Source organism: Salmo salar, chromosome 14, assembly GCF_965601325.2.
Source record: "Salmo salar chromosome 14, fSalSal1, whole genome shotgun sequence".
NCBI lineage: Eukaryota > Metazoa > Chordata > Actinopteri > Salmoniformes > Salmonidae > Salmo > Salmo salar.
Genome location: NC_138304.1, coordinates 38722810 through 38794898, shown reverse-complemented (window position 1 = coordinate 38794898; position 72089 = coordinate 38722810). Strand labels below are relative to the sequence as shown.

At 41.8% G+C, this 72089-nt stretch overlaps 3 protein-coding genes across 4 annotated transcripts in view; 2 read left to right on the top strand and 1 right to left on the bottom strand.

Annotated features, from left to right (window-relative positions):
* LOC106569486 (carbonic anhydrase 4) overlaps nt 1-3194 on the top strand; it is a 5319-nt gene extending 2125 nt beyond the window's left edge. The window contains exons 3-9 of the mRNA XM_014140877.3: nt 73-99; nt 267-437; nt 582-730; nt 1353-1448; nt 1561-1639; nt 1812-1975; nt 2743-3194. Of these exons, the coding sequence (XP_013996352.3) occupies nt 73-99; nt 267-437; nt 582-730; nt 1353-1448; nt 1561-1639; nt 1812-1975; nt 2743-2934 (878 nt within the window). The 3' untranslated portion in view covers nt 2935-3194. The remainder of the gene's footprint in view (nt 1-72; nt 100-266; nt 438-581; nt 731-1352; nt 1449-1560; nt 1640-1811; nt 1976-2742) is intronic.
* A 16516-nt stretch (nt 3195-19710) lies between these two features.
* Nucleotides 19711-30336, bottom strand: LOC106569487 (carbonic anhydrase 4). Of its 2 annotated transcripts, XM_082960962.1 has the most exons (10): nt 30272-30325; nt 27660-27755; nt 24432-24498; nt 24314-24340; nt 23976-24146; nt 23683-23831; nt 22961-23056; nt 22770-22848; nt 22430-22596; nt 19711-20035 (listed from the first exon to the last, which is right to left on the bottom strand). In XM_082960962.1, the coding sequence occupies exons 2-10, from the start codon at nt 27696-27698 to the stop codon at nt 19844-19846; spliced, it is 987 nt and encodes a 328-aa protein (XP_082817088.1). In that variant the 5' UTR covers nt 27699-27755; nt 30272-30325; the 3' UTR covers nt 19711-19843. The 2 variants fall into 2 exon arrangements, with proteins under 2 accessions (XP_082817088.1, XP_013996354.1); XM_014140879.3 differs by lacking the exon at nt 27660-27755 and having other exon boundaries at nt 30272-30336.
* A 29638-nt stretch (nt 30337-59974) lies between these two features.
* On the top strand, nt 59975-61414 carry LOC106569488 (uncharacterized). The gene is made up of 4 exons (XM_014140880.3): nt 59975-60111; nt 60384-60495; nt 60643-60717; nt 60947-61414. Exons 1-4 carry the CDS (start codon nt 60045-60047, stop codon nt 60996-60998), a joined length of 306 nt encoding a protein of 101 aa, XP_013996355.1. The 5' UTR covers nt 59975-60044; the 3' UTR covers nt 60999-61414.
* Nucleotides 61415-72089: the final 10675 nt, after the last annotated feature.

Sequence of the window (72089 nt, the reverse complement as noted above, 5' to 3'; positions counted from 1 at the left end):
TTTTGTTGGACTGTGACTCTTCTATCAATGTTGTGACTCTGCATAACTTTTTCCCTTCTTCAATTTTAACAGCGTGGTGTTACCATGATCCTAGTTGTGGTAAGTATTGGTTTTACCCCCTGGTTACAGTGTAATTTGTATTCACAAATTGAAGTGATTGCGATAGCAGTTGATAATAGACTATAGAATTGATCTATTAGCATATTATATGACCCTTATAAAACGATGGTACATTGACACCATGGTTTGATTGATTCCATGTTAAGACGATACCACTTGGTCCACCATTGCCAGTGAACATTGCAACGGATCCCGTCAGTCTCCCATCAACATCGTCTCTGCATCGGCAGTGGGCGATGAAACCCTGACTGCCTTCACCTTCACCAAATACGGAGACAACTCTACAATGAAGAATATCAAGAACACTGGCAAAACTGGTGAGGAGAATGGATGGATGCCTTGCCTTCTCAATCCATACACACAAAGTCCCACTTGAGGATAATGTGTGAACCAAACCAGGAACCCTTATGTGCAAAATGTAACCAATTCCTCTCTTTTTGTTCCTCCTCTCTTTCTTTCAGTCAAAGTGGAGCTGACGAGTGGTGTTCAGGTTACAGGTGGGGCACTGTCAGAGGCCTATGACAGCCTGCAGTTTCACCTCCACTGGGGGAATGGTACCTCAGTCCCTGGGTCTGAGCACACAGTTGATGGAACCCGCTACCCCATGGAGGTATGGGAAGGTTCAACACAACATTGCTGCGTTCTGATTCTCTAACCTTCTCCAGAGTGTCCCCTCATCCACCCCCCTTCAAGGATTAGTGCAAGCATGGCTGGAGGAAGTTTCCAACATATTCCAAGCACTAATCCATTCCTTTTAAATTCATGCAGGGAAGAGTGTATTAGTACACTTTGGGAGAAGGGTTAAGAATCTGAATGTAGCCCATTTATCATTGGGTGGTACTTCTCATACTGATGCACATATACCACACTGCAATGGATCAATGACAAGGTCTTCATTTAGCCTTAGTCCAGTCTGAATTAATTCCCCTCCAGCCAAACTGCATCCTGCCTTGGTTTACTAGAAAACTGACAGATGCGGAGATGTAACCAATCTCAAATTCATAAATGGTGGAATAATCCAACTGTTGTACTGAGCTCATGAGGCATTTATACGTTCTATTCCTCAAGAATCAGGGGGCATATATATATATCATTCATTTAAATGACCCTTAATAAACAGCTGTATATATGGCAGATTGTAGTCAACCTTTTTAAATGTATCATTACAACGTTTGAATTTTCCAATGGATTCAGATAACTTTTTACATCAACTGTTCTGCTTCACCTTTCAGTTGCACATAGTAAATGCCAAGTCTTCGCACAACGGCAACACGACCACGGCCATTACAGACAGCACGGGACTCGCTGCTCTTGGCTTCTTCATAGAGGTGAGCGGATGCTTTAAATTTCCTGGAAATGGCATCCATTTTTCCACAGTAGATTGGCATTTAAATGTTTTATTGCTGTTTTTTATGACTAAAGTCTTTGTTTTTCAAACAGGCCATGCCGGGTAATGCAACTGGTTCACCACCAGCCTGGAATACTCTGACATCCTACTTGGCCAACATCACACTAAAAGGTGAGAGGGGAGATTTCACTGTTTCTGATTTGATCAAGATCTACTTCCTCAAAATAAAGTTTGGAAGAGGATTTGGCATTTGTTTTCTCTTTGAATTCAAAATTAGTAATTTCTTGTTCAATTTCAGTAGCATATGATTTTATATACGTTTTTTCTTTCTCTCTTCCTCAAGATGATATTGTAAGCATTACTCATGCTATTTCATTGGATGAGCTCCTGGAAGGGGTGGACCGTACCAAATACTACCGTTACCTTGGCTCCCTGACCACTCCCAATTGCAATGAGGCTGTGGTTTGGACCGTGTTCAAGGACCCTATCAAAGTCAGCCAGGACTTGGTGAGTTTGTGCAACAATTTCACCAGAAACTGAACACCATTTCTACTTAGCGGAAAATAAAAATAGCTCCGACAAGAACTGTATTCAATTATCTTTAAGTGCAGGATCCATTCCTTATCCATTCTGCTTATGAAACATTATAAAAGTAATGACTCAAAAATATTACCAAATATGATCTTTCATCTGGGGTGGTACAACAAAAGAGATTTTGATGTATCAATTGGCTCTTCAAGAAATCATGAACATACAGATCCCATATCTTAATTTGAGTCCGTTTCAAACAGCAGGAAATACTTGCAGCAAAAGCAAATGTGGATTGTTATGTGGATTAGAATTAAAGGACTTTTTTATAGGGGTTGCTAAATTTTTTGTTAGGGCAAATCAACTCGGAAAATGTAATGTGGCGATTACAAACTTTAGAAGCCTTTTAAAAACCTTTAGCACACTTTAAGTTAGCATTTCATGCTGTGCAGGAAAATTCATGCAACAGGATGTTTGGCATATGATCACACATTTCATAAATGTCTTATTTTAATCACATTTTTACCGGAATGCAACGACATGCCTTAAAGTTGTTGTTTTTGTGATCTATTTATGTATTTACTTGGAGAGCCTCAAAGTTTAGCTGATTTCACATTACTTGGCAGCTCAACTAAAACTAGCTGTTTAACTGATGTCTGTGCCCAGTGGGTAAAGCCATTGGGCCAACATGATGTCACACTTATGTCTATGATCCTATCTGAAATTAATTAACCTTTTCCCCTCAGATTGATCTCTTCAGCACAACATTGCACATTGACCACAACTCCACCTCTGCCTTGATGACCAACATCTTCAGGAACATCCAGCCTGGCAACGACTGGGTGGTGACGACCCAGGGCCGTCCAGCGTCGGGAGCCTCCACAATGTGCTCCTCTCTGGGCCTCATGGCCCTGGCCTGGATGCTGCTGAGGGTTTAATGACGGCGAGTAACGCCTTACCTGAAGTGCATTGCCATATCTCCATGAACCCTCAAGCTACCAACATATTTTCCTTATATCGATTACCAACAGGGGTCATCTTGACCTCAAGGAGAAACTATTGGAAAAAGCAACAATCATAGCGAAATGTGTTTAATCCTTGGTTGGCAAGTATAGCCCCAGGGTACAGAGTTTGCTACCAATGATGACTGTAAACTAAGCCCAAGCATGAAGTCAATAAAGAATGTCAATTTACTTGAGAGGTATGATTGATAAATTCATTTGTGATTACATTGGCTATAGTGACTGCTCGTGCGCCCATGTTGTAGCCTGGCTGATGCGACTCACATGGTACACAGCGAGGGAGAGCTGTGACACACTGGTCTGGACTGGAGTCTGTTGTTGGCAGTATTCACGCAAAAGTTGGCTTGAGCTTTGATTGGTTCTCTCAACAACAACAAAATAATTCCTGTGGGCTTGAGACCTCTCGTTGTTTGGATTTGAAAATCAAAGTTGTATTTGAAGGGGCAGTGCTGGGGGGCTGTGTGTGTGTCCTTGTGAATGCTTGAGTGAGAAAGACACAGAGGAGAAATAGCCTTTCCAGATTCTGAAGTCAGTCACTACCAGTGTCATGCTCAAATTCTGAAATATTCTGACATTTCTCCTGGAATGTGCATGTGATAGTCAAGAGAATGAGACAAATGGATTGAGATTAGGATTGAGATAAGCAAGAGAAAGAAAGGCGGTAATGATGGTATCAATGCAATTTTAACTTGTGACATCACCTGTCTTGACATTTGCCACCACCTGTCCTCTCTGATACTGGATTGTCAGTGTCTAACTTGTGCAGATACTCATATTCCATGGCATTGATTATCAGGTTTATCTGCTTCTGGGAGACTGTGGGTGTTTTTCATGTGATAAGTGCACACACACGTCATTTCACTGAAGCACTGCCAAGATATCTGAAAGCAAGCTGCATTAGCATCAATGCAAGGCTGTGCAGTCAAACTGTACTGTATGTTACACTTGTTCACATACCGTAAACTGCTTTGTGTGAATGACAAATGTCACCGATTGGAAGCCCAAATAAGTGTGTGTGGGGGGGTTCAGGGTTCAAAGTTGTGTAATACTGTAAAAGAACGTCTGACGCCCAATTACCGTTGACCTGAACAGGGCCCAGGACCAGTGGAAGTATGGTGTTGTTTTCTGCATATGCATCTTTCTTCAACACAAAACCTACCACCGTTATGAGCTTTGGTGGGTTTTGCCTCGAAAGAAATATGCATATGTCGAAGAGCACCCATAGCTACTGTACAATATGCTGGTGGATCTTTGATGTTACCGGGCCATTTTGCTTTTACTGGTCCTGGGGCCCTTGTTAAGGTCAAGGCATCATTAACTTTACCCAGAACCACAGCCTGGTCTCATAGACTAGATGTAACATAGTAAAAGTAAATCCAGGACACTCAAAATAGTATGATATGTAACGTTTGGTATAGTTACATAAGACAAATGGTTACTTATGGCAAAAACAAAGTAGGGTGCTTGGTCGGGATGGATGGGTAGGCATATAACGTAAGTATTCAGACACATTCCCTTTTGTTACGTTACAGCCTTATTCTAAAATGGATTAAATAAAACATTTTCCTCATCAATTTACACACAATTCCCCATAATGACGTAGCAAAAACAGGTTTTTAGAAATGATTGCAAATGTATTAAAAATAAAAAACAGATCAACCCTATTTGCCTAAGTATTGCTATGAGACTCAAAATTGAGCTCACATGCATCCTGTTTCCATTGAAAATCCTTGAGATGTTTCTAAAACTTGATTGGAGTGCACCTGTGGTAATTTCAATTGATTGGACATGATTTGGAAAGGAACACACCTGTCCTTATAAGGTCCAACAGTTGACAGTGCATTTCAGAGCAAAAACCAAGTCGTGAGGTTGAAGGAATTGTTCGTAGAGCTCCAAGAAACAATTGTGTCGAGGCACAGATCTGGGGCAGGATACCAAAACATTTATGCAGCATTGAAGGTCCCCAAGAACACAAGAAGCCTCCATCATTCTTAATTGGAAGAAGTTTGGAACCACAAAGACTCGTCCTAGAGTTGGCCACCCGGCCAAACTGAGCAATCGGGGAGAAGAACCCTGGTCAGGGTGGTGACCAAGATGGTCAGTCTGACAGAGCTCCAGAGTTCCTCTGTGGAGATGGGAGAACCTTCCAGAAGGACAACCATCTCTGCAGCACTCCACTAATCAGGCCTTCATGGTAGAGTGGCCAAACGGAAGCCAGCCCTCAGTAAAAGGCACATGACAGCCTGCTTGGTGTTTGCCAAAAGGCACCTAAAGGACTCTCAGACTATGGGAAACAAGATTCCCTGGTCTGATGAAACCAAGATTGAACTCTTTGGCCTGATTGCCAAGCGTCACGTCTGGGGGAAACCTGGCACCATCCCTTTGAAGCATGGTGGTGGCAGCATAATTCTGTGGTGATGTTTTTCAGCTGCAGGGACTGGGAGACTAGTCAAATCAAATCAAATTGTCTTGGTCACATACACATGGTTAGCAGATGTTATTGCGAGTGTAGCGAAATGCTTATGCTTCTAGATCCGACTGTGCAGCAGTATCTAACAGGTAATGTCTAACAATTCCACAACAAAATCTAATATCTAACAAATTCCACAACAAAACCTAATACATACAATCTAACTAAAGGGATGGGGTAAAAATATATAAATATAAAATATATGGATGAGCAGTGACAGAGCGACTAAGATGCAATAGATAGTGTAGTATACAGTACAGTTGACGTCGGAAGTTTACAAACTCCTTAGCCAAATACATTTAAACTCAGTTTTTCACAATTGCTGACATTTAATCCTTGTAAAAATTCCCTGTCTTAGGTCAGGTAGGATCACCACTTTATTTTAAGAATGTGAAATGTCAGAATTATAGTAGAGATAATTATTTCTTTCAGCTTTTATTTCTTTCATCACATTCCCAGTAGGTCAGAAGTTTACATACACTCTATTAGTATTTGGTAGCATTGCCTTTCAAATTATTTATCTTGGGTCAAATGTTTCGGGTAGCCTTCCACAAGCTTCCCACAATAAGTTGGGTGAATTTTGGCCCATTCATCCTGACAGAGCTGGTGTAACTGAATCAGGTTTGTAGGCCATCTTGCTCGCACTCACTTTTTCAGTCCCACCCACAAATTTTCTATAGGGTTGAAGTCAGGGCTTTGTGATGGCCACTCCAATACCTTGACTTTGTTGTCCTTAATAACCTTTCTGGCACAGGCGTTCAGCTAGCAACCCACCTCGACAACATCCGGTGAAATTGCAGAGCACGAAATTAAAATTACAGAAATTGAAATATTAAACATTCATGAAAATACAAGTGTCATACATCAAAATAAAGCTGAACTTCTTGTTAATCCAGCTGCGGTGTCAGATTTCAAAAAGGATTTACAGCAAAAACACACCATGCGATTATCTGAGGACAGCGCCCCACATATAAAAGCATGAAAAACATTTTTCAAACAGGCAGGTGTGCCACGAAAGTCAGAAATGGCGATATAATAAATGCCTTACCTTTGAAGATCTTCTTCTGTTTGTACTCCAAAAGGTCCCACCTACATCACAAATGGTCCTTTTATTCAATAAAGTCCTTCTTTATATCGCCAAACACTCAGTTAAGCTGGCGTGCTTCATTCAATAGTCCACCGGTTTCCCTCCTTCAAAATGCATACAAAATGAATCCCAAACGTTACCAATAAACTTCTCCAAAAAAGTCTAACAATGTTTATAATCAAACCTCAGGTACCCAAATACGTAAATAAACAATACAATTTAAGACAGGGAATTGTTATTGTCTTCACCGGAGATAAACAACAAAGAACGCGCTCTCATCCACGCGCATAAAAACACTACAGCCAAAATGGGAGCCACTTACAAAAACTACAAATTGTGGCTCATTTTTCCAAAAACAAGCCTGAAACTCTTTCTAAAGACTGTTGACATCTAGTGGAAGCCCTGGGATTTGCAATCTGGGAGGATTTTGCCTCATAATAAACATGACAGCGAATGGAAACAGTGGTAGGCTGAAAAATAAATTGTTTTTGGGATGGTTTGTCCTCGGGGTTTCGCCTGCCATATCAGTTCTGTTATACTCACAGACATTATTTTAATAGGTTTTAGAAACTTTAGAGTGTTTTCTATCCAAATCTATGCATATCCTAGCTTCTGGGCCTGAGAAACAGGCAATTTAATTTGGGCACGCTTTCATCCGGACGTCAAAATACTGCCCACTAGCCCAAAAAGGTTCATCCATTTTGCCTTAAATTTGGAAGTATGCTTGGGGTCATTGTTCATTTGGAAGACCCATTTGCGACCAAGCTTTAACTTCATGACTGATCGCTTGAGATGTTGCTTCAATATATCCACGTAATTTTCCTCCCTCATGATGCCATCTATTTTGTAAAGTGTACCAGTCCCTCCTGCAGCAAAGCACCCCACAACATGATGCTGCCACCCCCGTGCTTCACGGTTGGGATGGTGTTCTTTGGCTTGCAAGCCTCCCCCTTTTTCCTCCAAACATAACGATGGTCATTAACTTCTGTGGGCTAGGTGGGATGCTCGCGTCCCACCTACTCAACAGCCAGTGTAATCCCGTGGCGCGATATTCAAATACCTCAAAAATGCAAAAACTTCAATTTTTCAAACATATGACTATTTTACACCATTTTAACCTGTTGGGGGTAGGGGGCAGTATTGACACGGCCGGATAAAAAACGTACCCGATTTAATCTGGTTACTACTCCTGCCCAGTAACTAGAATATGCATATAATTATTGGCTTTGGATAGAAAATACCCTAAAGTTTCTAAAACTGTTTGAATGGTGTCTGTGAGTATAACAGAACTCATATGGCTGGCCAAAACCTGAGAAGATGCTGTACAGGAAGTGGCCTGTCTGACAAGTTGTTGTTCATCTTGGCTCTTTTTATTGAAGACTGAGGATCTTTGCTGTAACGTGACACTTACTACGGCTCCCATAGGCTCTCAGAGCCCGGGAAAAAGCTGAATGATATCGAGGCAGCCCCAGGCTGAAACACATTTACGCTTTTGGCAAGTGGCCGATCAGAGGACAATGGGCTTAGGCGCGTGCATGAGTCGACCCCGTAATTTATTTTCTTTCCTCTTTTTACCTAAATGCAGATTCCCAGTCGGAATATTATCGCTTTTTTACGAGAAAAATGGCATAAAAATTGATTTTAAACAGCGGTTGACATGCTTCGAAGTACGGTAATGGAATATTTAGAATTTTTTTGTCACGAAATGCGCAATGCTCATCACCCTTATTTACCCTTTCGGATAGTGTCTTGAACGCACAAACAAAACGCCGCTATTTGGATATAACAATGGATTATTTGGGACCAAACCAACATTTGTTATTGAAGTAGAAGTCCTGGGAGTGCATTCTGACGAAGAACACCAAAGGTAATCAAACTTTTCTAATAGTAAATCTGACTTTGGTGAGTGCTAAACTTGCTGGGTGTCTAAATAGCTAGCCCTGTGATGCCGCGCTATCTACTGAGAATATTGCAAAATGTGCTTTCACCGAAAAGCTATTTTAAAATCGGACATATCGAGTGCATAGAGGAGTTCTGTATCTATAATTCTTAAAATAATTGTTATGCTTTTTGTGAACGTTTATCGTGAGTAATTTAGTAAATGTTTAGTAAATTCACCGGAAGTTTGCGGGGGGTATGCTAGTTCTGAACGTCACATGCTAATGTAAAAAGCTGGTTTTTGATATAAATATGAACTTGATTGAACAAAACATGCATGTATTGTATAACATAATGTCCTAGGTGTGTCATCTGATGAAGATCATCAAAGGTTAGTGCTGCATTTAGCTGTCTTCTGGGGTTTTGTGACATTATATGCTAGCTTGAAAAATGGGTGTCTGATTATTTCTGGCTGGGTACTCTGCTGACATAATCTAATGTTTTGCTTTCGTTGTAAAGCCTTTTTGAAATCGGACAGTGTGGTTAGATTAACCTCTATGGGCTAGGTGGGACGCTAGCGTCCCCCCCGTGGTGCACTCCATCAACAGCAGGTGCATTTCAAGAGCGGCAAATTTGAAACCAAATAAATGTCAAAATTCAAATTTTTCAAACATACAACTATTTTACACCCTTTGAAAGATAAACATCTCCTTAATCTAACCACGTTTTACGATTTCAAAAAGGTTTTACGGCGAAAGCATAAATTTAGAGTATGTTAGGACAGTACATTTACAAGAGTTGTGTGTAATGTTTTGTCAATTCAAAGACAGGGTCACCAAAACCATGAAACCAGCTAAAATGATGCACTAACCTTTTACAATCTCCATCAGATGACACTCCTAGGACATTATGTTAGACAATGCATGCATTTTTAGTTCTATCAAGTTCATATTTATATCCAAAAACAGCGTTTTACTATGGCATTGATGTTGAGGAAATCGTTTCCCTCCAATAAACGGCAGTCAAGTCAGCATCACAAATTAAATAATTAAAATTAGAAAACATTGGTAAAATATTATATTGTCATTTAAAGAATTATAGATTTACATCTCTTGAACGCAATTAACTTGCCAGATTTAAAAATAACCTTACTGGGAAATCACACTTTGCAATAATCTGAGCACTGCGCCCAGAAAAATACGCGTTGCGATACAGACTAGTCGTCATGTTGGGGAGATCTAAAATCGAAAATACTATGTAAATAATCCATTACCTTTGATTCTCTTCATCAGATGTCACTTCCAGGTATCACAGGTCCATAACGAATGTAGTTTTGTTCAAAAAAGCTCATCATTTATGTCCAAAAATCTCCATCTTGTTAGCACATGATCTAAGCCCGCCGGACTTCACTTCATGAACGAGGGGAAAAAAATATATTTACGTTCGTTCAAACATGTCAAACGTTGTATAGCATAAATCATTAGGGCCTTTTTTAACCAGAACATGAATAATATTCAAGGTGGACGAATGCATACTCTTTTATAACGTATTGGAACGAGGGTACCCAACATGAACTCGCGCGCCAGGTGTCTAATGGGCCATCATCGTTCCATGGCTCTTGTTCGGTCAGATCTCCCTCCAGAAGACTCAAAACCCTTTGTAAAGGCTGGTGACATCTAGTGGAAGCAATAGGAAGTGCCAAAATATTCCTCAGCCCCTGTGTTTTTCAATGGGATAGGTTTAAAGGTAATACAACACATCAGGTATCCACTTCCTGTCAGAAAATGTCTCAGGGTTTTGCCTGCCAAATGAGTTCTGTTATACTCACAGACACCATTCAAACAGTTTTAGAAACTTTAGAGTGTTTTCTATCCATATATAATAAGTATATGCATATTCTAGTTACTGGGTAGGATTAGTAACCAGATTAAATCGGGTACATTTTTTTTATCCAGCCGTGCAAATACTGCCCCCTAGCCCTAACAGGTTAACGAGAGTCTTGTCTTTAAAATGGTGTAAAATAGTCATATGTTTGAGAAATTGAAGTAATAGCATTTCTAAGGTATTTGAATAACGCGCCACAGGATTCCACTGGCTGTTACGTAGGTGGGACGATTTCGTCCCGCCGGCCCTAGAGAAGTTATTAAAGACAAGACTCTCGTTAAGGCCAAACAGCTCTATTTTTGTTTCATCAGACCAGAGGACATTTCTCCAAAAAGTATGATCTTTGTCCCCATGTGCAGTTGCAATCCGTAGTCTGGCTTTTTAATGGCGGTTTTGGAGCAGTGTCTTCTTCTTTACTGAGCGGCCTTTCAGGTTATGTCAATATAGGACTTGTTTTACTGTGGATATAGATACCTTTCTACCTATTTCCTACAGCATTTTCACAAGCTCCTTTGCTGTTGTTCTGAGATTGATTTGCACTTTTCGCACCAAAGTATGTTAATCTCTAGGAGACAGAACGCGTCTCCTTCCTGAGCGGTATGACGGATGCGTGGTCCTATGGTGTTTATACTTGCATACTATTGTTTGTACAGATGAACGTGGTACCTTCAGGCATTTGGAAATTGCTCCCAAGGATGAACCAGACTTGTGGAGGTCTACAATTGTTTTCTGAGGTCTTGGCTGATTTCTTTTGATTTTCCCATGATGTCAAGCAAAGAGGTACTGAGTTTGAAGGTAGGCCTTGAAATACATCCACAGGTACACCTTCAATTGACTCAAATTATGTCAATTAGCCTATCAGAAGCTTCTAAAGCCATGACATCATTTTCTGGAATTTTCCAAGCTGTTTAAAGGCACAGTCAACTTAATGTATGTTAACTTCTGATCCACTGGAATTGTGATACAGTGAATTTTAAGTGAAATAATCTGTCTGTTAACAATTGTTGGAAAAATTACTTGTGTGATGCACAAAGTAGATTTCCAACCCGACTTGCCAAAACTATAGTTTGTTAACAAGAAATTTGTGGAGTGGTTGAAAACTTTGTGGAGTATGTAAACTTCCGACATCAACTGTAGGTATATTAATGTTAGAATTTAAACTCGATATAGGCTTCTTTGGATGGAGTAGGCTAAACAGTTACAACCAAATGTTAAATTGCTTGATTTAGTCACCTCGAATTATGCTGTCCTCCTTTCTCCACACTCGCCCACTTGCATGCTCTTGCATTCAAAAACAGCCCCGAATTAGGCTATCAAAGAACTGTCAATGAATGATCATATCAATGGATAGAATCAATGAATGAATGGCTGCAGCAACCATTAGTGTTTTGGAAAATATTGACTGAAATTCTTCTCAGATACCGGAGCTTGTGAATTCAAATGGACTTTATTACAGAGAGTAACAAAGCCGTGCAATTGCATGGAAGAACTGAATCTTCATTCTTAGTGCTTGGCTTTTATACAGTCTTACCTTTACATAACGTCATCACTCCACTTTACGAATCGTGTTGTCTTACTTAGTTTCCATTCTCTTATTAGCTCAGACATTGGGGCATAGATTCTATTGGTGGCATGACATCCTTACTCCTACTGGTGCCTATCACTGATTTAGCTAATGTTCCTATCCAAAGGTCTTCACAAGTTCAGGCCTATGTTGTCTATGTATGATTAACCTATTGGGGTGTAGGAGGCAGTATTTTCACAGCCGGATGAAAAACATACCCAATTTAAACAGGTTACTACTCTGGCCCAGAAACTAGAATATGCAGATTTGGATAGATTTGGATAGAAAACACTCTGACGTTTCTAAAACTGTTTGAATGGTGTCTGTGAGTATAACAGAACTCATATGGCAGGCAAAAACCTGAGAAAAATCCAAACAGGAAGTGTAAAGTCTGAGAATTGTAGTTCTTCTTTTGATTCTCTATCGAAACTACAGTGTCTGTGGGGTGACGTTGCACTTCCTAAGGCTTCCATTGGCTGTCAACAGCCTTCAGAAAGTGGTTTGAGCATTCTCCTGTCACTGGGCAGATAATAGGAGCTCAGTTACTGAGTGGACTGCCTGGAGACAAAGGGATTGGATATGCTTGGTCCCGTGAGTGCGCCGTTCCTTCTTTTTCTTCTTGAATGAATATGCTATTGTCCGGTTGGAATATTATCGCAATTTTAAGTTAAAAATACCATAAAGATTGATTTTAAACAGCGTTTGACATGCTTCTAAGTATGGTAATGGAACATTTTGACTTTTCTTCTCTGGTACCATTGGATAGTGACCTGAACTCACGAACAAACCAGAGGTATTTGTACATAAATATGGATTATTTTGAACAAAAACAACATTTCTTCTGGAAGTAGCAGTCCTGGGAGTGCATTCTGACAAAGATCAGCAAAGGTAAGACAATATTTCTAATACTAATTCTGAGTTTAGGTTGCCCTGAACTTGGCGGGTGTCTGTATAGCTCGCTGTGATTGCTGAGCTATGTACTCAGAATATTGAAAAATGTGCTTTCTCTGTAAAGCTATTTTAAAATCTGACACAGCAGTTGCATCCAGGAGTAGTCTATCTATAATTCTTTAAATAATTGTTATATATTTTGTCAACGGTTATGATGAGTATTTTTGTAAATTGAAGTGCACATTCACTGGAAATTTTGGTGGGAATACATATTCTGATCACGTGCCAATGTAAAATGCTGTTTTTGGATATAAATATGAACTCTATCGAACAAAACATACATGTATTGTGTAACATAATGTCCTAGGAGTGTCATCTGATGAAGATCGTCAAAGGTTAGTGTTCATTTAGCTGTGTTTTGGGTTTTATTGACACATGTCCTTGCTTGGAAAATGGCTGTGTGATTATTTTTGTCTATGTACTCTCCTAACATAATCTAATGTTTTTCTTTCGCTGTAAAGCCTTTTTGAAATCAGACAATGTGGTTACATCAAGGAGAAGTGTATCTTTAAAATGGTGTAAAATAGTTGTATGTTTGAGAAAGTTGAATTATGACAGTTTGTTGTTTTTGAATTTGCCGCCCTGATATTTCACTGGCTGTGTCCCGCTAGCGTCCCACGTAGCCCATAGAAGTTAACCCATGTGCGTGTCCAGTAGCCTTCACAAGATCAGATATGGCCCAGACCAGACACGTCTTGTTGGTTTACCTTGCCTCATCCACACAGATTCCGCTTACGTTCTATTTTTTACATGTCCAATGGTCAATTCGATGTTGACCCAGCTTTGTACACTCACATGTCTAATATTTAAACTTATATCGATTCTTCTTTCCACTTCAAAGAGAACAGTATAGGTTACTGAAAATCACCAGATGACTGGAAAGTTCTCCCACATAATCCCCGCTATGGAACTGTCACAGTTCCACACAACAAAAATGTCCAGGAAGGGTAGCACCTTCTGTAATGCTATTGAGGCAATCTATCTCTCATTCATTTCAACAACCGTAGCTCCAGTTTCTCATTCACACTGCTGAGTCAGGACCAAACATCTCCTTGTAAATATGGTGTTAAAGCATGTGCATTTCTTAGCCTTAATGAGGTTATCTCAGTTGAATACAAGAAAAATAGTAAACAATAAAATCAATAAAGTAAACATCCTAAACCCTTATAATGTCATTCTCAATATGACACATAAACATATTGCCCTTCCTCACAGACACCTCTCTAACAGCTATTTTTGTCATAAGTGAAAAACCTGTTTGAAGATTGAGGACACCCCTATGTCACATACATGTCTAGGTGAAAAGATAATGTCTGATTCTGGTGTAGTTTCTTCATTGTGGCTACACCAGTTGGTAACAGATGTCCAGATTTTCTGCATCAACCCACTTGTGGTTTTGCCATTGTCTTAGTTGATGTACTAGTCTCTAGTGGAAGGTGATTTTACAATTTCTTCTAGGTGTGTCGCTGTCAAGGCCATTCTACCGTTCTTCATCTGTCCTGGTTTTCACTCTGTTAGAAAGACCATGTGAGGGCAGAGAAGTCGATGGGGACAGCGCCTCTGTCAGGGGTACCTGCCAGAGTAGATATGTCATCAGGAGCAACAGGCATGTCACTCCTCCCCATCCCTGGACTCTCTGAATATTCAGGCGAGAGCATCTGTTGGCTGTTAGAAGATGCTCCTTGAGCCACCTCTCATTTGGCTTCTTCATGGCTCCTGCCTGGCACATCGACATCTTGGCACATACCTGGCGCACTGAACTCCTCTGCTCCCGTTCCCTCTGGACACCCGCCTGGTTTATCAGGATCCTCATGGCTTGGTGGTCGCCTCCTTCTCCCCGCTGGCACTCTGGTGCAGTGGTTTAGATGGTACCAGATGTTGCTTCCTTTCAGCTGGACGACTGTTGGTGTCGCTAGGACCACTCCGTAGGGACCCTCCCACCTTGGCTTGTTCCACTTCCTCCGGGAACACTCGGATGTAGTCCTGGTCCCCTGGGATCACCGGACGTAGAACCTCTGGTCCTGGTTCAGGCTGTTTCCGTGAGGTTTTCCAACTCAGAAACTTATGGCCTCTGTTCTATGATTACACCATACACCATCTTATTTCCATCTCTCATCACACAACAAAATGCCATTCCTGCTGAAGCTGGTGACTTCCTTCACTTCAGCTGAGCTGCTTTTAGTTTCTCCACTTTCTCCTTTTGATTCCTAAGAGACTGATAGCATAAGACTTGCAAAGCAATGAAAAACACAAAACATAACAGTATTAACAATGTGGTAAGTTATGCATAAGTATATTCATGAAAACCGAAGTCTGAGACCATGACAATTCCCACTCTCTCTTCACCTGACTCTATGCCTCCAGGATACGTTTCTGCTGGACTCCACAAAAATAAAAGCACTAAAGAAGCTTCCTTATGATTTCGCCCAGTCTTCCCCTTTCGGCCCCAGGTTCTGAGAGGTGTTCCCAAGCCATGTAATTTTAACTTTTTTATTGACACTTAATAGGCACATCACCTGATAGGCAAGTGCGTATCCCTAATCAACGTTACATCCTCTTGAGGTAACTCAGCACTGTATATGGTTTCACAATAATGCCGTCAACATGTTGTTTAGAGCACAATTACCCTAACATCTATCCTCCTCATGTGATGCATTAATTAACTTGTTATGGCTTGGTGGCAGTATTTCAACATCTGGATGAGAAGTGTGCCCAAAGTAAACTGCCTGTTACTCAGGCCCAGAAGCTAGGATATGCATAACAGTGAGGGGGGAAAGTATTTGATCCCCTGCTGATTTTGTATGTTTGCCCACTGACAAAGAAATGATCAGTCTATAATTTTAATGGTAGGTTTATTTGAACAGTGAGAGACAGAATAACAACAAAGAAATCCAGAAAAACGCATGTCAAAAATGTTATAAATTGATTTACATTTTAATGAGGGAAATAAGTATTTGACCCCTCTGCAAAACATGACTAAGTATTTGGTGGCAAAACCCTTGTTGGCAATCAGAGGTTAGACATTTCTTGTAGTTGGCCACCAGGTTTGCACACATCTCAGGAGGGATTTTGTCCCACTCCTCTTTGCAGATCTTCTCCAAGTCATTAACCTCTATGGGCTAGGTGGGACGCTTGCGTCCCACCTACTCAACAGCCAGTGTAATCCCGTGGCGCGATATTCAAATACCTCAAAAATGCAAAAACTTCAATTTTTCAAACATATGACTATTTTACACCATTTTAAAGACAAGACTCTCGTTAATCTAACCACACTGTCCGATTTCAAAAAGGCTTTACAACGAAAGCAAAACATTAGATTATGTCAGCAGAGTACCCAGCCAGAAATAATCAGACACCCATTTTTCAAGCTAGCATATCATGTCACAAAACCCCAGAAGACAGCTAAATGCAGCACTAACCTTTGATGATCTTCATCAGATGACACACCTAGGACATTATGTTATACAATACATGCATGTTTTGTTCAATCAAGTTCATATTTATATCAAAAACCAGCTTTTTACATTGGCATGTGACGTTCAGAACTAGCATACCCCCCGCAAACTTCCGGGGAATTTACTAACAATTTACTAAATTACTCACGATAAACGTTCACAAAAAGCATAACAATTATTTTAAGAATTATAGATACAGAACTCCTCTATGCACTCGATATGTCCGATTTTAAAATAGCTTTTTGGTGAAAGCACATTTTGCAATATTCTAAGTACATAGCCCAGCCATCACGGGCTAGCTATTTAGACACCCGGCAAGTTTAGCCTTCACCAAAATCAGATTTACTATTACAAAAGTTTGATTACCTTTTGTTGTCTTCGTCAGAATGCACTCCCAGGACTGCTACTTCAATAACAAATGTTGGTTTAGTCCAAAATAATCCATCGTTATATCCCAATAGTTTGCGTTTTGTTCGTGCGTTCCGGAAACTATCCGAAATGGTAAATCAGGGTCACGCGCATGGCGCATTTCGTGACAAAAAAAATCGAAATATTCCATTACCGTACTTTGAAGCATGTCAACCGCTGTTTAAAATCAATTTTTATGCAATTTATCTCGTAAAAAAGTGATAATATTCCGACCGGGAATCTCCTTTTCGGAAAAAACAGAAAGACGGGGGCAGCCAGTGCACGCGCCTAAGCCCACAGTCCCTTGATCGGCCACTTGAGAAAGGCGATAATGTGTTTCAGCCTGGGGCTGGAATGACGACATTCAGGTTTTTCCCGGGCTCTGAGAGCCTATTGAAGCCGTGGGAAGTGTCACGTTACCGCAGAGATCCTAAGTTTTGGAATGAGATGTCAAAGAAAGACAATAAATGGTCAGACAGGCCACTTCCTGTAAAGGAATCTCTCAGGTTTTGACCTGCCATTTGAGTTCTGTTATACTCACAGACACCATTCAAACAGTTTTAGAAACTTTGGAGTGTTTTCTATCCAAAGCTAATAATTATATGCATATTCTAGTTTCTGGGCAGGAGTAATAATCAGATTAAATCGGGTACGTTTTTTATCCAGCCGTGAAAATACTGCCCCCTAGCCATAACAGGTTAACGTTTGAGTATTTTTGTAAATTCACTGGACGTTTTTGGTGGGAATACATATTCTGAACATCACGCGCCAATGTATAAAGGTGTTTTTGGATATAAATATAAACTTGATTGAACAAAACATACATGTATTGTATAACATAATGTCCTAGGAGTGTCATCTGATGAAGATCATCAAAGGTTAGTGCTTCATTTTTGCTGTGTTTTGGGTTTTATTGACATATATGCTTGCTTGGAAAATGGCTGTGTGGTTATTTTGGTCTATGTACTCTCCTAACATAATCTAATGTTTTGTTTTCGCTGTAAAGCCTTTTTGAAATCGGACAACGTAGTTGGATTCAGGAGAGGTTTATCTTTCAAATGGTGTAAAATAGTCGTATGTCTGAGAAAATTGAATTGTGGTATTTTAGTTGTTTTTGTATTTCGCGCCATGCGATCCCATTGGCTGTTGGCTAGGGGTTCCGCTGGCGGAATGGGGTTCCGCTAGCGGAACGCCTAGATGTAAGAAGTTAATGAAGTGGTGATTAAAAAGCTCAGCGATGTGCTTCTTGTCAGTAACAACCACATCATCAACTTTAAGGGACATGGGCAGGTGTGAGTTGGAGAGTTTTTCTTCAGGTCTTTAACCGTTTTCCAGAACTACTTGGGGTTAGACCCACAGAGAGAGAACTGCTCCTAAAAGTTACAAACTTTCAATTGATCAATTTTAGGTAATAAGCTTCTAGTGTCAACGTGCAGAAAACCCAGGCTTTTACGAGAGCATAAATCAGTGAAACAGATATTAGAGCACAAGTCAGAATTGGGGCTAGCAACAGGAGATGGGCCATGGTGTATATGCACATTTCCAGATATCATCAACAGTAATACAATCAAGGCAAGGAAGAGGACAGAGAGAGCTCTGCAGTGTTGATTTATGACATTTGAATGTGCATTAGATGGCAACAAGATCATGCTGTACAGCAATTTCATCAGGTAACATGAATACAAAGCCGGCGAGAGGTGGTTAGAATAGGATGGGAGGCCAAAAGTCTGTGTAACCAATAGAGAGTCAGAGTCCCGAGTGTGGGAACAAACATAGTCTGTCCCACGGTTGGGTAAACAAGAAAGTTCATATTCAACAAAGCCTGAAGGAGTCATGTAAAATGTAACAACAAAAAGCAATCTATTAATGTTTCTTTTTTTACTCTATAATTTGTTTACAAGCATGATAGCTGGACTTTTAATTGTTGGTTGACGCAGCTTGTTGGCCATTAGCCAATCGGGATTTCTCAACGAGTTCAAAGCACATGAATTCATCTAAATGGTATTTACGACTTCAGAACTGGTAAATTCCCACCTCCCACCTGGTTGCAAACGCAGCATTACTAAATATACAGAATTCATTGAGGCAATAGTGTAAATGTGGAAAAGTAATTTAGGCACACTGAGACAAGCATTCAGGTATAGCACCTAAGTCTACCACCGCCCCAAGGCTTCTACACTGCTGTTGACATACGATGACTGTTCACGACAACTGGCAAAACTACATTGACTAAAGGAATGGCTAAAACCCATTTTGCCCATTCCATTTCACAAGAAATGGCAGTTTGTCAATGTTCATCAATTGTCTTGTCATTCTAAGGCAGACACCGTGTCAACATCCCTTTAATCCTTAGTAACTGTTTTGACCCCAGCCCAAAACACCCAATTCCGCCTATTGTAATTTGATAAATAGGAATAATTTTTTTATCAAGGTTTTTCTTGTAGACATACTTTAATTACAAGTTATTCATACCACAAGAGGGCGGAGGGGGACCTGTATCAATTATTTTGACCAGTAAGAAAGATCATCTGCCTAGATATAGCTATCCATGTACTCACCTAAGATTGTACTTTTCTATACCACGTATCATAAGACAGTGTACAAAACCAAAATGACTTTATTTTTCTGCATATATGCATATTCCAATGCATATACAAATCTTCCAACAAAGTCGACCAAAAAGTCGGCTCTCAGGATCACTTTTTGAAGTGAACTGATGTACTTGTGTACTGCCTCTTTAAATGGCAGTCGCTTTAACTACATAAATATGACAGTATTAATATTTACTTCAAAGTTCAGAAAACGAAATGATACTTTAATCGAATTATGGTAAATTAGCTTCTTAGTATTGTGGGTTGAATTTTGGGAAAAACCTGCACATTACATATTTTTTCATTATACAGTACATTAAAATGTACTCAAATTTTGCTAAAATAAGTCTGTTTCGGTCATTTTTCTTTTTCAGATAACATTAATTACATGTCTAATGATGTTTGCATAATAAATAAGTTGTTATTTTGCTATAATTGTTGCTTTTTCAAATAGTTTCTCCTTGGATCAAAGTGAACCATGTTGGTAATCGATGTATGTATGGTAGTGTACTTCAGGTGAGGCATTACTCGCCGCCACTAAACCCTCAGCAGCATCAAGGCCAGGGCCATGAGGCCCAGAGAGGAGCACATTGTGGAGGCTCCCGACGCTGGACGGCCCTGGGTCGTCACCACCCAGTCGTTGCCAGGCTGGATGTTCCTGAAGACGTTGGTCATCAAGTCAGAGGTGGAGTTGTGGTCAATGTGCACTGTTGTGCTGAAGAGATCAATCTGAGGGGAAAAGGTTAATTTATTACTGGATCATAGACATAAGTGTGACATCAGGTTGGCCCAATGGCTTTACCCACTGGGCACAGACATCAGTTCAACATCTAGTTTCAGTTGAGCTGCCAAGTAACTTGAAATCAACTAAACTTTGAGATAACTGCTCTCCAAGTAAATACATAAATATATCACAAAAACAACTTTGAGGCATGTCATTGCATTCTGGTTAAAAGTTGAATAAAAATGACAAATTACTGAAATATATGTACAGATTGGGGTATCTTAATTTGATCATCCTGCTGTTGCTTCTACTGTATTCAAGGTTTAAAAAAGTTTTCTAAAGTTTGTGATTTTCATTTCAGACTTGACATTCCCTCACGAAAATTGTAGCAACCCCTATAAAAAATGTCCAAAAATTATAATCCACATAACAATTCATATTTCCTGTTGCTGCAGGATTATGAACCTGCTGTTTAAAACTGGCTCAAAATGAAGATACAGGATATGTACAGTTGAAGTCGGAAGTTTAAAACTCATTTTTCAACCACTCCACACATTTCTTGTTAACAAACTATAGTTTTGGCAAGTCGGTTAGGACATCCACTTTGTGCATGACACAAGTAATTTTTCCAACAATTGTTTACAGACAGATTATTTCACTTATAATTCAAAGCATCACAATTCCAGTGGGTCAGAAGTTTACATAGACTAAGTTGATTGCCTTTAAACAGCTTGGAAAATTCCAGAAAATTATGTCATGGCTTTAGAAGCTTCTGAAAGGCTAATTGACATCATTTGAGTCAATTGGAGGTGTACCTGTGGATGTATTTCAAGGCCTACCTTCAAACTCAGTGCCTCTTTGCTTGACATCATGGTAAAAATCAAAAGAAATCAGCCAAGACCTCATAAAAAAAGTGTAGACCTCCACAATTCTGGTTCATCCTTGGGAGCAGCGCCTGAAGGTACCACGTTCATCTGTACAAACAATAGTACGCAAGTGTAAACACCATGGGACCACGCAGCCGTCATACTGCTCAGGAAGGAGACGCCTTCTGTCTCCTAGAGATGAACGTACTTTGGTGAAAAAAGTGCAAATCAATCCCAGAAGAACAGCAAAGGAGCTTGTGAAGATGCCGGAGGAAACCGGTACAAAAGTATCTATATCCACAGTAAAACGAGTCCTATATCGATATAACCTGAAAGGCCGCTCAGCAAGGAAGAAGCCACTGCTCCAAAACTGCAATAAAAAAGCCAGACTACGGTTTGCAACTGCACATGGGGACAAAGACTGTACTTTTTGGAGAAATGTCCTCTGGTCTGATGAAACAAAAATAGAGCTGTTTGGCCGTAATGACCATCGTTATGTTTGGAGGAAAAAGAGGGATGCTTGCAAGCTGAAGAACACCATCCCAACCATGAAGCACGGGGGTGGCAGCATCATGTTGTGTGGGTGCTTTGCTGCAGGAGGGACTTATGCACTTCACAAAATAAATGGCATCATGAGGAAGGAAAATGATGTTGATATATTGAAGCAACATCTCAAGACATCAGTCAGGAAGTTAAAGCTTGGTCACAAATGGGTCTTCCAAATGGACAATGACCCCAAGCATACTTCCAAATTTGTGGCAAAATGGCTTAAGGACAACAACGTCAAGTTATTGGAGTGGCCATCACAAAGCCCTGACCAAAATCCCATAGAACATTTTTGGGCAGAACTGAAAAAGTGTGTGCGAGCAAGGAGGTCTACAAACCTGAATCAGTTACACCAGCTCTGTCAGGAGGAACGGGCCAAAATTCACCCAACTTATTGTGGAAAGCTTGTGGAAGGCTACCTGAAACGTTTGACCCAAGTTAAACAATTCAAAGGCAATGCTACCAAATACTAATTGAGTCTATGTAAACTTCTGACCCAGTGGGAATGTGATGAAATAAATCAAAGCTGAAATAAATTATTCTCTCTACTATTATTCTGACATTTCACATTCTTAAAATAAAGTGGTGATCCTAACTGACCTAAAACAGGGAATTTTAAACTAGGATTAAATGTCAGGAATTGTGAAAAACCGAGTTTAAATGTATTTGCCTAAGGTGTATGTAAACTTCCAACTATGTATGTATGTACATGAATTATTGCAGAGTCAATTAATACATCACATATTCATTATTTTTTGTTGTACCACCCCAGTGGATAGTACATGCTCTCCCTTCTTGTGTAATCACTTATAAGGCTCATGTTGGGTAATTTTTAGGAATCATTACTTTTATAATATTTCAAAAGCAGAATGGATCTTGCACTTAAAGATATTTGAATACAGTCCATGTTTCTTGTCGTAGCTATATTTATTTCCTGGTAAGTAGAAATTGTATTCAGTTTATTGTGAAATTGTTGCACAAACTCACCAAATCCTGGCTGACTTTGATAGGGTCCTTGAACACGGTCCAAACCACAGCCTCGTTGCAGTTTGGAGTGGTCAGGGATCCAAGGTAACGGTAGTATTTGGTACGGTCCACCCCTTCCAGGAGCTCATCCAATGAAAAAGCATCATGAGTAATGTTTATATACTCATCTGGAGGAAGAGAGAGATTAAACGTATACCAAAATAATATGGTACTGAAATGGAACAAGAAAATTACAAATGTTGAATTCAAAGAGAAAAATTCAACCCAAATCCTCTTCCAAACTTTCTTTCGAGGAAGTATTTCTTGATCAAATCAGAAGCAGTTAAATCTCTCCTCTCACCTTTTAGTGTGATGTTGGCCAAGTATGACGTCAGAGTATTCCAGGCTGCTGGTGAACCAGTCACATTACTCGGCATGGCCTTTTGGAACAAGATTGATTTTATAAACAAAAACAGGAATAAAACACTGAAATGCCCAATCTACAGTGGAAAAATTGATGCCATTTCTAGGTAGGTTAAACCATCCACTCACCTTTATGAAGAAGCCAAGAACAGCGAGGCCCGTGCCGTCTGCAACAGCCGCGGTCGTATTACCATTGAGCGAAGACTTGGCATTTACTATGTGCAACTGAAAGGTGAAGCATAACAGATGATCTATGAAAGTTATCTGAATCGATTGGAAAATTAAAACGTTGGAATGATACATTTAAAAAGGTAGACTACAATCTGCCATATTTACAGCTGTTCAAAAGAAATTTAAATGAATGATATATATATATGCCCCCTGATTCTTGAGGAATAGAACGTATAAATGCCTCATGAGCTCAGTACAACAGTGGACTATTGCACCATTTATGAATTTGAGTAGTTACATTTCCCCATCTGTCAGCTTTATAGTAAACCAAGTGGCAGGGATGCAGTTTGGCTGGAGGGGAATTCATTCAGACTGGACTAAGGCTTAATGAAGACCTTGTCATTGATCCATTGCAGTGTGGTATATGTGCATCAGTATGAGAAGTGTCACCCAATGATAAATGGGCTACATTCAGATTCTTAACCCTTCTCCCAAAGTGTACTAATACATTTCCCCTCATGAATTTAAAAGGAATGGATTAGTGCTTGGAATATGGTGGAATCTCCCTCCAGCCAAGCTTGCACAAATCCAAGAAGTGGGAGTGTGGAAGGGAGGGGGCATAATTCTGGAGAAGGTTAGAGAATCAGAACGCAGCAATGTTGTGTTGAACCTTCCCATACCTCCATGGGGTAGCGTGTTCCATCCACTGTGTGCTCCGACCCAGGGACTGAGGTACCATTCCCCCAGTGGAGGTGAAACTGCAGGCTGTCATAGGCCTCTGACAGTGCCCCACCTTTAACCTGGACACCACTCGTGAGCGTCACTTTGACTGAAAGAAAGAGAGGAGGAACAATAGGAGAGGAATTGGTTACATTTCGAGAATTAAGGTTCCTGGTTTAGTACATACATTTTCCTCAAGTGGGACTTTGTGTGTATGGATTGAGAAAGCAAGGGATCCATCCATTCTCCTCACCAGTTTTGCCAGTGTTCTTGATCTTGTTCATTGTGGAGTTGTCTCCGTATTTGGTGAAGGTGAAGGCAGTCAGGGTTTCATCAACCACTGCCGATGCAGAGACGATGTTGATGGGAGACTGACGGGATCCGTTGCAATGTTCAGTGACAATGGTTGACCAAGTGGTGTCATCTTAACATGGAATCAATAATACCATGGTGTCAATGTACCGTCGCTTTATAAGGGTCATATAATATGCAATTACATAAATTCTATAATCTATTATTCACTGCCATCACAATCACTTCAATTTGTGAATACAAATTACACTGTAACCAGTGGGTAAAACCAATACTTACCACAACTAGGATCATGGTAACACCACGCTGTTAAAATTGAAGAAGGGAAAAAGTTATGCAGAGTCACAACATTGATAGAAGAGTCACAGTCCAACAAAATAATAGAATAATCACTTACAACCGCCTGCAGCACTGTATGTAGTGGGGACAAAGAGTGTCGCAACGATAACCACAAGTCGATTCATCTGAAAGCGAGATAAAGGCGATTATGAATGGAGAGACCACTAAGCACCGACCGACGTTGGAAGTCCATGGATGTTGAAAAGTGGTTGAAATTTGGTCAGTCCGCCCTGGCCTTGATTTCAACATCCCACAAATATAGATTTTTAGTTGACAATCTTATCTAGAGCAACTTAGTCAGGGAATTCAACTAAGGTAGATAAACAACCACATTTCATTGTCACGCCCTGACCATAGAGAGCCCTTGGTTCTCTATGGTGTTGTAGGTCAGGTCGTGACTAGGGGGTGTTCAGGTCTTTTCATTTTTATCTTGGTGCTCTTGGTATGGTTCCCAATTAGAGGCAGCTGATGTTTGTTGTCTCTAATTGGGGATCATACTTAAGTTCTCCATTGTTTCCACCTGCTTTGTGGGATATTGTTTTGTGTATGTGCATGTAACACCACTACTTTCACGTTTCGTTGTTGGTTTGTTGTTTTGTAGAAGTTTCACTGTTTATTAAAAGATGTGGAACTCAAATCACGCTGCGCCTTGGTCCGCTCTGTACGACGATCGTGACATTCATAGTCATAGCGAGTAGGGGTGTTAACCCGATGTTCTGGCTACAGATGTAGGATCTTAATTTGACACAGTTTGCGACAGCAGGAAAATAATCGTGCAGCAACAGGAAATGTGAATTATAATGTGGATTATTGTATTATTTATTATTTTTTTCATCATCATCATAATCTGTAAATTATCAACCTGGCCCCGTTTCCATCATTGCCACGTAATTATCCCCCTCATTCCCATATATCACTCCTCACTTCTCCACCTGATAGCTGATATGTGTTGAGCGTTCTGACACAAGTGGTTGCCTGCATCATCCATGTGGGTACTACAAATTGGTGGTGGATGAGGTTAGCTCTTTGAGCATCCGGAAAGGCACTATATAAATGCAATTCATTAAAATGATTTTGTTATTACAGCAAGTAAAACGTTTCTATAACCTTTTACTGAGAATGTTGTTGTAGTTGAAATGTTGGGTTGGTTCTGATGCTTTTGAAAAAAGCTAACATAAGTGCAAGTGACAGTTGGGAGCAATTAAAAATATTCCATATTGCAATCTTATTTTTTTATTTATTTTTACATGACTGGAGATCCTAACCTCACACTCTATACAATTCATACCTTGGTAAATTACTAGGCAGCCTGAAAACAAACAAATAATGTATTAGCCCAGCCAAATAAATGAGATGTGCACCACTTAAAACATGTTGGGCTCTATTTTCTGCTCGCGGTAAGGTGGCGCAAGTGTCAAATGGACATTATAGTTTGCAATTTCGTAAAAACTTGCACACTGGCATTTTCCAGCCTGAACGCCAGGTTCGGAAATTTAGCTGTCTATCAGCTCACTTGCTCTGAGGGAGAGGGGTGGCAATATTTGAGGTGTGTCCTTAAAAACTGACGCAAAGGTGCCATTTTCATGCAGCGCTAATGGGAAGTTAAGACCCACAAAAAGCCGGTCTTAACCGTACCGCAGTTCATAATACCGAGGTAAAGACAGATTCACGTTGGATATTCAACTGATATTTGCCTGTAGTTTTCCTTACATCCACAAACAGCAGTTAGGGACCATCAACATAGTGACAAATCAGAATTTTCACATTTCAATAGCTCTTAAATCATTACTCCTAAAACGTTCAAAAACGGGTTCTAGCTAACCCGATGGCATAGACACACATTGCACACACTTTTTTTTGTCGGTTTACATCTCAAACTATTTTAAATTATTTATTTAAATTTGTGAGATTCAATAGCGCCTTGGTCATGTGACCCACACAGGGAAGTCAGGAACCAATACACGCTGTCAGTCAGGAAAGCAAAGGCTAGCTTTTACAAACAGAAATTTGCATCCTGCAGCTCTAACTCCAAAAAGTTGTGTGACACTGTAAAGTCCATGGAGAATAAGAGCACCTCCTCCCAGCTGCCCACTGCACTGAGGCTAGGTAACACTGTCACCACCGATAAATCCACGATAATCGAGAATTTCAATAAGCATTTCTCTACGGCTGGCCATGCTTTCCTCCTGGCTACCCCAACACCAGAAAACAGCCCTGCACCCCCCGCTTCTCTTTCACCCAAATCTAGATAGCAGATGTTCTGAAAGAGCTGCAAAACCTGGACCTGTACAAATCAGCTGGGCTAGACATCCTGGACCCTCTTTCTAAAATTATCCGCCGCCATTGTTGCAACCCCTATTACCAGTCTGTTCAACCTCTCTTTCGTATCGTTCGAGATCCCTAAAGATTGGATAGCTGCCGCGGTAATCCCCCTCTTCAAAGGGGGTGACACTCTAGACCCAAACTGTTATAGTTCACCAACTGCTTCTCAGATAGAGTTCAGTGTGTCAAATCGGAGGGCCTGTTGTCCGGACCTCTGGCAGTCTCTATGGGGGTACCACAGGGTTCAATTCTTGGGCTGATTCTTTTCTTTGTATATATCAACGATGTTGCTCTTGCTGTGGGTGATTCCCTGATCCACCTCTACGCAGACGATACCATTCTGTATACATCTGACCCTTCTTTGGACACTGTTAACTAACCTCCAAACGAGCTTCAATGCCATACAACACTCCTTCCGTGGCCTCCAACTGCTCTTAAAAGCTACTAAAACCAAATGCATGCTTTTCAACCGTTCGCTTCCAACACCCGCCCGCCTGACTAGCATCACTACTCTGGACGGTTCTGACTTAGAATATGTGGGCAACTACAAATGCCTAGGTGTCTGGCTAGACTGTAAACTCTCCTTCCAGACTCATATTAAACATCTCCAATCCAAAATTAAATGTAGAATTGGCTTCCTATTTTGCAACAAAGCCTCCTTCACTCACACCGCCAAACATACCCTCGTAAAACTGACTATACTACCGATCCTCTACTTCGGCGATGTCATTTACAAAATAGCTTCCAATACTCTACTCAGCAAACTGGATGCAGTCTATCACAGTGCCATCCATTTTGTCACCAAAGCCCCTTATTCCACCCACCACTGCAACCTGTATGCTCTAGTTGGCTGGCCCTCGTTACATATTCGTCGCCAGCCCGACTGGCTCCAGGTCATCTATAAGTCTACGCTAAGTAAAGCTCCGCCTTATCTCAGCTCACTGGTCACGATAACAATACCCACCCGTAGCACGCGCTCCAGCAGGTACATCTCACTGGTCATCCCTAAAGCCAACACCTCCTTTGGCCGCCTTTCCTTCCAGTTTTCTGCTGCCAATGACTGGAACGAATTGAAAAAAATATATAAAAAAATAAAATAAAAATTAGCAACACTTTTTTTTTTTTTTTATAATAAAATCACTGATGCTGGAGACCTATATTTCCCTGACTAACTTTAAACATCAGCTATCTGAGCAGCTAACCGATTGCTGCAGCTGTTCATAGCCCATCTGTAAATAGCCCACCCAATCTACCTACCTCATCCCCATATTGTTTTTATTTACTCTTCTGCTCTTTTGCACACCAGCATTTCTACTTGCACATCATCATCTGCTATTTATCACTCCAGTGTTAATTTGCTAAACTGTAGTTACTTCGCTACTATGGCCTATTTATTGCCTTACCTCCTCACGCCATTTGCACACACTATATAGACTCTTTTTTTTCCTTTTTTATATTGTGTTATTGACTGTATGTTTGTTTATTCCATGTGTAACTCTGTTTTGTTGTTGTGTCGCACTGCTTTGCTTTATCTTGGCCAGGTCGCAGTTGTAAATGATAACTTGTTCTCAACTAGCTTACCTGGTTAAATAAAGGTAAAATAAAATTAAAATAAACACCTCAAACAAGGTTCATAATGTACACTCACTGGGCCTATTTGCATCTCATGAGATTTTGCAATCATTTTTTAAAGATTACAATTTCAATAGCTCCTTAGTCTTATTACCTACAACCCTCAAACTATGTTCAGAATATCCACTGAGTAGCCGTATATGTAGCACAACATTTTGTTTGTCCATTTTCATCTCAAACGATTTTACATTGATTTTCAATGTTTTTCAATGTTTCTAATTTCAATAGCTCCTTGGTCATGTAACCTACTGCACTCAAACAAGGTTCAGAATGTCCACTGACTAACCTTCTATACTGCACACCCTTTGGTTTTACATGAATCTTTCAAACATTTGAATTTCAATAGCTCCTTGGTCATGTGACCTACTGACCTCAAACAAGGTTCAGAATGTACACTCAGTGGGCCTACACATTGCACACCCTTTAGTTTGTCCATTTTCATCTCACACGTTTTAGATGAATTTTGTAAACTTTAGAATTTCAATAGCTCCTTGGTAATGTGACCTACTGACCTTAGACAAGGTTCAGAATGTCCACTGACTACACTTCTATATTGCACACTTTTTAGTTTGTCCATTTTCATCTCACAAGAGTTTACATTAATTTTTCAAACGTTCTAATTTCAAAAGCTCCTTGGTCATGTGACCTACTGGACTCAACCAACGTTCAGAATGTCCACTGACTACCCTTCTATATTGTACACTCTTTAGTTTGTCAAATTTAATCTCACGCGGTTATACATTAATTTTTTAACTTTTTACATTTCAATAGTTCCCTGGTCAAACTACTTTCAGAATATCCACTGACAAGCCTTTTACATGTTAGTCCATTTTTGTTAGTCCATTTTAATCTTACACGATTTTACATTAATTGCCTGCTCTGTTCCCCTGAAGGATAGTGTCACTCACACACCTATTCATTTGGGCCTCTAGCCAGGCCCCCATTGACCTGGTGACCTCTGACTCCAGGTCTCTAGGCCTACACTCCCTGCCTGCCTGCCTTCCCTCTCCCTGGACCTGAGTAACCTGAAACAGCTCTGTGCACCTGGTTACCCTGAAACAGGCTCTGTGCACCTGGTTACCCAAAACAGTCTCTGTGCACCTGGTGACCCGCCACACGGGAGCCCCTTGGCAGCCTAGACTAAGTCTCTGAGTGAGGCTCCCAAGGGGCTCCCGTGTGGCGAAGCTGTCCAAGCCACTGCATCTCAGTGCAAGACCTGTCACTGCAGTACCTGGTTTGAAACCAGGCTGCATCACATCCGGCCATGAATGGAGTACCACAGGGCTGCGCACAATTGGCCCAGCGTCATCCGGGTTTGGCCAGGGTAGGCTGTCATTGTAAATAAGAATTTGTTCTTAACTGACTTACCTAGTTAAATAAAGGTAAAATTAAATAAAAAATGTCAATCCCCACTCCAACCTCCATGGCCCCTGTGTTCGGACACCCCTGCTCAGACTCTGAGTGCCCCCCATATTGAAGCAATGCAGTTAGAACAATGTGGAATACAAATATGTTCAACCTATTTTTCAAATATGGGGCAGGCTATTTAAGAACTAGGCTATAACAGACTAACATTCAAATTGAAGTTGATGACAATGCAATACATAAAATACAATAAATTAACAAATGGAAGAAACCACATATTTAGCCATGGAGCATGTAATGATTGGCCAGCCAGTGACGGACCAAGCCTCGACACACCCACAACTTGTTTATTCATAAAAACCCAGACCTTTCACGCCACTGCCAGCATCTGCGCACATAAAATTAAAATAGCACACATACAGTATATCTGACACACCTCCAAACCTACTGTATAGCCCTACCACCAGCGCTTAGATTTACCATTGCGTTAGTTTTGTTAAAATTGAACCCATCATATCTTAAAAGCAGGGCATATTGTGGCATCAATGTCTGTTTGCATCAATGCCAGAATGATCTTACCTTGAAGCCGCACCCGTCTTCACCTGTCCGTCCTGTGCGCTCAGCCTCCCATCCTTCCTCTTTTTATTCAGTCGCACACCTCAACTAGGTAAACTAAACACGCCTCCTTTGATCACCTTGGTGGGGGGGGGGGGGGGGGTGTATGTTGAGGCTTCTTTCACCTGGGCCAACTTTAGAGCAGGCTCAACCCTTTAACCTGTGGTGCCACCTCTGCCAGGGGGGTTTCAAGTTCAGGGTTCAAATTGTGGGTTAAAAGTTGTGTAGTAGGCCTATGGTTAAAAAAAAAAAAGGCAGGCAGAAGGCAGAAAGGCAGAAAGGCAGAAAGTTAGCTGAGTTTTGCCTGGAAATGTGTGCAGTTCCTGTTGCAATAACAGTCATTCAAGACTAACTGGGACCTTAATTGTAGGTAGTCCTCATAGCAGCACAACCAGTCAACCTAAATAAAGTGACATGATTCAACAGTAGGCTATTTGGTCTACAGTTCATCATAGTGTTTTAAACAATACAACTGCTTCAGACAAAATACATCCACAATGGCACTTTATTTGCAACCTGACAGAGACAAACTAAATAGATGAATACAGATTAAGGGAATCTCTTCACACCCCTTGACACCCTACTGGATAAAAGCATGTTTGCTCTCTTCAGAAGAACTGTCCAGCTTCAAAGGAAGCAATCCTTTCTCCTTTCCTCTCTTTTTCTATTGAGAAGAAAATAACATGTTGTTAATTCTTCTTTCTCATTATGCCGAGAATGTTCCAAAGCCAAGATACTATCCTACTATGCAAAATAACCACAGGACAAGCACACTCTCACCAAGCTGTAAGAAACATGGTTCTCAGAACATTATGTGCTAGCTGGGTTGTCTCTCCACCTTTCTCATCGAAGTAAAACCTACACCACTCACTTATATAAACTGTGGGGAGAATTGAAATAACATATTGAAATAGAAACAAGGAAACCCAGGCAGACACCATTATATGCCAAGTGAATCAATCATCCCTGAGATTTTTATGAGAAAAATGGTTCTTGGCTGAGATTAGTAGATCCTATTGAAGATGCATGTCAATACATACTGCCATGTCATCTTATTATTTATGATCAATTTCAATAATCTGAGTCATTGTCAGGGCAGATAGTGTTAAACCCTCAGTACAGTGTCTCAGACTTCATTAAAAACAAGAGAATACTGTTAGCCCAGGGCACAAGGCAGATACATCAGACACCATCTTTCCATATTCCATAACTTGAATTACATTTTGGTTACGTTGTTAGTCATTCTTTTCAGATTACTAACAAGGTGTCTGCAACTAAAATGTACTACAGTATTGAATCCTTGGTTGGCAAATATAGCCCCAAGTTACGGAGTTTGCTACCAATGATGAATGTAAACTAAGCCAGAACATGACATCAATAAAAAATATCAATGTACTCGAGAGGTATGATTGATAAATTCATTGTAGCGTGATCAATACATTGGCCATAGTGACTGCTCATGTTCCTGTGTTGTAGCTTGGCTGACAAAACTCACATAGTACACAGCAAGGGAGAGCTGATGTGTTTTTCATTTTCAAAATGTACTACAGTATTTAATCCATGGTTGGCAAATATCCCAGGTTACAGAGTTTGTTACCAATGATGACTGTAAACTAAGCCAGAGAGTGCCAAACATTAGTACAGTTTCTCCTGACTACAAAGTCCCTCTAGTTATCATGACTGACAACTTGGGGCAATATAAATCCAATAGATGATGATGATTATTATTATTATTATACCATACAAAATCATTACATAATCCACCACTGTATAACTTGTTTCAGGTAAAGTATACACATTTTTTTTATCATAATTCTATAATACATTTTGGGGATGACCAAAAAAAATACAAATTAAATATGATTTTCAAAATGAAATATATATTTATTTAGGTGGAGATTGGATCATTAAACAGCAACACAAATAAATGCTAAAAATACATTTCATAAATATCCAATCTTCATAAGACCTCCATCTTCCAAAATAACCTCCACTTGCAGTTCTCGCTATTTCTGTTCACCCATCCATTTTGTCCCCTCACTTTCTTCAATACCGTCATAGGTCATAGGGGTAGATACATTGTTAAAAATGATTCACATTACATTATAAAAACACTCAATCTCATAGTCATACTCAATATTTAGTGATTAAGTCTTTCTTTAAATAAATAAGTCATTTCTTTGGAGAAAGTCAGTTATTCTACTAGCAGTTACACATTTAAATCTGAGACTGTTGGCTCCTATTAGCCTTTCACACGATCATGCCGACCCAAACTGCTCTGAACTGGCTCGGCTATTTCACATTCATTGCCCTTTCCAGCATGATTCCTGCAACTATGGTGGATGCGTAACCAGGCCAATGCAGCTTGGCTCAGGTCTACACAGCATGGTTCAGTAGTGAAAAAATGTACACATGTGAAGTGAAAATGAGTCCACATGCAGTGAGTCAACCAAAATAAGTCAATGTGTTTCTTCCGAATTCCTGCTTTCATTATTTAAAGGGGTAATCTCAAATTCCATCAATAACACAGCGGCCACTCCACCACTGTTTTGGTAAATAGCTGAGGGATGGGGCTGAAGAAATGTAACCACTGAAATGTATAGGCAAATCTATTGATGCAAGGACTGACCATCCATGAGATCAAAATTATAGTTTTAACCGTGTTTTGATGCTATAAAAAGCATTAGTGCTATTAGCCTTAGCCTATTAAGCTAGTTGGAATCTGTTAATCGCCAAAGTACCCAAACAAAGGAAATGGAGAGCGATGAGCAGCAGCATCAAACCACTAAGGCCGCTATCAAGCCCAACAGCGATGATTCTACCGAACTCTAGCTAGCTCTGTGTGCAGAGCCTACCCACCCTTCCACAAATTCTGCCAGAATAACGGCTCCATAGCTTCCTCCACCTCCAACTGTTCCTGATGATCTTGGAACAGAGGAGCCAGTCCAGGTTAGACTAGAATCCTAAACTAGCCACAGGTTCTGTCCAAAAATGTAATAGGAACTGGTTCATGGGAAGAGAGTGGCTGGAATACTCAGTTACCGCAGATGCTGAATTTTGTTTCCATGTCGAAAGTTCTGTGTTGTCTAATGCTAACGCAGAGAAGGCCTTCACCCAAGCAGGGTATTCTAACTGGAAGAATGCTATTGATAGTACCAAATTATTTGATGCACCACCACTAGCTCCAAGCAAACAGCGACCTTATGTAATTACAAATCTCCAGCAATACGTGGAGAAAAGTACAGTAGGCCAGCCGTACAGAGGAGAAGAGACTGAATGTAAAAGACTGTTCTTCAGCACGTTGGATGCTGTCATTGGTGAAATGTCAGAATGATTCAGTGAACACAACAGCCAACTTGGTGGAGGCCCTGTGTGCCCTTGACTCAGGCAGCCATGACTTTCTATATAGAAGTGTTTGCAGACTGAAAATGCCCACTCTGGCTCCAATGAGGACAAATGGACCCCACTTGATATCCTGCAACGATTCCATTGGCCTCTCTCCGCTATGCCGACCGTGCTTACTGCACTGAAACATGGACTGACTTTTGGGGTGTTCACAGCTACAACTACAACTAATTTTCCACTTTGACAAACGTGATCAGTTTTTATCAAAATCTTGCTTTAATGTGTAGGGTGCTGCCCATGGTGCTGATTAAACCTGCCACTTGTTGGTCAAAATAATATTTTTTATATTTACAGTGCATTCGGAAAGCATTCAGACCCTTTGCCTTTTTTCACATTTTGTTACACTACAGCCATATTGTAAAATGTATTGAATAAATGTTTTTCCTCATCAATCTACACACAATAACCCATAATGACAAAGTGACAGGTTTTTAGAAATGTTTGCAAATTATTTACATAAGTATTCAGACCCTTTGCTATGAGACTCGAAATTGAGCTCAGGTGCATCCTGTTTCCATTGATCATCCTTGATATGTTTCTACAACTTGATTGGAGTCCACCTGTGGTAAATTCAATTGGACATGATTTGGAAAGGCACACACCTGTCTATATGAGGTCCCACAGTTGACAGTGCTTTTCAGAGCAAAAACCATGCCATGAGGTCAAAGGAATTGTCCGTAGAGCCCCGAGACAGGATTGTGTCGAGGCACAGATCTGGGGAAGGGTACCAAAAAATGTCTGCAACATTGAAGGTCCCCAAGAACACAGTGGCCATTGGAAATGTGGTTGAATCTGCGCCTGAAATTCACTGCTCGACAGAGACCTTACAGATAATTGTGTGTGTGGTACAGATATTGCGTAGTCATTTAAAAATCATGTTAAATACTACTATTGCACACAGAGTGAGTCCATGCAACGTACTATGTGGCTTGTTAAAGATGCACTATGCAGAAATCGCTCCGAGATTTCCAGTTTGCCAAAAACAGAATAGTTTGCCTAATTTCAGTTTATGGGACAAAACAAGCAAGTATAGTGTAGAGAATCATTGTAACATTTAAACTGCTGTGAAATATATTTTACATAACCAAAAATATCATATTTTCAGCTGTTTGAAGCTGGTGTACAAAACTGAAAGTTAAAGACGCAAAAAGAAAAGTTAAGAACGGGAAGCATTGAATAGCGCACATAGAACAGATCTACTGCTTAGTAGACTTGCTTTCAATGAGAATGACAGATCTATAACACACATTTCTATTTGAATTGTCAGATCGCCCAAAAAAGTTACATACTGCAGCTTTAAGCACATTTTTACTCCTGAACTTATTTAGGCTAGCCATAACAAAAGGTTTATTACTTCTAGACATTTCAGCTTTTCATTTTTTATTAATTTGTAAACATTTCTAAAAACATAATTCCACTTTGACATTATGGGGTATTATTGTGTGTAGATCAATGACACAAAATCTCAATTTAATCAATTTAATATTCAGACTAACACAACAAAATGTGTAAAAGTTCCAGGGCTATGAATAATTTCTGAAGGCACTGTAGAGTACAGTACAGACGAGGGAGAGACTCGTGACCACAAAGCCAGACAAGGAGCAGATAAAATACAGTGATTGGCATTTGATAAATGCAGGAGATAGATGGATCACCTCAGTGTTGAAAAGCAAGGTGTATGTATAGTGGTGTATGTACTGTGTACATTTATTTTTAAAGGTTAAAATTGTATGACTTTGTGGCTGAGCCAGCTAGTGACCACTGCAGAGCTGCATCCAGAACAAGATTCATGATGAAAAACACTAACCTGAGAACGAGACAGGGAGAGACATTTATGTGGAAGAGAAGACAGAGGGATCAAGTACACTGCAGTTAGTTGTGTAAGATGCCACCACCCAATTGGTTTTTCAAATTGCCTGACGCACACACCTCAACCATACGAAACAGAACACATGCACAGACACCTGTACGAGCCATGAATCTCTGTTGCGCGCGTGTTCCACTGAGGAGTATGCAGGCAGATTGCCGTACAGATGAGGGCAGATGAGGGAGAGACTCATGACCACGAAGCCAGATAACTCGCAGGAGATCAAGGAGCAGATAAAATACTTATGTCAGTGATTGGCATGTAGATAAATGGGTCACCGCAGATGAATACTCATAGCTGACTTGTGCTGAATAACTAAGGTGTACAGAATGTATGTACAGTGACACGCCACTGAATTTATAAGCAGTTCTTTGATCGATTAGTGTTGAATATCACACCAGAAAATGTGCCAATTTGTCATCATCAAACTAATCTTTCCTCAGCTTTTAAAAATGTACAGTAAATTGTTTGAATGCATACAGTGCTTTGCAAAAGTATTCACCCCCTTGGCATTTTTCCTATTTTTTTGCATTACAGCCTGTAATTTAAATGGATTTTTATTTGGATTTCATGTAATGGACATACACGTGATAGTCCAAATTGGTGAAGTGAAAAAAATTACTTTATTTAACTTTAATAACAACATTTTTTTACCTGAAAAGTGGTGCATGCATATGTATTCAGCCCCTTTGCTAAGAAGCCCCTAAATAAGATCGGGTGCAACCAATTACCTTCAGAAGTCATATAATTAGTTAAATAAATGCCACCTGTGTGCAATCTAAGTATCACATGATCTGTCACATGATCTCAGTATACAGTTGAATTCAAAATGTTTGCATACACATAGGTTGGAGTCATTAAAACTAATTTTCAACCACTCCACAAATGTCTTGTTGATAAGCAATATTTTTGGCATGTCGGTTAGGACATCTACTTTGTGCATGACACAAGTAATTTTTTCAACAATTGCTTACAAAACAGATTATTTCACATATAATTCACTGTATCACAATTCCAGTGGGTCAGAAGTTTACACACACTAAGTTGACTGCGCCTTTAAACAGCTTGGAAAATTCCAGAAAATTATGTCATGGCTTTAGAAGATTCTGATAGGCTAATTGACATCATTTGAGTCAATTGGAGGTGTACCTGTGGATGTATTTCAAGGCCTACCTTCAAACTCAGTGCCTCTTTGCTTGACATCATGGGAAAATCAAAAGAAATCAGCCAAGACCTCAGAAAAAATAATTGTAGACCTCCACAAGTCTGGTTCTGTAACGTGGTTCGTCTAAAGGGGATCAAGGCGCAGTGTGTAGAGTGCTCATATTTACTTTTAATGAATATACTTAAACAAAACGACCGACAACAGTTCCGTCAGGTGACATACACTAAACAGAAAACAACTACTTACAAAACCCAGGAAGAAAAACCCCTACTTAAATATGATCTCCAATCAGAGGCAACGAGGATCAGCTGCCTCCAATTGGAGATCAACCCAAACAACCCCAACATAGAAAGAGAAAAACTAGAACTTAAACATAGAAATAGAAAACATAGAACAACTCAAAACACCCCTGTCACGCCCTGACCTACTCTACTATAGAAAATTACATCTTACAAGGGTCAGGACATGACAGGTTCATCCTTGGGAGCAATTTCCAAATGCCTGAAGGTGCCACATTCATCTGTACAAACAATAGTACGCAAGTATAAACACCATGGGACCACGCAGCCGTTATACCGCTCATGAAGGAGACGCATTCTGTCTCCTAGAGATGAACGTACTTTGGTGCGAAAAGTGCAAATCAATCCCAGAACAGCAGCAAAGGACCTTGTGAAGATGCTGGAGGAAACTGGTACAAAAGTATCTATATTCACAGTAATACATGTCCCATATCGACATAACCTGAAAGGTCGCTCAGAAAGGAAGAATCCTCTGCTCCAAAACCGCCATAAAAGAGCCAGACTACGGTTTGCAACTTTTTGGAGAAATGTCCTCTGGTCTGATGAAACAAAAATAGAACTGTTTGGTCATAATGGCCATCGTTATGTTTGGAGGAAAAAAGGGGAGGCTTGCAAGCCGAAGACCACCATCCCAACCGTGAAGCACGGGGGTGGCAGCATCATGTTGTGGGGCTGCTTTGCTGCAGGAGGGACTGGTGCACTTCACAAAATAGATGTCATCATGAGGAAGGAAAATTATGTTGATATACTGAAGCAACATCTCAAGAGATCAGTCATGAAGTTAAAACTTGGTCGCAAATGGGTCTTCCAAATGGACAATGACCCCAAGCATACTTCCAAAGTTGTGGCAAAATGGATTAAGGAGAACAAAGTCAAGGTATTGGAGTGGCCATCACAAAGTCCTGACCTCAATACTATAGAAAATTTGTGGGCAGATCTGAAAAAGCGCGTGCAAGCAGTGAGGCCGACAAACCTGACTCAGTTACACCAGCTCTGTCAGGAGGAATGGGCCAAAATTCACCCAACTTATTGTGTGAAGCTTGTGGAAGGCTACACGAAACGTTTGACCCAGGTTAAACAATTTAAAGAAAATGTTACCAAATACTAATTGAGTGTATGTAAACTTCTGACCCACTGGGAATGTGCTGAAAGATATAAAAGCTGAAATAAATCATTGTCTCTGCTATTATTCTGACATTTCACATTCTTAAAATAAAGTGGTGATCCTAACTGACCTAAGACAGGGAATTTTTACTAGGATTAAATGTCAGGAATTGTGAAAAACTTTAAATGTATTTGGCTAAGGTGTATGTAAACTTCCGACTTCAACTGTGTATACTCCTGTTCTGAAAGGCCCCAGAGTCTGCAACACCACTAAGCAAGGGGCACCGCCAAGCAAGCGGCACTATGAAGACCAAGGAGCTCTCCACACAGGTCAGGGTCAAAGTTGTGGAGAAGTACAGATCAGGGTTGGGTTATAAAAAAATATCCGAAACTTTGAACATAACTACACAGCACCATTAAATCCATTATTAAAAAATGAAAAGAATATAGCACCACAGCAAACCTGCCAAGAGAGGGCTGCCCACCAAAACACACAGACCAGGCAAGGAGGGCATTAATCAGAGAGGCAACAAAGAGACCAAAGATAACCCTGAAGGAGATGCAAAGCTCCACATCAGAGATTGGATTATCTGTCCATAGGACCACTTTAAGCCACACACTCCACAGGGCTGGGCTTTATGGAAGAGTGGGCAGAAAAAATCCATTGCTTCAAGAAAAAAATAAGCAAACACGTTTGGTGTTCACCAAAAGGCATTTGGGAGACTCCCCAAACATATGGAAGAATGTACTCTGGTCAGATGAGACTAAAATTGAGCTTTTTGGCCATCAAGGAAAACGCTATGTCTGGCGCAAACCCAACACCTCTCATCACCACGAGAACACCATCCCCACAGTGAAGCATGATGGTGGCAGCATCATGCTGTGGGGATGTTTTTCATCGGCAGGGACTGGGAAACTGGTCAGAATTGAAGGAATGATGGATGGCGCTAAATACAGGGAAATTCTTGCGGGAAACCTGTTTCAGTCTTCCAGAGATTTGAGACTGGGATGGAGGTTCACCTTCCAGCAGGACAATGACCCTAAGCATACTGCTAAAGCAACACTTGAGTGGTTTAAGGTTAAACATTTAAATATCCTGGAATGGCCTAGTCAAAGCCCAGACCTCAATCCAATTGAGAATCTGTGGAATGACTTAAAGATTGCTGTACACCAGCGGAACCCATCCAACTTGAAGGAGCTGGAGCAGTTTTGCCTTGAAGAATGGGCAAAAATCCCAGTGGCTAGATGTGCCAAGCTTACAGAGACATACGCCAAGAGACTTGCAGCTGTATTTGCTGCAAAAGGTGGCTCTACGAAGTATTGACTTTGTGGGGTGAATAGTTATGCACGCTCAAGTTTTCTGTTTTTTTTGTCTTATTTCATGTTTGTTTCACACAAAAAAATATGTTGCATCTTCAAAGTGGTAGGCATGTTGTGTAAATCATATGATACAACCCCCCCCAAAAATCCCTTTAATTCCAGGTTGTAAGGCAACAAAATAGGAAAAATGCAAAGGGAGGTGAATACTTTCGCAAGCCACTGTGTCATCAGTAAAAAACTAACTGTTGCACAAATGCTAAATCAAAACCCCAAGTCATGTTATTAATGCTACTTTCTTCAGGCTATAAAGCAGAGCAGCTCGCTGCTGATTTTAATTGGCTCCTGAAACATGGTCCACTGTACAGGAACCCATACAGCGGTAGAAATTTGTGACGTCCACCCCTCACAGCAGGTCATTGATGGCAATGGAATTGTTAATTCGGATGGTACTGTCTGATAGAGAAAGACAATTGACCAAAATACAATAAGAAATGAGTGGTAAGCGACAGATGTTGTCTAAAGCAAGAATATGACTTAAAATATGTTTACCATATCTCATTTATAATATTTTCACCCCCATTAAAAGTTCCTTCATGGTCAATGTTTGGGCAACTTCAAACTAGTGTCAGATTATATTTAAAAGAACAGGATATATGATTTGTTAGTATGTTGCTGACTCCACTTTTACAGTAGATTTCAAATAGAAATCACAAACATTGGATGATGACATTAATGAACAAAGATGGGTAGGCTAGAACAAAAGAATATAAGATGCCTGCGGGAGTTAGGCTGGGTTCACACATGGCAACGAAAAGACAAGGAAGCCCCCAGCCCCACCTCCCACCAAGCAAAAATGCATTGAATCATTAGGATAACAATATTTCCATCCAACCATTTTTATGCGAGTAAAGTACATGTTGGATAAAAAAAACTCACAACAGGTCTGATGGAAAAAGCAATTGACGGTAAACGTTCCTAAATGTTGACAAAACAAAAACGGCCTACGTTCGAAACAAAAGAAGTGACCAATTGCAGTGGAAACAATTTTTTTGCGTAACTGTTGATAGAATAACTATCATGTTGCGGGTAAAATTACCACCACATGATGATATGTTGTGTCAGCACATTACATTTGAAGTTATGCAGAAGAGAAGACCGAGGGATCATGTACACTGTAGGTAGTTGTGTAAGATACCACCACCCTGATGTGCTTTTCAGAGTACCTGACGTACACATACGGAACAGCCCACAAGCACAGACACCTGCTTTGCATATTCCACTGAAGAGTATGCAGGCAGTGTAGAATAATATCCAATTGTTAAGAACAAAGGTCAATTGCTGACACACACAAAAAAAAAACTTTTAGGAAGGAAGAATACTGGTCTGGGGCTGGCCCCTTAGTTCCAGTGAAGGGAAATCTTAACGCAGCATTACACAATGACATTCTAGACAATTCTGAAATTCCAACTTTGTGGCAACAGTTAGGCCCTTTCCTGTTTCAGCATGACATTGTACCTGTGCACATAGCGAGGTCCATTACAGAAACGGTTTGTCGAGATTGGTGTGGCAGAACTAGACTGGCCTGCACAGTCCTGACGTCAACCCCATTGAACACCTTTGAGATTAATTGGGACGCCGACTGCGAGCCAGGCCTAATCGCCCAACATCACTGCCCGACCTCACTTATGCTCTTGTGCTGAATGGATCAAGTCCCCGCTGCAATGTTCCAACATTTAGTGGAAAGCCTTCCCAGAAGAGTGGAGGCTGTTATAGCAGCAAAGTGGGGACCAACTCCATATTAATGCCCATGATTTTGGAATGAGATGTTCGACGAGCAGGTGTCCACATACTTTTGGTCATGTAGTGTATCTCATAAGGCCTTATTTTGAGGCCTTATTTTGAGGCCTAGTTTTACCCTAACACAGTGGCCTGAAACGTATGGTTTACAAGCCACATCAAGTCACATTATGCTGGCTTGCAAAGTGTTGTATAATTCCTATTGGAATCCAGTCAATTAGGATATTTCAGTTGGAATTTTCATTCACCTGCAACCTGCATTCAGAATGACTGTCAGGGTTATTAACATTGATAATGGAGACCATTTTAAACCTTTGCTGCAGTGGGCTAAATCAGGGCCACACCGAGTGATCTTGGTAGTCTTTTAAACAAATCTACATTGAAACAAAAGTATACACCTCACACGCATGGTCATGGGCTTAAAAGAAATTAGACACCTGTAACATGTCAGATATAGAGTTGAAATGTTTTCCATGTTGAGTTTGTATCCCAAAATTACACTTTATATCAGTGTTTCCCAAGCCTGGTCCTCGAGCACCCTCAACAGTACACATTCTCATTGTAGCCCTGAAGAAACACACCTGATTCAACTAGCCCTCAATAAGTTGAATCAGGCGTGTTTGTCCAGGGCTACATTGAGAATGTGTACTGTTGGGGGTACTGGAGGACCAGGCTTGGGAAACAGTGCTTTATACGGTATACTTCACAGAAGACTGAAATATAACAAAACTGTTTAATTAACATAGAAACACCAGATTATTGAAATTTGTTTTCTAAACAATCTTGATTTATTATTAAATGATTAAAAATATTAATAACGTTCCACCCATGAGGCCAAAGAAGAAGTTTTTGGTTATTGACTGCAGGAAAGGGCTACGCTGGAACAACCATTTCAGTAACGGGTGCAATAAATCTAACTAACTGATTGGATTATCTTAGAAAATGTTACTTATCTTTGTGTAGCATAAGATTAATCAATCAATCAATGTACAATTAAAAACACATAATAAAAACAATCCTAATAATTCCACATGCATTGGAGCATGCTGGGAAATATAATTATGGGCTTGGTTTTGATGGGACTGTTTTATTCTCCACAGAGTAAAACTGACAATCACACTCTCCTCTGGTTATTGACACCAACACTGGGGTCATTTTACACCAATGACTGTTATTTTAACACTTACAGATTTAATTTAACATCTGAATTAACACTAGAAATGTTACACTGAAAAATCAACACTATGTAACATAGACAAATGTGCTGTGGATATCACATTTGATGTATGTTTTAGCATACACTGTACGTAGAAGATGTTAAAATAAACCTAAACTTAAATTAAACATAGCATGATGTTCCCAGGTAAGAGATAGCTCGAGCTCTAACAAGTTAACAAGTTGGCAATAACCAAACTCACTTCTGTCGTTACTCTCTCTTTTCTTTCTTATTCATGAAACTTAAGACTTTTGCAATAGCTTAAATTACATCTTCATTCAGCTAAACGGATCTAAATGACCAAACTGCTCCTAAAATCACTTCTGCTTTTCATTTTTCGAGGAATCACAATGACTAATGCAGAACTAAGTATAGAGCTGCCCAAATCCCAGAGAATTAGTGCACTTTCAAACATGAATTCAAGACATTGGTAATTAGTTTTTCACCATTTCACATGAATGATTCTGTTATTCAACGACCACAACAACAACAAAAATGCTGTCTGAAGACAGGCCGTGCCCTGAAAGCCATGACTACCTAGGGGGTGTGACTCAGTACCTACACCCTCAACCTGTTTCCTGTCATGCCAAGTGCATATGTAACACAAACAGACACAATGCCGTCTCTAAGGAAATCACTGCGACGGGTGCATCTCAATAGTGTGAGGCAAGAAGTTTCAGAATTTACTATGACTTGCAAACTTTCGCCTTTTTATCTACAAAGCCATCTTTTCGCTCAATTCCTATCTTTACCAAAGCTTCCTGGATGTAGCCTACAAGTGCAATCAAATCGAAGTTTAGTGGGCACATACACAGTTTAGCAGATGTTATAGCAGATGCAGCAAAATGCTTACGTTACTGGCTCCTAACAATGCAGTAAAATGTAAATTGAGTACACAAAGAAATTCTATAATAATCATTATAATCTGAAGTACAGAAGAATGCAGTCTGCACACTGCAAAAATACATCCTCCATATTCACTGTTCAGGTTAGCCTTTTTGCCCTATAAGATGTTAGTGTCAGCTTCCCCTAGGCCAACCATACCCATATTTGGGTAGGAATTTCCCTGAAGGTTTGGGAGGGGGGAGAGGAAGGAGGTCTGAGCAAATGTGTCACCAGAACATGATCTCATGACCTCACAGCATGCACAAACATATCTGCTGACATCATTACCAGTAGACCACATCACCCCACAATGACACACATACACACACTTGCACATATGCACAAACAGACCCCAAGTACTAACCGCTCCATATTGGACATCCCAATCTGGTCATGGTAGGAAAAACAGAAATATGGCACTTTCTAACCACAAATGTGAGTTTCACCACTGAACTTAACCTGAAACCCTAGCCCTGGGTTCAGTTTCATTCAATGGACTGGGCCCGTGCAAATTTCGGTCCCTCTATGACTTATGGAAGAACCATCCCCCTAACCTAAATTGAACATTACTAGTAAATATTCCAACACTAGAGAAATTCATAGGCTGAATTCAACTAGCTGGTGGCATGACCATTCTTTCTTAGCCTCTCTTGGGTAGGGAGCAGTATTTTGACGTCCGGATGAAAAGTGTGCCCGTAGTAAACTGCCTGCTACTCAGGCCCAGAAGGTAGGATATGCATATTATTAGTAGATGTGGATAGAAAACACTCTGAAGTTTCTAAAACTGTTTGAATGATGTCTGTGAGTATAACAGAACTCATATGGCAGGCAAAAACCTGAGAAAAAATCCAACCAGGAAGTGTGGAAATCTGAGGTTTGAAGTTTTTCAAGTGATTCCCGATCCAATATACAGTGTCTGTGGGGTCATTTTGCACTTCCTAAGGCTTCCACTAGATGTCAACAGTCTTTAGAACGTTGTTTCATACTTCTTCTGTGAATGGGGAGAGAATAAGAGCACTTGGAATCAGATGACTGAGAAAATGACATGAGCTCAATCGCGCGCTCTCCCGTGAGAGTTAGGTGTGTTCCGTTTCATTTCTGAAGACAAAGGAATCGTCCGGTTGGAATATTATGGAAGATTTATGATAAAAACATCCTAAAGATTGATTCTATACATCGTTTGACATGTTTCTACGAACTGTAATATAACTTTTTTGACTTTTCGTCTGAACTTACTGCGCGAGCACAGTGCAATTGGATTACTCGACTGAACACGTGAACAAAATGGAGGTATTTGGACATAAAGATTAACTTTATCGAACAAAATGAACATTTATTATGGAACTGAGATTCCTGGGAGTGCATTCCGATGAAGATCATCAAAGATAAGTGAATATTTATAATGTTATTTGTGACTTCTGTTGACTCCAAAACGGCGGGTATCTGTTTTGATGTCTGAGCGCTGTACTCAGATTATAGCAAAGTTTGCTTTCGCCGTAAAGCTTTTTTGAAATCTGACACAGAGGTGGCATTAAGGAGAAGTTTATCTATAATTCTGTGCATAACACTTGTATCGTTTATCAATGTTTATGATGAGTATTTCTGTAAATTGATGTGCTCATTCACCGGAAGTTTTGGAGGCAAAACAGTTCTGAACATTACACGCCAATGTGAAATGGGGTTTTTGGATATAAATATGAACTTTATGGAGCAAAACATACATGTATTGTGTAACATGAAGTCCTATGAGTGCCATCTGATGAAGATCATCAAAGGTTAGTGATTCATTTTAGCTGTATTTCTAGTTTTTGTGACACCTCTCCTTGCTTGGAAAATGGCTGTGTGGTTTTTCTTGCCTAGGTGCTGTCCTAACATAATCTAATGCTATGCTTTCACCGTAAAGCCTTTTTGAAATCGGACAGTGTGGTTGGATTAAAGAGAAGATTATCTTTAAAATGGTGTATAATACTTGTATGTGTGAGAAATTTGAATTATGAGATTTTTGTTGTTTGAATTTGGCGCTCTGCTATTTCACTGGCTGTTGGCCAGGTGGGACGCTACCGTTCCACATACCCTAGAGAAGTTAGAGAGATTCATTCAATAAGCACACCATTGAACCGACACATCCTGAAGTTTGCAGATGACTCAGTAAGTCAGTCTCCTTCATGCTGATGGAATTAGCAATGGTCCTGCTATTGATGATTTTGTACATTGGTGCAACAGTGCTTTCTTACAAATTAATTTGACAAAAAACAAAGATAGGTGTATTGACTTCAGGCGTCAACCCCTTACCACTCAGAACGCTATCATTAAGGGCCAGGTGGTAAACACTGTAGCCAATTACAAGTATCTTGGCACCATTATTGATCAATTGAGCTTGAATGTAACACCGACATGTTGCTTAAGGGCCAGCAAAGCCCTTTGTCTCAGGAAACTAGCAACGTTCCAGGTTGACAGGACCTTGATTCTTTTATAAATCAGTCTGTCCTAACATTTTCTTTGGTCTGTCGGGATGGTAACCTTGGTACCAAAGCTAGAAATACACTTGCTAGGGTAGTGAAAGTGGGCAGTAAGATCATGGGAGTCCAGCAGAGTAGTCCGTCTGACCTGTACAACAGACAAGTGGTGAGGAAGGCGGAATACATACCATCTGACTGTGCACACCCCCTACAACATGAGTTCCAGGTCTTACCCTCTGGCTCACAGTTTAGATTCCACTGTTAAAAGGTGCAATATGAAGAAATCACTCCGCCATTTCCTGGTTGCAAAAATTCAAATAGTTCACCTAATTTCAGTTTGTGACAAAACAAGCAATGTGTAGAGAACCATTGTATCATCTAAACCACTGTGAAATATTTTTATTAACAAGAAATATTTACCGCTTCTTAGACTTGTTTTCAATGGAAATAACAGATCTATATCGCACCATTCTATGTGAATTTGGGAGGGTCGTCCAAAAAGTTACCAATTGCAGCCTTAAGACTAACAGGGCCAAGCACCCCTTATCAGGTATCAAGGTAAGACCCAAGTGCAGACTGTGTGAAGTAACAATGTTTATTGTAACAGGAGCAGGCAAACGACAGGTCAAGGCAGGCAGGGGTCGATAATCCAGAGTAGGGGCAAAGGTACAGGATGGCAGGCTCAGAGTCAGGACAGGCAGGGGTCAAAACCAGGAAGGCGAGAAAAGAGAGACTGGAAAAAGCAGGAGCTGAGACAAAACGCTGGTAGGCATGAACAAACAAGATGAACTGGCAACAGACAAACAGAAAACACAGGTATAAGTACACAGGGGATAATGGGGAAGATGGGCGACACCTGGAGGGTGGGGGTGGGGGGGTGGAGACAAGCAGGGGTGCCGGTGCTGGAACTCAGAGATGAAGCCTGGGTCCAGGGTGTCCGTAGCGGAGACCCAGCCCCTCTCCTCCGGGCCATAACCCTCCCAGTCAACCAGGTACTGGAATCCCAGGCCCCACGGTCGAACCATCAGGAGGCGTCTCATCATGTACGCTTGCCGGCCATTGATGACACAGGGGGAAGGGATGGGCCTAGAAACAGAAGACAAGGGGCAGTCAGACATGGTTTTGACTCCAGACACAGAAAAGGTAGGAAAAATACAGAGGGTACAGGGCAACAGAGGATGAACAGCAGAGAGGCTAATGATCTTGGAGCGGGGGAAAGGTCTCGGCTTCCGGGGGTGTAGCCACAGCACTAAAATGGCGTGCCAGTGCCTCAGGCTTGACCTACTTGTATACCGGTCGGTGCTGCGGAAGCGAAGTGGCCCGGGCCTTACTGAACCCCCACGGAGGTCCTGGTAGACTGCGGAGCTAGTGGATAGGTCCGGGAAATTTCCAAGACCCCAGGACGACATCCCGGGGCAGGCAGAGCTGAATTCAGGCAAAAAGTGTGGCAGGACGGGCTGCAGCCCACAATGGCACCAGTAGCCCTCTCAATGCAGGGATTGTGTCGCTGGAGCCAAGAGAATCCCAATACCACGGGAACCTGTGGAGATTCAACCAGCTGGAATTGGATCGTCTCGCTATGGTTCCCCGACATTCGTAGGTTGACGGGGGTGGCCTGGTGGGTGACCCCGCCTATAGCGCGCCCATCCAGCGCTCTAACACCCATGGGAATGGAGGGCTTGAGTGGGGATGCCCAGCTCGGATGCCAGGGTAACGTCCATGAGACTCACATCTGCCCCCGAGTCGATGAGGACCTGGAGAGATTTGGACTGGTCGCCCCCACAGCAGGGTGACATGGAGAGGGGGTGAGTAAGGAGAGAAGAACAATTATCTTTAAGACCCACCAGTGAACTCACTCCAATGAATGAGCTAGGTCTTTTGAAGGGACAGGAAGATACAAAATGACCGGCAGTACAGCAATACAGACAACTCTGAGTCTCAAGTCTGCGTACAGTGAGGGAAAAAAGTATTTGATCCCCTGCTGATTTTGTACGTTTGCCCACTGACAAAGAAATGATCAGCCTATAATTTTAATGGTAGGTTTATTTGAACAGTGAGAGACAGAATAACAACAACAAAATACAGAAAAACCCATGTCAAAAATTGTATAAATTGATTTTCATTTTAATGAGGGAAATAAGTATTTGACCCCTCTGCAAAACATGACTTAGTACTTGGTGGCAAAACCCTTGTTGGCAATCACAGAGGTCAGACGTTTCTTGTAGTTGGTCACCAGGTTTGCACACATCTCAGGAGGGATTTTGTCCCACTCCTCTTTGCAGATCTTCTCCAAGTCATTAAGGTTTCTAGGCTGACGTTTGGCAACTCGAACCTTCAGCTCCCTCCACAGATTTTCTATGGGATTAAGGTCTGGAAACTGGCTAGGCAACTCCAGGACCTTAATGTGCTTCTTTTTGAGCCACTCCTTTGTTGCCTTGGCCGTGTGTTTTGGGTCATTGTCATGCTGGAATACCCAATCACGACCCATTTTCAATGCCCTGGCTGATGGAAGGAGGTTCTCACCCAAGATTTGACGGTACATGGCCCCATCCATCGTCCCTTTGATGCGGTGAAGTTGTCCTGTCCCCTCAGCAGAAAAACACCCCCAAAGCATAATGTCTCCACCTCCATGTTTGACGGGGGGATGGTGTTCTTGGGGTCATAGGCAGCATTTCTCCTCCTCCAAACACGGCGAGTTGAGTTGATGCCAAAGAGCTCCATTTTGGTCTCATCTGACCACAACACTTTCACCCAGTTGTCCTCTGAATCATTCAGATGTTCATTGGCAAACTTCAGACGGGCATGTATATGTGCTTTCTTGAGCAGGGGGACCTTGCGGGTGCTGCAGGTTTTCAGTCCTTCACCCGCGTAGTGTGTTACCAATTGTTCTCTTGGTGACTAAAGTCCCAGCTGCCTTGAGATCATTGACAAGATCCTCCGTGTAGTTCTGTGCTGATTCCTCACCGTTCTCATGATCATTGCAACTCCACGAGGTGAGATATTGCATGGAGCCCCAGGCCGAGGGAGATTGACAGTTCTTTTGTGTTTCTTCCATTTGCGAATAATCGCACCAACTGTTGTCACCTTCTCACCAAGCTGCTTGGCGATGGTCTTGTAGCCCATTCCAGCCTTGTGTAGGTCTACACTCTTGTCCCTGACATCCTTGGAGAGCTCTTTGGTCTTGGCCATGGTGGAGAGTTTGGAATCTGATTGATTGATTGCTTCTGTGGACAGATGTATTTTATACAGGTAACAAACTGAGATTAGGAGCACTCCCTTTAAGAGTGTGCTCCTAATCTCAGCTCATTACCTGTATAAAAGACACCTGGGAGCTAGAAATCTTCTGATTTAGAGGGGGTCAAATACTTATTTCCCTCATTAAAATGCAAATCAATTTATTACATTTTTGACATGCGTTTTTCAGGATTTTTGTTGTTGTTATTCTGTCTCTCACTGTTCAAATAAACCTACCATTAAAATGATAGACTGGTCATTTCTTTGTCAATGGGCAAACATACAAAATCAGCAGGGGATCAAATACTTTTTTCCCTCACTGTACTTTTACCACAGTCACTACTACTTCTGGGCTACAGTCACTAAAGACTACTATCTCACTACTATTTATAATACAGTCACTACTATAATAGCCTTCATTTTTCAACACTAGTCTCTAAAAATGGAAACTTCTTCCACCAGCACAAAAGTCAAACATTTTCTTCATGGAAAATTACACTACTTTGACCAGTTTCTCAACAGGTTAGACAAAAGCGTATGACGTTATAGCGTATGATATCTTTCTCTGCTACTCAAATCTGGATCAGAACATAAATATATTCTCCCAATCAAACGATACAGCTGTTTTAGTAACCGCATCAACAGCGTTTCTTCAAGTTTTTGAAACTACCGGTTTGACCAGTTGTGAACTTTCTCAGAAAGTCGGTAAAAGTCAGGAAGAGCCTTGTTATACAATTATTTTATTTTAATGACAAATCAGTGCCTTTGGTTCACACAAATTAGCACATTTTCATAGACACCCCACAGAAAATGTATGAGAGTACTAGGGACATCTGTCCAGCAGAGGACAGTTTTCCTTTGAGCTACGGGTCACGAACAGTCATGTGACTTTGTCGGTAACCTCGCCCCCAGGTGGAAGTGTCTGGGAATGAGAACTTTGTTGGTGACAATTCCCTGGTTACTATAGCAAAATGTGGTCAAGCTGGTATCTAACTGCACATCAGTGATCATTGGTAGACAATCATTTTCAGGTTTTGTCATAGATTTTCAAGCAAATTTAAGTCAAAACTGTAAATCGGCCACTCAGGAACATTCACTGTATTCTTGGTAAGCAACTCTAGTGTAGATTTTGCCTTGTGTTTTAGGTTATTGTCCTGCTGAAAGGTGAATTCATGTCCCGGTGTCTAGTGGAAAGCAGACTGAACTAGGTTTTCCTCTAGGATTTTGCCTGTGCTTAGCTCCATTATGTAAATCTTTTTACCTGAAAATATCCCCAGTCCTGAACGATTACAAGCATACCCATAACATGATGCAGCCACCAATATGTTTGAAAATATGGAGAGTGGTACTAAGTAATGTGTTGTATTGAATGTGTCCCAAACATAACACTTTGAATTCAAGACAAAAACTGAATTGCTTTGCCACATTTTTTGCAGTATTACTTAAGTGCCATGTTGCAAACAGGACGCATGTTTTGGAATATTTTTCTTTTTTATTAGTTTCCTTCTTTTCACTATGTCAATAAGGTTAGTATTGTGGAGTAACTATAATGGTGAACCATCTTCAGTTTTCTATCACAGCCATTGAAATCTGTAACTGTTTTAAAGTCACCTCTCCGGCAACTGAGTTAGGAAGGACGCCTGTTTCTTTGTACTGACTGGGTGTATTGATACACCATCAAAAGTGTAATTAATAACTTCACCATGCTCAAAAGGATATTCAATGTCTGCTTTTTATTTTGACCCATCTACCAATAGGTGCCCTTCTTTGCGAGGCATTGGAAAACCTTCCTGGTCTTTGTGGTTGAATCTGTGTTTGAAATTCACTGGTCGACTGAGGGGCCTTATGGATAATTGTATGTGTGGGGTACAGAGATGAGGTAGTCATAATAAGATCATGTTAAACACTATTACTGCACACAGAGTGAGTCCATGCAACCATGGTAATTCTCGTGTATTTTGATGACTTTGAGTAAAGTTACTTTTATTTACTCATCTCTGCTGTCCTGCGCCCGACTCCTCTGCACCAGCTACACATAGATCCTTACAGAATCACTCACCTGAATGGAGTCAGCAGGAGCAGACGCCCTCCCAGTTGCAGTGGAGGAGTGCATTCAGCAGCACGCGACCATGTTACAACGTCTGGGCACAGCCATGGATCGCGTGCTGCAGACGATGGATCGTTGGGAGAGAGGAGGAGGTTTGCCAGCGCCTCCACCAGCCCCACTACAACAGGTCCCACTGTCCACCCCTCTTCCACCTGGTCCAAGCAGGATTCGACTCGCGCTCCCGAGGGAGTATGATGGGACGGCTGCCGGATGCCAGGGGTTTCTACTACAGCTGGAGCTCTACCTGGCGACCGTCCACCCGGCTCCTTCGGGGAGTGAGAGTGTGTCCACCCTCGTCTCCTGCCTCTCAGGCAAAGCCCTGGAATGGGCCAATGCCGTAAGGAGTGAGGGAGATGCGGCATTGGACCATTACGCAGAGTTCACCCGCCGCTTTTGGGCAGTGTTCGACCACCCGCCTGAGGGTCGAGCGGCGGGTGAACGTCTGTTCCACCTGAGGCAGGGGACGAGGAGCGCGCAGGATTTCGCCTTGGATTTCCGGACATTGGCTGCCAGCGCGGGATGGAACGACAGGGCCCTGATCGATCACTACAGGTGCAGTCTGCGCGAGGACGTCTGTCGAGCGTTGGCCTGCCGAGACACCACCCTCACATTGGACCAGCTGGTGGACATGTCCATCCGGCTGGACAACCTGCTGACTGCCCGCGGAAGTCCGGATCGGGACCTGTCAGTTCCATCCCCCAGCAACTCCGCTCCGATTCCCATGGAGCTGGGAGGTGCTGCACTTAGGGCGACCGGAAGAGGGGCCATTCCCTGCACCATCTGTGGCCGCAGAGGGCACACTGCTGGTCGGTGCTGGGGGGGTTCCTCAGGGAGTCGAGGCAGCAGGCAGGGCACTATCGTGTCACCCCAGGTGAGTCGGCACCAGGCTCACCCAGAGCCCCCTGTTGCTCACATGTATGTGTTTATTTCATTTCCTGAGTTTTCCCCCCATTTCCAGCATAAGGCGCTAGTAGATTCAGGCGCAGCTGGAAATTTAATTGACCGTTCATTTGCTCATAGTTTAGGGATTCCCCTTGTTCCTGTGGATAAGCCCTTCCCTGTGCACACCCTAGATAGTCGACCATTAGGGTCAGGGCTGATTAGGGAGGCCACCGCTCCACTTGACATGGTTACGCAGGAGGGTCACAAGGAGAGAGTTAGTCTCTTCCTTATTGATTCTCCTGCGTTTCCCGTGGTGCTGGGCCTACCCTGGTTGGCCTGTCATAACCCCACTATTTTGTGGCAACAGAGGGCTCTCAAGGGGTGGTCACGAGAGTGCTCAGGGAGGTGTGTGGGGGTTTCCATCGGTGCGACTACGGTGGAAAGTCCAGACCAGGTCTCCACCATGCGCATCCCATCAGAATATGCCGCTCTCGCCTTCTGTAAGAAGAGGGCGACTAAATTACCACCTCATCAACGGGGGGATTGTGCGATAAATCTCCTGGTAGACACAGCACTTCGCAGAAGTCACGTGTATCCTCTGTCACAGGAGGAGACAGCGGCTATGGAAAATATGTCTCCGAATCCCTGGGGCAGGGATACATTCGGCCCTCCACTTCACCTGCCCCCTCGAGTTTATTTTTTGTGAAGAAGAAGGATTGGGGTCTGCGCCCGTGTACTGACTATCGAGGGACCAATCAGATCACAGTGAGGTATAGCTACCCGCTGCCTCTCATCGCCAGTGCGATCGAGTCAATGCACGGGGCGTGCTTCTTCACAAAATTGGATCTCAGGAGTGCTTACAACCTGGCGCATATCCGGGAGTGGGACGAGTGGAAGACCGCATTTAGTACCACCTCAGTGCACTATGAGTACCTCGTCATGCCGTACGGGTTGATGAATGTTCCATCAGTCTTCCAGGCCTTTGTTGATGAGATTTTACGGGACCTGCATGGGCAGGGTGTAGTGGTGTATATCGACGACATTCTGATATACTCCGCTACACGCGCCGAGCATGTGTCGCTGGTGCGCAGGGTGCTTGGACGCCACATTGGAGCATGACCTGTACGTCAAGGCTGAGAAATGTCTGTTCTCCCAACAGTCCGTCTCCTTCCTAGAGTACCGAATTTCCACTTCAGGGGTAGAGATGGAGAGTGACCGCATTTCAGCCGTGCGTAATTGGCCGACTCCCACCACGGTAGAGGAAGTGCAGCGGTTTGTAGGGTTTGCCAACTACTACCGGAAGTTTATCCGGGGTTTTAGTCAGGTAGCAGCTCCCATTACCTCACTGCTGAAGGGGGGGCCGGTGCGGCTGCAGTGGTCGGCTGAGGCGGACAGGGCTTTTGGTCACCTGAAGGCTCTGTTTACCTCGGCTCCCGTGCTGGCTCATCCGGATCCCTCTTTGGCGTTCATAGTGGAGGTGGAGTATGGAGTATATCCGGGCGGCGAGGAGACTGAACCCTCGCCAGGCAAGGTGGGCCATGTTTTTTACACGTTTTGTTTTCACTCTATCCTACAGACCAGGTTCCCAGAACGCTAAGGCAGATGCACTGTCCCGGATGTATGACACAGAGGAGCGGTCCATGGATCATACTCCCATACCTCCAGCCTCTTGCCTGTTGGCACCGGTGGTGTGGGAGCTGGACGCGGACATCAAGTGGGCATTATGCACAGAGCCCACCCCCCCTCAGTGTCCAGCTGGGCGCCTGTACCTTCCGTCTGCTGTCCGCGACCGGTTGATCTATTGGGCCCACACGTCACCCTCCTCTGGTCACCCTGGCATCGGTCGGACGGTGCGTTGCCTTAGTGGGAAGTACTGGTGGTCCACCTTGGCCAAGAACGTGAGGGTTTATGTTTCCTCCTGCTCAGTGTGTGCCCAGTGCAACGCTCCCAGGCACCTGCCCAGAGGGAAGTTACAACCCCTACCTGTTCCACAGGTCGCACCTGTCGGTGGACTTCCTGACGGATCTTCCTCCCTCACAGGGCAACACCACGATTTGGGTCGTTGTGGATTGGTTTTCTAAGTCCTGCCATCTCCTCCCTTTGCCCGGTCTCCCTACGGCCCTACAGACTGCAGAGGCCCTGTTTACACACGTCTTCTGGCACTACGGGGTGCCTGAGGACATAGTTTCTGATCGGGGTCCCCAGTTCACGTCCAGGGTCTGGAGAGTGTTCATGGAACGTCTGGGGGTCTCGGGTCAGCCTCATCTCAGGTTTTCACCCCGAAAGTAACGGGCAGGTGGAGAGAATAAACCAGGATGTGGGTACGTTTCTGCGGTCAAATTGCCAGGACTGGCCGGGGGAGTGGGCGGCGTTCATCCCCTGGGCAGAGATGGCCCAAAACTCACTCTGCCACTCCTTCACTAACCTCTCTCCTTTCCAGTGCGTACCGGGGTATCAGCCAGTTCTGGCACCGTAGCATCAGAACCAGATCGAAGCTCCTACGGTGGATGAATGGTTTAAGCATTCGGAGGAGACCTGGGACGCCGCCCATGTGCACTTGCAACGAGCCGGGAGGCAGCAGAAGGCGAGCGCCGACCGTCACCGCAGTGAGGCTCCGGTGTTCGCACCGGGGGATCGGGTCTGGCTCTCAACCCGGAACCTGCCCCTCTGCCAGCCCTGCCGGAAGCTGGGTCCGTAGTTTGTGGGGCCATTCAAAGTCCTGAGGAGACTGAACGAGGCATGCTATAGGTTACAGCTCCCCCAGATTACCGTATTAATCCCTCGTTCCATGTGTCTCTCCTCAGGCCGGTGGTGGCTGGTCCACTCCAGGAAGCTGAGGTGTGGGAGGTCCCTCTTCCCCCTCTGGACATTGAGGGGGCCCCGGCATATGCTGTTCGAGCCATCCCTGACTTGAGGCGTCGGGCGAAGAGCCTTCAGTACCTTGTGGAGTGGGAGGGGTACGGTCCGGAGGAGAGATGCTGGGTGCCAGTGGAGGACGTCTTGGACCCTTCGTTGCTGCGGGATTTCCACCGTCTCTACCTGGATCGCCCTGCGCCTCGTCCTCCGGGTCGTCCCCGAAGGTCGGTGTCGGCGCGTTGCTGGAGTCGCGCGTCAAGGGGGGGGTACTGTTATGACTTCCGCCGAAGTCGGTCCCTCTCAACTGGCCTACCTGGTCAAATAAAGGTGAAAAAAAGAAATACACATTTTGTGACTTGTTCAGTAAATGTACACTCCTGAACTTATTTAGGCTTGCCATAAAAGGGTTTGAATACTTATTTACTCAAGACATTTCAGCTTTTCATTAAAAAAACATAATTCCACTTTGACATTATGGGGTATTGTGTGTAAGCCAGTGACATTTTAAATTCAGGCTGTAACAACAAAATGTGGGAAAAGTCAAGAGGTGTGAATACTTTCTGAAGGCACTGTACTGCCACTGTTACCAAAGAAAACAATACTAAAGCACACCTTTACCAGTAAAAGTAATTGTTGATATTTTCATTTTTAAGCAAATTCATACTTTCTAATTTTTTGGTTTCTAGAGACGCGATACATTTCGTTCGATATTTATGAACGCGACCCAGCTGTTCATTCTATATGTTCCATTGCCATGGTCACTGGCAACATTCTTATTCTGCAGCCAGAATAACAGCAAAGTAGCTGCATTTGCATTTGTCTAAACAGTTTTTATTGACATTTATTTGGATACATCCATAACAATGAGCTGATGAAGCCCAATTTTGACTGGCATGGTGCCTTCTCGTCAGGACACTCGTCATTATGAGGATTGCATATCAAACACTAGCCTACAAGCTAGCTAAATAGTTTGTTTTTAGCAAACCTGACAATATGACAACCAAATTCAAAATTATCAGTTTCTGAAAACAACTAGTCAAGCTAGAAATGTAAAGTGGGAGGATTTGACAGCATAGCGTCACTTGCGTTATGACTACAGTAGGGACCGAAGAAATTAAAGTTCATCACTCACAATGTTAGATGCTTCAGATGCTCCAAAAAATATGTCTCTGCTAAAACAAATCAATAGCTAACTAGCTAGCAAAAATGTTCTTCATTGGACCTGCATTTACAATGTATTAATTTATGTTTTTGTGCTTATTGATTTAGCTTTCTGTAACTTTGTAGCAATTACAGTCTGCATGTGTAGCTGCATATTTCAAGGTGTACAGATATATTTTCCAACTGTCCCGTTATTTGGTTTAATGTCCATTCTAGAATGCCCTTCTAGCCTATCAGAAACTAATATTCAACAATGTTGTGGTATAAAAATGTTAATTACAAACAAGAAACACTTTTCTATGATAAAACAGAAATCTGCATAGGGTTTAAAAAAAGGACTTCACCAAAACAGTAGAAAATAAATACATCAATAGCTATAAATAAAATACATACAAATACATAAAACTACATCTTAATCATGGCCTCTAAAATGGCTATAAGGCGTGCTTCTCATGCAGTCACCTCCTTCTCCTGCCTCCTCATCTGGAACCTTCTGCAAGGGAGAGGAGCCCACAGCTGCAGTGTATTTTTGCTTAAGCCTACGGTTCTCCAACAGTTCATATAAGGAAATCAGTCAATTGAAATAATTGAAATAAATTGACATAAATTTATTAGGCCCTAATCTATGGATTTCACATGAATGGGCAGGAGTGCAGCCCTGGGTGGGCCTGGGAGGGCATAGGCCCACCCACTGGGGAGCTAGGCCCAGCCAATCAGAATTAGTTTTTCCCCACAAAAGGGCTTTACTACAGACAGAAATACTTCTCCGTTTCATCAGCTGTCAGGGTGGCTGGTCTCAGATGATGCCACAGGTGAAGAAGCTGGAAGTGGAGGTTTTGTACGTGGTGTGGTCTGGTGTGGTTACATGTGGTCTGCGGTTGTGAGGCCGGTTGGACGTACTGCCAAAGTTTCTAAAATTACGTTGGAAGCGGCTTATGGTGAATTCTTTGACAACAGCTCTGGTGGACATTCCTGCAGTCAGCATGCCAATTGCATGTTCCCTCAAAACTTTAGAGATCTGTGGCATTGTGTTGTGTGACAAAACTGCACATTTTAGAGTGGTCTTTTATAGTCCCCCGCACAAGGTGCACCTGTGTAATGATCATGCTGTTTAATCAGCTTCTTGATATGCCACACCTGTCAGGTGGATGGATTATCTTGGCAAAGTAGGAATGCTCACTAACAGGGATGTAAACAAAATTGTTTTAGAGAAATAAGCTTTGTGTACTTATTGAACATTTCTGGGATCTTTTATTTCACAAAACCGACTGTTATTGCCAACTACTTTAAGGATTTTTTCATTGGAAATATTAGCAAATTTATGCATGACATGCCAGCAACAAACGCTGACACTTCACATCCAAGTATATCTGACCATATTATGAAAGGCAAGCATTGTAATTTTGAATTCTGTAAAGTGAGTGTGGAAGAGGTGTAAAAAGTATTGTTGTCTATCAACAATGACAAGCCACTGGGGTCTGACAACTTGGATGGAAAATGATTGAGGATAATAGCGGACGATATTGCCACTCTTATTTGCTTTATTTTTTTTCAATTTAAGCCTACTTGAAAGTGTGTGACCCCAGGCCTGGAGGGAAGCAAAGGTCATTCTGCTACCTAAGAATAGTAAAGCACCCTTTACTGACTCAAATAGCCAACCAATCAGCCTTTTACCAACCCTTAGTAAACTTTTGAAAAAAATGGTGTTTGACCAGATACAATGCTATTTTACAGTAAATAAATTGACAACAGACTTTCAACATGCTTATAGGGAAGGACATTCAACAAGCACCGCATTTACACAAATGAGTGATGATTGGCTGAGAGAAATTGATGATAAAAATATTGTGGGGGCTGTTTTGTTAGACTTCAGTCTGGCTTTTGACATTATTGATCATAGTCTGCTGCTAGAAAAACGTATGTGTTATGGCCTTACACCCCCTGCTATATTGTGGATAAATAGTTACCTGTCTAACAGAACACAGAGGCTGTTCTTTAATGTAAGCCTCTCCAACATAATCCAGGTAGAATCCCCAGGGAAGCTGTCTAGGCCGCTTACTTTTTTCAATCTTTACTAAGGGACATGCCACTAAGTTAGTCCTAAATATGTATAAAACTAAAAGCATTGCTATTGGGACAAATCATTCACTAAACCCTAAACCTTAACTAAATCTTGTAACAAATAATGTGGAAATTGAGCAAGTTGAGGCGACTAAACTGCTTGGAGTAACCCTGGATTGTAAACTGTCATGGTCAAAACATATTGATACAACAGTGGCTAAGATGGGGAGAAGTCTGTCCATAATAAAGTACTACTCTGCCTCCTTAACAACACTATCAACAAGGCAGGTCCTACAGGCCCTAGTTTTGTCACATCTGGACTACTGTTCAGTCGTGTGGTCAGGAGCCACAAAGTTACAACTGGCTCAGAACAGGGCAACACGGCTGGCCCTTGGATGAACACAGAGAGCTAATATTAATTATATGCATGTCAATTTCTCCTGGCTCAAGTGGAGGAGAGAGTGACTTCCTCACTGCTTGTATTTATGAGAGGTATTGACATGTTGAATGCACCGAGCTGTCTGTTTGAACTACTGGCGCACAGCTCGAAAACTCATGTATACCCTACAAGACTTGCCACAAGAGGTCTCTTCACAGTCCCCAAGTCCAGAACAGACAATGGGAGGCTCACAGTACTACATATAACAATGACTAAATGGAACTCTATTCCACATCAAGTAACTGATGCAAGCAGTAAAATAACAAAATACACCTTATGGAACAGCGAGGACTGTGAAGCAACACAAACATAGGCGCAGACACAGGCATACATACACATGATAACATACGCACTATACACACACACACAAATGGATTTAGTACTGTAGATATGTGCTAGTAGTGGAGTAGGGGCCTGAGGGCACACAGTGTGTTGTGAAACCTGTGACTATATTATAATGTTTTTGTATAACTGCCTTAATTTTGCTGGACCCCAGTAAGAGTAGTTGCTGCCTTGGAAGCAGCTAATGGGGATCCATAATAAATACAAATAAATATGCTTTGTTTATAATTTCAAGTAGATTCAAAAGCAAATCTTGACTTGACTGTTCCCCGAGAGTTGCTCCAATGGAAGGGGTGCCCCTCTCCTGTCGTGGGCATCCTCTGCCTACTGGTCCTCCTCCAGCCCAGAGAGGACTTCAAGAACATCCTGCTGTTGTCCAAACCGTTGTCATAAAATAACTTTTTTTGTTATTCATTTAAAACTTGTCTTCTGTACTCTATTATCACAGTTTTCATATAGTGTGGTATTCTAGTAGGAGAGCATATAAAAGTGTAGTAGTCTGAGTGTAGTTATTTCTGATGAAATGTGTGATATAACTGCCCCACAATCCTAAGTAATAAGGTTCATATAGTAGTCTATCAAAGTAATCAGAATTATTTTACAAAATTTAAGTTTGACTATATTTAACTGCTTCGCTTAAGTAAAATGTTTTAAACTACCACAGAAATACTTTTAAAAAAAGTTAAAGCAAGTCCCACAGTTTTTCTACTTGGAAAATTACCATCTAGTTCATTTTCATATTAATGGCTGCCAATCCATGACTGATGCACTAGTGTTGTATGCACTACCTTTGCATTCAGTATCATTGTGGTTCATGTGTGTATTTTTATATGTTTTTACATCTCATGTGCTCCTTGCTGCTAAACTTGAACTTGAAACTTGGTCTTAATTATGCAATCCTTACAGGAAACATCTGACTAAGCAGAAGCAGCCCCCTCCCTGACACCCCAGCCAACCTCTTCCCCACTCTAAAAGAGTTAACAATAAAACATGGATCCGGACGGAATACATCCGCTTCCTCATTTTAGTGTTTAAAAGCTGAGGCTCTGGTCAGGAGAAATTAGTCATCTCCTCCCCTCTAGCCGGTTCTAGCCCTCTGAATCAGTCAAGAACACTACAGAACATCTCAATAGCAACCATGCAGCTGTGCTACGGACCAATGGCATGCCTCACGCTCTTCCTCTTGTTAACGGCCACTGGCACTGGTAAGCACAGTCTACTCCTGTAGCGAAATTTCGGGGTATAGCCCTTGCAGGACTTCAACATACAACATCGCATCTGTTCATCCAACAAATCATATATTATGCCAGGAGACCTGAAACCATTGGCAAAATTATGGGTGTAGCCCTAATACGTATGTGTGTTATTAACTCTGTAAATACAGTATTTTCTGGAACAAAATGAGATATTACAAATATGCTGTACAGGGGAAGTTAAAAAGTTGTTCTGAACCCCATATGCTTCTTTAAATCTTCAGGAGCAGATAAGGTGCACAGCTGTTGCACAGAGGTCTCCAGGCAGAAGATCACGGTTCCTATCATCGGAGCCAGAATGCAGAAAAAGAATCCTCCCTGTGTCAAGGCTGTCATGTAAGAACCTCCCATCCCTACTAACACAGAACATGGAACGTCACAAATGAAATGTATAGGCCTACTTTGACAATCTCCAGCCAAAGGAATGAGTAAGGACGAGATTATGACAGTTGTCTAAATGTTGTCATCTTGGGTTCAACACAGCTTTGAGACTGAAGATGGAGAGATCTGCAGCCACTGGAAAGAAGCCTGGGTTCGACACACATTCATTCAGCTGGAGTAAGTCATCAATAGAATAACGAATGAGTGATCTATTAGTCAGTTATATTCATTCATATACATAGTGTAATACTTACTGAAGGCTAACTCAGTTATACTCTCCAGTTACATGGCTGGCTAGAGTAAGTGACCTGCACGAGGACCAGTACAAGGGCCAGAGGAGAAGACAGAATGTAAAAGACAGACATGGTTGAAGTTGAAATGCTAACGATGCTGCTATTTCTTCTAGAATGGCCAGAAGGTCACTGAATACACAGAACACCACCACCGCCTCCCAGTAGAGGACACTTCTTCTTCTCCTTGTTTATCAATCATCACCAACATCGTCACTGGCTGAACTTGAGGGACAGCATTGTTTAAACCTGTCATTTAAATGATCAACCTTTAAATTATGTTATTTATGATAATTAAGGTATAATTTAATCCATTTAAATATTGTGAGAAAAACTGGTGTATTTATTATTTATTTATTTCAAGTTGAAGGATTTATTGGGTGTTTAATGTGTGTGTAGGGGGCTATGTATGATTTGCAGTTTGATATGTGCTTTTAACATTCAATTAATTCCTGTGATGTATATGTGTATCAAACCTGTTTAAAAACAAAACGAAAGCCTATTTAAGCTCAAATGGAGAATTGAAGACATAAGATTTTATGCCACCATTTTTTTTAAACAAAATAAACAATATTTTACACTAATAGTGCACTTGAATTCCTTGTTATCCTTTCTTATAATCTCTCAGTCATTGCGGTTTCCTGTATGTTGTCAATTCACAATTTTTCATGGATGAATAGGCTTTATTCCATTCATTCATTGCTGCTGTTGTTCCACACTTTGGCTGCACCTCTTCTTATGGATTGTTGCCGCCATCTGGTGGATTCAATGTAGCATTGCAGCTTCAGCCTTCATGTTGATTGATATGTTTGACATTAGCTAGGTTTCCATCCAATTGGCGACAGATTTTCATGCGAATATTCAAAAATATAATAATCAGCACGTGGTTATTTACACACTGATTTGAAGTTGTTGTGAGACAGACTATCTAACTGAATTATTGGGGACTTCAATATGGTGGACGTCCAAAAATATGCTTTGTCCCAGACATAGCTACTGGAAGTAGTTTGGGAGTGGGGGTGCTGCAATTTTTCACGGGGGTGTATTATTTTTGGTTGATGAAATAGCCAGTGCAGCTGCATTTGCTTCACAAGTAAGCAGAAGTGCTGCGGGCCGAGGGATCTCACTTTTTCAATTTGAGAATACAGGGAAAATGTGTTCTGATCAATTCTAAATAAATGATTTTTAATCACCACAAGAATTTCAGGAAAAACGATAGAATTACAAACCAAATAAATATGTAGGCTACAGCAGCCAGTTAGGTAAAGGGTGGTTTCTTCCCTGTCTTCTCTCTGGCGAATGATAAGAACTGCAGAGGCTCGTTGGATGGCTTGACAACTTCAGAACGTTGAAAGATATTAACAAAATTGCACCATGTCTGCCTTGATGTTCATTAAACTCCGCCGAGCTGCTGTTGCGCAGTGGAACCCAGACCGATACGTAACCACTTGGTTACAGCGACACTGTTCTGCCGAGGACACCCAAACCAGTGTGGCCACCGCAAAACCCAAGAACCTGACGCTTTCTGGAAGTTGCTGTAGCCCTGCTTGGGATATTTAGCTAAATTGTCTATTGGTTGAGAAGCAGGGAGCGTTCTAGATTGGTAGGCTATGTCAGGGTGGAATTTGGAAATGTGAATTGGGCCAAGTTGAAGGTAAAGATGCATTTAGTTTATAGTTTATTGAGATGCATGAATACACCACACAAAAAGCTTGATTTTATGGCTGTTTTAAAACAAATGTCCTGCAATTATATGTAGTAAACTAATGATTTATATTCACTACATGGTCAATTGACTTGATTATTAAATAAATTCTATGAATTGATAGTTCACCCCTCTTTTCTTTTATTCTGTAATAAGGTATAGTGTCACCATGTGTTGAAGCTAATCAAATCAAAGCTGTCCTTTTAGAGCCACGAATGGCGCTCCAATCGTTAAAAATAACGCTCACCAACATCTGTTGCCTATACGCCTAATAGTCCTCCTCATCACATTATTATTATTACAAAAAGAAGATTATCACTTCTCACAATGCTGCTCGTTTAGTAAAGTTACATCAAAGGTGAATAAATGTCTTGCAAGATCACATAACGATAAATTAGTGTTTTACATAACAGAACCGAATATAATAGCATAGTATAACAGGCCTACTTATACACCAAAAACATCACCTAATTTCTAATAAGATTGTATGATGGTTAGCTGAAGCCGAATAGTCAACAAAAAATAACATGGCCAAAACTCTAGGCAGGATGTATGCTTTGATTGAAACAAAATACAAAAAAGGCTAATAGTTTGTTAACATCATCTGCTCTATTTCGCCCACGAAACCGGAATTCAAGAAGATCGAAATGCATCGGCTATTCCCATTAAACTGATTGAGATCAATAAAATGCAAGTAAGATCTGTGGTATGTATGTAGCCGATGGTGTCCGTATGCTGCATCTGTTCCCCTCTGGCTTCATCCATCTGAGCAGAAGCCAAAATGCAACCTTCCTGTGCTCATTACGAACGGGGTAAATAATGGACCATGGACAGCTCCTCCGTTCACCCGAAGACTTGTCGCTATTTTGATCTGCCGCTGACACGTTTTAGCCTTCTTCTCCATTTACATTGCGTCATAGCCTACACTTGAATGAGCCTACACCAGGGGTAGTCAACTCTTACCCTATGAGGTCTGGAGCCGGCTGGTTTTCTGTTCTACCTGATAATTAATTGCACCCAACTAAATCAGTCCCCGATTAGAGAGGAACAATCAAAACAAGCACTGGCGCTGACTTGTAGGTCCAAAGTTGAGTTTGAAGGGCCTACACTGTAATTCATTCAATTGGACCTGATTATTTTCCAGCACCAGCATTGCAATACAATGCATGCATGATTTTTTTCAGAGTTGACATTTTTTATGAGCTACGCTACAGATGGCTACATCGGTCCACTAATACAGGACTAGTAAAGGCCCAGCAAACTACTTGCGGTCTAAGGTACTGCATCTCAGTGCTAGAGGTGTCACTACAGACCCTGGTTCGATTCCAGGCTGAATGACAACCGGCCGTGATTGGGAGTCCCATAAGGCAGTGCACAATTGGCCCAGTGTCGTTAGGGTGTGGCCGGGGTAGGCTGTCATTGTAAATAAGAATTTGTTCTTAACTGACTTGCCTGGTTAAACGAAGGTTAAATAAATAAAATATATATATTAGCACCCCTACTTCCTGCGGCTATGTACCCTTTCACAAAAAGTGTACTTCCCTCAAATTTTGTGCACAAATTTGTTTACATCCTTGTTAGTGAGCATTTCTCCTTTGCCAAGATAATCCATTCACCTGACAGTTGTGGCATATCAAGAAGCTGATTAAACAGCGTGATCATTACACAGTTGCACAGACAATAAAAGGCCACTAAAATGTGCAGTTTTGTCACACAACACAATGCCACAGATGTCAAATGTTGAGGGAGTGTGCAATTGGCATGCTGACTGCAGGAGTGTCCACCAGTTATGTTATGAATTACAATTTGTATGCAATGTTACTAATTAGAAAAACGTACAATGTGTTACGAATTGACAAAATGTACTATATGTTCCCGAATTTGCAAAACGTATGATATGTTACGAATTCTAGCTAGGTGACTAACGTTAACTAGCCGGTTAACATTAGCTAAGCTAGGAGTTAGAGGTTAAGGTTAGTGTTAAATTTAGGAGTTAGTTAGGGAAAGGGTTAGCTAACATGCTAAGTAGTTGCAAAGTAGCTAAAAAGTAGTAAGTTGTTCAAAAGTTGCTTATTAGCTAAAATCTTAAAGTTGTCCGTGATAAGATTCAAACTCGCAACGTTTAAGTTGGTAGACATTCGCGTTATAAAAAGTAGTAAGTAGTTCAAAAGTTGCTAATTAGGTAAAATGCTAAAGTTGTCCATGATGAGATCTGAACTTGCAACCTTTGGGTTGCTAGACGTTCACGTTATACACCCACCCATCCACCCTGAACAACTTAAGTAACCATCTGTCTTTATACTACAATCTATCGACATGTCACAGTGACACCGTGAAAATTATATTGTTGTCCGACATCAAACTTGTAGTTGTTTTTATGAAAAATAAACCCATCCATTTAAACATGAATTTTGTATGTGTCATTCTAGCAAACCAGGCAACTAAAACCAACTTTCTTGGGGGGGGGGGGGGACTGTGGGAGGGGTCTCGAATGGTTGAGGGACAGCTATTGGGGAACTGTTGGGATCTATTGGGATCTTGGAGGGTTCGGGTTCACGTTTTTTGGCCTGGTGGTAGATCGGTCAATGTGCCCATGAGCAGGGCATTGACCCTGGATGCTTCTGTGTGTCACTCTGAATGGGAATCTGTTGGATGACTGGTATGATGTAGTTGTTGAGCGGCTTCACTGCAAGTATATTGTACGTTTCGAATAGTCAATAAATTAAATTTAAAAAAAAAAGAAACTTTCTAAACAATGTTTTGGTTCGTTTCTAACGTTAAGTTAGCAGGCTAACCAGTTCAAATAATAACAATATCATAACAGACAATGTCTTAACTTTAGCCTAATAATGATGGCAGTCCACAAACAAACATTTAAAGTGCATGCCGCCACCTAAGATTATGAACCCTGCCAAGATAGCCTACATGGAAGGCCTACTGTGTGTTGTTTTATTTGCATGTGTTTTCTAAATAGAACCTGTGCCTGGGTGCAGAGTACAGCTGAGACTGGAACACCAGTGTGATAGAGCCGAAGATGAAGTTTCAACACTGGACAGCTGATGACCTGCTCAACCTGAGATATCTGTTTGAGATTTTTCACACCAACAAAGAGCGCCTGCTGGACTTTGATGATTTGTGAGTGAATTCATATGTGACTTTTCCTGATGTAATGATGTGGCTACTCAGTGATTTTTTTTTTAGCTGAAGAGGCTGTAGGTGCCAGCACATACACACAAATTCCATCCACAATAATGAGGTAGTCTTATCATGAGTCGTAGACCGTCGCTGGAGACTCCGGACTGTACACACGCACTGGTGGACGAGTGCGTGGAGCCGGCACAGGTTGCACCAGACTGATGACATGCTCCTCAAAATGCAGCATAGTCCTAGCCAACATCTCTCTCTGATATCCCTCCTCAAACTGCTCCATCGACTCCCAGACGGTCTCTGGCTCTCTCCTCTCCTCGGCTCGGCCGACCGCCCCTTGTGCCCCCCCACCCCCCCACCCCTACCCCCAAAGAAACTTGGGGTTGCCCTTGGGTTGTTTGTGGCCGCATACCCCAGCATCATCGCTGTCCTCCTTTACTCCTCGGCGACTCCCGCCAAGGAAGGGTCTCGCATCCACCTAGTATCTCTTCCCATGACCAACTCTCCTTCACCTCCTGGGCACGCTGCTTGGTCCTGACTTGGTGGGATATTCTGTCACGACCGTCATCTGAATAATTGGACCAAGGTGCAGCATCAGTAGAGTTCCACATTTTAATGATAGTGAAACTTTCAAAACAACAAAAATATAACGATCGTGAAATACGTAGCTCTCATAGGCACTCATACAAAACAATATCCCACCAGGCAGGTGGGAAAAAGGACACACTAAGTATGATCCCCAATTAGAGGTAACGAAATTCAGCTGCCTCTAATTGGGAACCATACACACACACCAACATAGAAATATAATACCTAGAAACCCCCCTAGTCACGCCCTGACCTAAAACACCATAGAGAACCCCGAGGGCTCTCTATGGTCAGGGTGTGACAATGAGGTGTTTTTCACATAAAACATTTAGTACGACTCCAATTGGACAACATAATGGTAGAGTGGTGTGGGTGTGAGTTTGCGTTGGTGTGGTGGTAACCTTCTGGGGGAGTGGTGTGTGTTAGTTTGGGATATTGGTGGGTGTGAGTTTGTGCTAGTGTTTACCTTCTACAAATGGCTCTTCTGACATTGAACACTTCAATAGAAAAGTTGGAGTTAAATGATCTCTATATCAGCAGTTGAATATGTGTATTCTGAAATGATGCATTGCCACCCATACACTGTCACCACAGAGTTGTGATGCAGAGTTTCGAATTCCACATTTTATTATGGTATACACCGTCCAACGAAATGCTTACTTGCAGGTTTCCTCTTGATAATGCAAAAACAACAATAAGAAATAATAAAAGATAACAAGAATAAAAAGGTCTTCCCACCCACACACACACACACACACACACACACACACACACACACCTACTCCAGTGGAGGCTGGTGGGATGAGCTATAGGAGGACGGGCTCATATTAAGATGGCGTCAGATCGGCAGTTACTTACCCCAATTCCAGCTTCTACTTCGACTTTGACTCATCTGCCCTTGGCTCTCTCTGAGATTCTGAACAAATTTTCAGGCTACCTAAGAGGAAACACCAGCGTTACAGAGGCAAGAGAGGGGAGGCCTGGCGACATTAAGGCGAAGGGAAAACCTGCCACATCTTCCCTCCATTCTACTGGCTAATGTACAGTCACTTGATAATAAGGTGGATTTGCTACCAACGGGACTCTCGGAACGGCAATATTCTTTGCTTTTCAGAAACATTTTCAGAAACATGGCTCTCGGACATGGGGGGGGGGGGGGGGGGGTGCCTCTTCATCACATCCAACTGGTGTGCCAATTCCAGCGTGAAAAGAAGGTCCGGAAAGTTGTCAAAGATTCCAACCCCCCAAGCCATAGACTATTTTCTCTACTGACGCACGGCAAGAGGTACCGGTGCATCAAGTCTAACACCAACAGGCTCTTGAACAGCTCCCAAAGCAATATGACTGACAAATAGCTAACAAAATAGCTACACAGACTAACATTGAATCTTTATTGACCTTTTATTTCAATCTTTGCACTGTCTCTATGCACACTCACAGGGCCCTACACACTCACACACACACACACACACACACACACACACACACACACACACACACACACACACACACACACACACACACACACACACACACACACACACACACACACACACACACACACACACACACACACACACACACACACACACACAAACACTCACTCTGTAATTTTCTCACTCACACGTAATATGCACATACATTTATACTGACTCTAAACACCCGCACACCCACTCACATACAAGCTGCTGCTACTCTGTTTACCCTGTTGCCTAGTCCCCTTACCCCTATACATACAGTGTCTTTGGAAAGTATTCAGACGCCTTGACTTTTTCCATATTTTGTTACGTTAAAACCTTATTTTAAAATGGATTAAATAGTTTTTTCCCCTCATCAATCTACACACAATACCCCATAATGACTAAGCAAAAACAGGTTTTTAGACAGTTTTGCACATTTATAAAAATATATATTTTTTAAATATCACATTTACATAAGTATTCAAACCCTTTACTCAGTACTTTGTTGAAGCACCTGGAGCAGGTTATCATCAAGGATCCCTCTGTACTTTGCTCCGTTCATCTTTCCCTCGATCCTGACTAATCTCCCAGTCTCTGCTGCTGAAAAATATCCCCACAGCATGATGCTGCCACCACCAAGCTTCACCGTAGGGATGGTGCCAGGTTTTCTCCAGATATGACGCCAGGCATTCAGGCTAAAGAGTTCAATCTTGGTTTCATCAGACCAGAGAATCTTGTTTCTGGAAAAGTTCCAAACTTCTTCCACTTAAGAATGGAGGCTACCTTTGTTCTTGGGGACCTTCAATGCTGCAGAAATATTTTGGTACCCTTCCCCAGATCTGTGCCTCAACACAATCCTGTCTCGGAGCTCTACGGGCAATCCCTTCAACCTCATGGCTTGGTTTTTGCTCTGTCAACTGTTGGACCTTATATAGACAGGTGTATGCCTTTCCAAATCATGTCCAATCAATTGAATTTACCACAGGTGGACTGAAGGATGATCAATGGAAACAGGATGCACCCGAGTTTAACTTTGAGTCTCATAGCAAAGGGTCTGAATACTAAAGGTATTTCTGTTTTTTATTTTGAATACATTTGCAAAAATTTCTAAAACCTGTTTTCACTTTGTCATTATGGGGTATTGTGTGTAGATTTATGGAATAAGGCTGTAACATAACAAAATGTGGAAAAAGTCAAGGGGTCTGAATACTTTCCGAATGCACTGTATCTACCTCCACAACAGCAGTATCTTTACACATGTAAATATGGTATTGGAACTGACTTTTCAAAATGATTCCTGAATATAGTATGCTTACTTACTTACTTTATTGTGTACTTAATATTTCTCGTGTGTTTTTTTCTAGTAATACATTGTTATTGATTATTGGGTTGTTGGGTTTTGAGTTTGCAAGAACTGCATTTCACTGTACTCGCATGTGACATTAAAACTGAAACATTGTAATGAATGGAATGGAATGGAATTAATGGAACGTTATCAAACACATCAAACATATAGAAGCCAAATGTTTGACTCGGTTCCATTAATTGCATTCCAGCATTACAATGAGCCCATCTGTCCTCCTATAGCTCCTCCCACCAGCCTCCTCTGCCACCCACACACACAAGTACACACACACACAAACACTCCACAGCTTTTTGCATACTTATGATATTATACATTTTGTATTGTAGATATGTAGTGGTGTAATAGTGTTATGTGATGTACTGTTTTATCTTTTGTTTTATGTGTAATGTAAGTGTCTTAATGTGATGTACCCCAGGATCCCTAATAAATACAAAGACAAGTAAGGTTTCATGCCAATGTTGTAGTTCTTATCATAACCAATAGAGGGTGATATGACACAGTAATTCAACCCATTTTAATTCAATCAAAATACATCATTTGTAATCTGCATGAATAGATTTAGTATAATCTCATTCTGTTCTCTTCCTTCTCTTCAGTCTCTTCTTCTCTCCTCTCTGCTCTCAATGTTTTGCTATGTAGTACCCAAGTTAATGCTTTGCCATCGGCCGGCTGGTGTAGTGCTGCTTTGTAGTGTGGGTGTGTGTCTGTCTTTGTGTCTGTGTGTGTGTGGTGTGTGTGTGTGTGTGTGTGTTCTGTCTCCTCAGTACAACAAGGACCTGATAAAGGGAAAGGTGATGATAAGCAGTGCAATCATCTGAGTTTATGAGTCTAGTCCTCCACTGTAGTAATCCCCCTTATAACACAGTTCTTATCACACACACATGCATGTAAACACACTTCACTTTGTTTCCTTCCCTGCGCTCACAAGACAGATCTAGAGAGAACCTTTAACCACCTCTCTCTTTCTCTCTCGCCTTCTCGCTCTCTCTCTCTCCCTCTCTCTCTCTCCCTCTCTCTCTCTCGCTCTCTCTCTCCCTTCCTCTGTCTCCACCTCTTCTGGGACTTTGATTTATCGTAGCTCTCGTGCTCTGTAATCATGTTTGTTTTCAGTAACAGTGGCAAGTGAGTCTGTGTTTATTTAGTGGTGCTCCCATACAGTGTCATGTATGTGTGGTAATGTGTGTGTGTGTTTGAGTTGAGCGGACTGCGAATGATGTCCAACACAAAATAGCTGACTGTTTGCATAAGCAAACGTGCGTGTGCGTGCCTGTCCACATATGTTTCACCTTGGGCCTCTCTCCCACTCGCTCTCCCAAAATGGTGGAAGAGGCTGAATAAGTACTATGTCATTAAGCGTGAATTAACAGCAAAGATTTAGATATTAGATTACAATGATTCTCATTCACAAAGGTCACATCCACAAACAAAACACACACACACACACACACACACACACACACACACACACACACACACACACACACACACACACACACACACACACACACACACACACACACACACACACACACACACACACACACACACACACACAGAGAGAGAGTGAAGCATCCTCTTGACTGACATAATTAATGGCTGGTGAATAGTGGTTAGCCCTAAGCCCTATTCCTGGATAAATATCATCCATCAACAGACTGACACAAACTACCAAGACAGATGGGAATCATGGTACATTCCCTCCTGGGGGGAGTAAGGACACACACAAACGCACACACATGCACGCAACGGCACACACGTGCGCTCACCCACACCCATTAGAGGAACTATCAGTGGTTAGTTATACACAGAAATATGAGTCGGGGTGGAGACCTCAGGATGTGTGAGAGAAGGAGATTTTGAGGGGTCTTTTTTCAGGGCAGTCTCTTATCCCTCTCTGTGGAGCTGTCATACAGAAGCACCCCAATAGGTCACAATGCTAAAGGAGGGGAGACGAGCGAAGAGAAAAGTTTTCATGTGGTTTGGTCACACACACACGTGGGGTGAGAGGCAGGATGGAGCCTGCGGGGTCACCAGGTGACCTCACGGTGTGCCATCACAGACCGTGCTGACAGACAGACCATGGAATCTACCACCACCCTCCACGCTCTCCTTTTCTCTCACTGCTCATCTTTCTATCTCAGTCCCTCACTGCCTCTCTCTGTCTTTCTCTCATTCACTCTACCCATCTCTCTATTTCCCTTGGGACAGTGATCTGTTCATTCTGTTGAAGTGTACCAGGTGGAGAGAGGGAGGAGGTGTTCCCCTGTTCCTGAGGAGTGGGAAGCCAACAAGACGCCAGCACAACAGATGCTTGGTGAAGAAAACCCGTGCTGCATCCATCACTCCACCTTACAGATGTAGGATATTGTTGTGTATTTCAGTTTTAAAAAGGCTTCTGAAGTTTTTTAACTTCCACTTTGAAATTTCACTTTTGCCCAAATGAAAAATGTATCAACCCCTACAAAAATCTCCATGAACTATAATCCACATAATAATTAACATTTCCCGTTGCTGAAGGATTATTTTCCTACTGTAGCAAACTGGCTCAAATTAAGGTCCTATACTGTACATCTGTACATTACTACACACACTGACTCACAGATACCCACACATAGACCAACACGAAAAAAGTTATAATTCTATCACACACTGAAAAAAGAAAGACAGCGAGAGAGAAAGAGAGGAAGGGAAGGAGAGGGAGGGGGAATAAAACAGGGTCTAGGTTCCTGGCTGTGTTCAGACTAGATTTAGTGAGCAAACAAATCTAGTCTGATAGAAGTGATACTCCTCCTACCTTTTCCTCCTGCCTCCTCCTGCCTCCTCATCCTGCCTCATCATCCCGCCTTCTCCTCCTGCCTCCTCATCCTGCCTCATCCTCCCGCCTTCTCCTCCTGCCTCCTCATCCTGCCTCATCCTCCTGCCTTTTCCTCCTGGGTTTATAGATGACACATGCTGCTCTTTTCTTCCTCTGTTGGCATGGTAAACATTTTCAC

Coding starts and splice junctions, on each gene's coding strand:
- LOC106569487 (XM_082960962.1), bottom strand. CDS start 27,698: ATGACCAGTGAGATGTACCTGCTGGAGCGCGTGCTACGG. Junction 23,832..23,975: donor CAAGAACACTGGCAAAACTG/GTGAGGAGAATG, acceptor TCTTTCTTTCAG/TCAAAGTGACGCTCACGAGT. Junction 20,036..22,429: donor TCAAAGTCAGCCAGGATTTG/GTGAGTTTGTGC, acceptor TTTTCCCCTCAG/ATTGATCTCTTCAGCACAAC.
- LOC106569488 (XM_014140880.3), top strand. CDS start 60,045: ATGCAGCTGTGCTACGGACCAATGGCATGCCTCACGCTCTTCCTCTTG. Junction 60,112..60,383: donor GTTAACGGCCACTGGCACTG/GTAAGCACAGTC, acceptor TTAAATCTTCAG/GAGCAGATAAGGTGCACAGC. Junction 60,718..60,946: donor CACACATTCATTCAGCTGGA/GTAAGTCATCAA, acceptor TATTTCTTCTAG/AATGGCCAGAAGGTCACTGA.